The sequence below is a fragment of the Culex pipiens genome, chromosome 3, assembly GCF_016801865.2.
Source record: "Culex pipiens pallens isolate TS chromosome 3, TS_CPP_V2, whole genome shotgun sequence".
Classification (NCBI taxonomy): domain Eukaryota; kingdom Metazoa; phylum Arthropoda; class Insecta; order Diptera; family Culicidae; genus Culex; species Culex pipiens.
Window position 1 is genome coordinate 16,707,005 of NC_068939.1, and position 69,554 is coordinate 16,776,558.

At 37.9% G+C, this 69,554-nt stretch overlaps 10 protein-coding genes across 10 annotated transcripts in view; 6 read left to right on the forward strand and 4 right to left on the reverse strand.

Annotated features, from left to right (window-relative positions):
- The window catches only part of LOC120413485 (sialin), an 11,987-nt gene extending 3,648 nt beyond the window's left edge, over positions 1-8,339 (reverse strand). The window contains exon 1 of the mRNA XM_039574335.2: positions 7,600-8,339. Within this exon, the coding sequence (XP_039430269.1) occupies positions 7,600-7,628 (29 nt within the window). The 5' untranslated portion in view covers positions 7,629-8,339. The remainder of the gene's footprint in view (positions 1-7,599) is intronic.
- Positions 8,340-24,157: 15,818 nt separating this feature from the next.
- Positions 24,158-26,201, reverse strand: LOC120413464 (vesicular glutamate transporter 2-like). Its single transcript, XM_039574302.2, has 4 exons — positions 25,846-26,201; positions 25,606-25,780; positions 25,427-25,546; positions 24,158-25,366 (listed from the first exon to the last, which is right to left on the reverse strand). Exons 1-4 carry the CDS (start codon positions 25,977-25,979, stop codon positions 24,236-24,238), a joined length of 1,560 nt encoding a protein of 519 aa, XP_039430236.1. The 5' UTR covers positions 25,980-26,201; the 3' UTR covers positions 24,158-24,235.
- Positions 26,202-26,404: 203 nt separating this feature from the next.
- LOC120413466 (sialin-like) lies at positions 26,405-30,432 on the reverse strand. Its single transcript, XM_039574304.2, has 4 exons — positions 30,234-30,432; positions 29,983-30,157; positions 29,801-29,920; positions 26,405-29,735 (listed from the first exon to the last, which is right to left on the reverse strand). Exons 1-4 carry the CDS (start codon positions 30,260-30,262, stop codon positions 28,596-28,598), a joined length of 1,464 nt encoding a protein of 487 aa, XP_039430238.1. The 5' UTR covers positions 30,263-30,432; the 3' UTR covers positions 26,405-28,595.
- Positions 30,433-34,548: 4,116 nt separating this feature from the next.
- On the forward strand, positions 34,549-36,195 carry LOC120413452 (sialin-like). Its single transcript, XM_039574286.2, has 3 exons — positions 34,549-34,707; positions 34,763-35,556; positions 35,618-36,195. The coding sequence occupies exons 1-3, from the start codon at positions 34,625-34,627 to the stop codon at positions 36,178-36,180; spliced, it is 1,440 nt and encodes a 479-aa protein (XP_039430220.2). The 5' UTR covers positions 34,549-34,624; the 3' UTR covers positions 36,181-36,195.
- Positions 36,196-37,850: 1,655 nt separating this feature from the next.
- On the forward strand, positions 37,851-40,102 carry LOC120413471 (sialin-like). The gene is made up of 4 exons (XM_039574308.2): positions 37,851-38,086; positions 38,139-38,394; positions 38,810-39,347; positions 39,402-40,102. The coding sequence occupies exons 1-4, from the start codon at positions 38,058-38,060 to the stop codon at positions 39,962-39,964; spliced, it is 1,386 nt and encodes a 461-aa protein (XP_039430242.1). The 5' UTR covers positions 37,851-38,057; the 3' UTR covers positions 39,965-40,102.
- Positions 40,056-41,940, forward strand: LOC120413468 (sialin-like). The gene is made up of 4 exons (XM_039574306.2): positions 40,056-40,408; positions 40,464-40,583; positions 40,634-41,180; positions 41,235-41,940. The coding sequence occupies exons 1-4, from the start codon at positions 40,205-40,207 to the stop codon at positions 41,804-41,806; spliced, it is 1,443 nt and encodes a 480-aa protein (XP_039430240.1). The 5' UTR covers positions 40,056-40,204; the 3' UTR covers positions 41,807-41,940.
- On the forward strand, positions 41,890-43,582 carry LOC120413467 (vesicular glutamate transporter 1-like). Its single transcript, XM_039574305.2, has 2 exons — positions 41,890-42,295; positions 42,350-43,582. The coding sequence occupies exons 1-2, from the start codon at positions 41,972-41,974 to the stop codon at positions 43,487-43,489; spliced, it is 1,464 nt and encodes a 487-aa protein (XP_039430239.1). The 5' UTR covers positions 41,890-41,971; the 3' UTR covers positions 43,490-43,582.
- On the forward strand, positions 43,490-45,230 carry LOC120413470 (sialin-like). Its single transcript, XM_039574307.2, has 4 exons — positions 43,490-43,639; positions 43,693-43,987; positions 44,039-44,585; positions 44,639-45,230. The coding sequence occupies exons 1-4, from the start codon at positions 43,611-43,613 to the stop codon at positions 45,178-45,180; spliced, it is 1,413 nt and encodes a 470-aa protein (XP_039430241.1). The 5' UTR covers positions 43,490-43,610; the 3' UTR covers positions 45,181-45,230.
- On the reverse strand, positions 45,158-53,738 carry LOC120413472 (dynein regulatory complex subunit 2-like). Its single transcript, XM_039574309.2, has 5 exons — positions 53,524-53,738; positions 53,210-53,462; positions 53,055-53,152; positions 52,867-52,992; positions 45,158-45,980 (listed from the first exon to the last, which is right to left on the reverse strand). Exons 1-5 carry the CDS (start codon positions 53,653-53,655, stop codon positions 45,249-45,251), a joined length of 1,341 nt encoding a protein of 446 aa, XP_039430243.1. The 5' UTR covers positions 53,656-53,738; the 3' UTR covers positions 45,158-45,248.
- A 7,116-nt stretch (positions 53,739-60,854) lies between these two features.
- The window catches only part of LOC120413447 (putative uncharacterized protein DDB_G0277255), a 297,006-nt gene continuing 288,306 nt past the window's right edge, over positions 60,855-69,554 (forward strand). Inside the window, exon 1 of the mRNA XM_039574280.2 lies at positions 60,855-61,781. The gene's annotated coding sequence lies outside the window, so the exon portion shown is untranslated. The remainder of the gene's footprint in view (positions 61,782-69,554) is intronic.

Sequence of the window (69,554 nt, forward strand, 5' to 3'; positions counted from 1 at the left end):
TGACCTTTTTTGCTAATTAGTGGAGTAGGCATCCATTTTAGTTGATTAAACTAGTTTTTATTTTCGAAAAAAAAATATTTAGAGATTACAAGTTTTTGTTGTGCATGATCATTTTCGATAGTGTAAAAACAAATGTTTTGTAAATTGGGAGAGTACGAGGAAATATTGCATTTTTCACAAAATTTCGCAGCCATGTTGAAAACGCCCAAGGTTACTTCCTGCTGCAAAGTTACCTAAGAAATTATTTTCACATGTGTTTACAGGTAAAAAAACACTAAACAACGGTCAGACAAAATGCAATTTTTATCGAGGTTATATTTGTTCTATTCTAAATAACAATCTTGCTTATTTATAACCAAACATAAAATTTTAAAATGACGCATAAGTCTGGAGTCTGGTACAAATTCTATTTAAAAATTTTGTCCCTCTGAAAAAAAATTTCAAATCTATTTTAAAAAATGTTGAAAAAAAGAAAAAAGCAGAGAAAAAATATTACAGTTTTGATACTACGAAAATAATATTTTTTTCTACAATTTTATGTCTTTTCCGATCTGTGGCCACAAATTTAAAATTTGCAAAGAGTCCAAAAGTGCTCAATTTGGTCAAAATACAAAAAAAAAAAACAATAAACAATGTATTTCAATAGTTTACAATCAATTGAACACATTTTTTGAACAAAACAATATAATTTTTCAAAAATGTTTTTTTCTTTTTTTCGATTTTTTGAAATGTTTTTTAGAGAATATCATATGCGTTATTTTAAAATCTTAAAAAGGAGAAAATATCTAAAAAAGATTTTGCATAAAGTTTTACAAGAGAGTTAATGAAAATGGATTGGTTTAAAAATATATATATATATTTTTAAGATGATAAATGATTTTGAAACTTTTAGAATGTCATCAAATGAGGTACAATATTGAACAAAAAAGTTACAAACTGTCCAAATTTATGTCTCTTAACGGCTTACTGGTGAAGCAGTAACGACCATCCACCCCAAAATTTCCTAAAAACATCCCAGATTCATTATCAGAGACCTGTATTTTACAAAAATCAAAGATGGTACGAAGCAACAGCTATGCAGGTTGACAGAATTTTGCCTCTCACAACACATAACCTGCGGACGCCTAAAAATGAGCAGAAGCTTGCAACAGAGACCACAAAAGGCCCGGGGGTCGTTAAAGTGGATTGTTTTGCTTTTTTGATTTATCTTTAAATTCATCAGAATATCCTGATTAAAATACTTGCATAAACATAATAATGTTAAAATTAGTTGAAGCTTCCGAGGTGCAATTAATTACTTAAGTATGTTTAAAAAACAGTTCAGGACAAATTCAAAAAATACCAACAGGGCAAGAAAACAATAAACCATATAAATCATGAACTATTAACCAAAAACACCCAATCAAAGCAAACCAAACAAATCAACGTCCAATTCTTCGCGAACGACAACTTTCACACACAAATTTCCCACAACGCCAATCAATCAACCATGTTCCATCACGTGCTACCGTGTGTCGAGTGCAGAAGACACTCTACGATGTTTTACACGTGGTGTGTGTGTGATTACGCGCGTACTAATCATCGGAAGTTGACAATTTCTACCTTCGGAGAGCCATTTGTTTACGTTCGTCTTTCATTCACAGCGCTTATGGCGCACACGTGCTCAGTTACTATCTTTGTTGATTTTCCCACACACCGTAATGGAGAAGAAAATTGAGGGTTTGTTTTGTTTTTGTCAAAGTGGCGTAAGTGATAAAATGTATGTTTCAGGGATAATTTTCATCTAATTTAAAAAAAAAATATTTTCCATGTAAAAAATAATGTGAGTGGCGTTTACATCACTTTACCATGCGTTCTCAAGAAACCTGTCGATCGATTGACCCCCGAAGGCAAAGCTACAACAACCAAAGCTTCATAGAGTGCCAGCGGCGAAATGTCTGCCACTTTTTTACCTGTTGATTCAAACGACCAGTGGTCAGATTTGACGGAGAGCTGATGCAACTCAATTTGTCAGCGTACGTTCGATTGTCGTGGGGTTTTTATTTACAACTCATTACGGCACGCGCGTGGACCTTCCCTCACGTGTGGGTTATAAGGTACTTGATTTAGTCGGTATTCAGTGACTGTTGAAAGTGTATTTTTTAGAAGTATATTCTGTTGTTTTGACTAAATCTTGTTTTAATCCCACATGTTTCACTAATTGCATTAATAATGTTATCTTATATTTGGGTTATATAAATAACCTCTGAGTAGCTTCTATCAGAACTGATATCTCTCCTTATCACTCCCCTTCGAAAGAGCTTTCGACAGCTTTCCATTAAGCCCAGCTGCCAAAATATGATATGTTATCCATTAATCCAATCCATTGATATCGATATGGCCCTTGTCAGGCCCCTCCGGCACAAATCAATAAATATTGCACTCCAGACGGACTTAATCCACAATTGGGTGGTATTTGATTTCCGTCAAATTTCTCAGCAAATTTACAATCGATTGCAGGTTGACAAGGTGGTTTCTTATCATACTAATTGTTGTGCCCGGCATGAACTGGTAGTGATTGAACGCTTTCGTGGGAGGGTTTTTACCGGTGCTATTGTGATCATGCTTATCAGGTTAGTGTATATGGTAGATAGAGCTAAATTGGAGAACAAGCTCTATTGTTGTTTTACGACCATCCTCAACAAGCTATTTATTGAACAGCTGAACATAATGATATTTCAGCAAAAATTTGAAAAATTCGTAACAAATTATTACCCGGGCAGACGGTAAAAACAAAATTCATACCATTTCAATAACAAATACTGTTTAAATAACAGAAAGTGTTATAGAATTTTCTTGAAACCCCCATTTTTGCATAAAAGTTTAATATCAATTTTTGTTATCATAACAAAATTTGTTATTGTTCTGATATTGGTTGAAAGCCAACACAACTTTGGAATAACATTTTTTGTTATGGAAGAATACCTCCAACTGTTATTGGGATGATCGGATTAGTTGTTAAAATAACAAAAAATATTAACAAAGATTTGTTCGAAAAATAACTGAAAATGTTATTAGTCTGTTATTACAATAACAACCCAATAACAAAAAAAAATTATAACGACGAATAACAAATCTTGTTATAAGTAACACAAAATGTTATTGGCCTGGTATTTTCAAATATCAAAAAATGTTATTCCCAAGTTATTTCCGTCTGCTCGGGTAGGAATCAAAACATGAGAAATATATTCATTTGGTTGAAATTAAATCCATCAACTAATTCCATTTGTTATTCAATTGCGCTTGTGGTAATAATAACTCAAATTGGTTTCAAAACTTTTTTTTATATAAGCTTTATCTAGCCTTGAAAACTTCAGTATTTTTGTCATATAAATTCATAGAAAAAAAAAGCTTGTGTATGAGCATGGCAGGGCGTTTTAGGGAGAAAAATTTGTATTTTTTAGCTAGAAAATTTCAAGAATCACTCCCCAAAACGAGCCAAAAAATTTTGCAGCCAAAACTAATGCATTCTGCTTATAAGAAACTTTGCGGATTTCATTTTGCTTTTTTTGAAATTCAATTTATGTCCACCTAAATCCGAAATATTGGCATTCTAGTGAACAAAAAGTGACGATTTTTTAAAATTCTAAAATATTTTTATTTTGCTCGCTCAAAAACGATATTTGTTAATAACATTTCATGAAAAAAACATGAGATTTTCTCACAATGTGACGTAAACGACATATTTATAAGTACTGCTCTGTGATCTTTTCGTAATGAACCAATATAGCTCTAATGGGTAACTAATTTTGAAAAATAAGTTTTTTATAAATGAATTTGTTTCATTCGAATGCACATGCAAAAAAAAATTCCACACACAGCTTGGAGATATGAACTAAAATAAAATTAATTTTGATTTATGATTATTTGTCGTTTACGTCACATTGTGAGAAAATCTCATGATTTTTCATGAAATGTTATTAACAAATATCGTTTTTGAGCGAGCAAAATAAAAATATTCAAAATATATGCCTTCCCGTTTGTAATCATAGTAGCCAATGTTTTATGCTAAAAACGCTTATGTACTAAGAATTTTGAAAATTCTTCACTTTTTGTTCACTAAAATGCAAATATCTCGGCTTTGCGTGGACATAATTTGAATATTAAAAAAAGCAAAATGATCTCCGTAAAATCCCATAAGCTGAATGCATAAGTTTTGGCTGCAACATTTTTTGGCTCGTTTTGGGGAGTGATTTTTGAAATTTTCTTGCTAAAAAATACAAATTTTTCTCCCTAAAACGCCCTGCCTTGCCCAAACACAAGCTTTTATGGACTATGTCTGTACAGGAATTTGTTCAGGGGACATTAAACTATAACTTGAAGTCCAAGGCGACCAAATTTGAATGACTTTAGTATGATTGTTACGCGCATTTCTGGAAAATACTGGAAAACACTTCTTTCACTCCCCGAGCAGACGGAAATAGCTTGGGAATAACATTTTTTGTTATTTGAAAATACTAGGCCAATAACATTATATGTTATTTATAACAAGATTTGTTATTCGTCGTTATGATTTTTTTGTTTTTGGATTGTTATTGTAATAACAGACTAATAACATTTTTAGTTATTCTTCGAATAAATCTTTGTTATTATTTTTTGTTATTTTAACAACTAATCCGATCATCCCAATAACATTTGGAGATATTCTTCCATAACAAGAAATGTTATTCCAAAGTTGTTTTGGATTTCAACCAATATCAGACCAATAACAAATTTTGTTATGATAACATAAACTGTTATTATAACCTTATGCAAAAATTGATTTTTCAAGAAGCCATAACAATTTCTGTTATTTTAACAGTATTTGTTATTGTAATGGCATGAATTTAGTTATTACCGTCTGCCCGGGTCAAGCTCCACGCGCGAGTTGTAAACCATTTTTGGGAATTTTTGTTGTATGAAAACATTATTCCTGACATCCTAATCTATCATTCTAGGGGTGAGCACCAAAGATTAGACAACTTTTCATTTTTTTTTGGGACGGCCTAATGGACAGCTGCCAAATTTGTATGGAAAATTATATGGACAAACAAATGATGCAAAATGGCTTCTTTGGGCATACCGAAGGCACCAAAAAAGTTTCAGCCTGATTAAAAAATACAAAAAAAAATCGAATGACCGAAATCTCAGAGAATTGCTCAATTGTAAACACGATTGAAAAAAATGCGTTAAGTCTTAAAGAGTGCATTTAATGTAATTAATGTATTGTTTCTGCAATATTATTTATCAAATAATCAATTTTATTCAATTTATAATAATATATCTTTTATATATTTATGTTTATACAAATTAAAAAAATCAAAAAGGAAGACATTGTCCACATTTAACTTGTCTTAATTACTTGTTAATAGTTTGTTAAAGGTTGCTTTAAATCATGGTACCTAGTTCAAAATTAGTGCAGATAATCAATAGTTCGATTTTGTACAACCTAATAATGTATAAAATAATGTGTGAAATAACAACCTGCATGTTAAACAGAATATTTTTTTCGTTTTTTTTTTTAAATTACAAATTCCGTAAATTTAGGTGTTTTTAATTTTTTTATTTTTGCTCTTGAAATTTTTTTTTAGGCATAGTTATTAGGCGGACGATTCAGATGAAGTTACATTCTGAAAAATATTTAATCATAGTTTTTTTCACTTTTGGTTTAATCTGGAAGACGAAAAGGCAACTTTTGAGCTACAGTGAAATATGGACAAAAAATGTTTCAAAGTGATGTAAATATTTAGAAAATAAAGATTTTCCAAAAAAATATTTGAAGTTTAATCTAAGATGTTTTTGCAGGGCAAAATTAAGCAAAAATTACCATTTGCGTACCATTTTCAAGTTTTTAAGTTTATTTCTGATAGAAAACTGAAGTGTATTGAAGAATTTTATTTCCAAATAGCCGTGATTTCACAACTAGCGATTTACGGTTTTTACGATTTGCACTGTTAAAAAGTGAAATCTTTGTGAAATTTTCTAATCTTCAGAATATTCCGAAATTTCAAAATCAAGTTCTACACTTCAAAAAGTGTATAGAAAAATGTCTTGTTTTAATGCATTTATTTTAAATAAACTAAAAAGTTTGTCTCCCTGGTAGGCAGTTGGACTAACAATCCAAAGGTCGTCAGTTCGAATCCCGGGGTGGATAGAAGTTTAGGTGTAAAAAGAGGTTTGCAATTGCCTCAACAATCAAGCACACCTAGTTTCGAGTAGGAATCGAGAACGCGAAGGCAATGCTGTAGAGCTGATAATTTGATTTGAAATAGTTTGAGTGCTTAGTTGTATCCGTTAAAATCAATTCAATAAACGAATATAAATTGTTGAATCTGTTAATAAAAAAATCGGAAATGTTTGTTATATATCCAAGAAGGATACATTTGTATGGTTAGAACAAATGATAAACATATTTTGAATCAAATAATTTGCTTCCAATATCTAATGATTTGATAATATAACAAAGCGAACCAGGATATTGGATATTTTTAGCGATCATTGCGTCGCCATCGTGCTAACTTGTCGTACGTGCATTTCGGGCCAAATTGAGTTAAGAACGCCATTTTGTGCAGCTCACAATGCCTCACCTTTTGACCTTCACAGATCCTCAAAATTCGATTTCAATCCTGAGATATTCAACAAAAACCGAAAAAACTCGGTGCATTTTTTGTCACTTTACATATGAAAGTAGTTTCAATCTAGTCGTGATATCTTGTCACTCCCTGAAAATTGATGTAAGTGCGACAATTGGCCAAAGGGATTTCAGGTCAGAACGCGTTTGACGCACGTACAAGTGAGACTACCGTAAACATTTGAAATTATAACTCGGGACTCCGGCAACCAATTTCAACCAAACTTCGAGACAATGCACAAAATGGTCAGCCAAACAAAACGTATTTGTTATTGTTTACATTGCGTGCTCTGGTTTTTTTTTTATTCAAGGTCAAACATTAAAACGCGTTTTTCTCGGAACGTCGAAATGGCGGGTGCGACAAGATAGCACGACGACGTCGATTTGTCAATATAATTTGATTTGATTATTATAGTTTCGATAACACAGCAATCTTTCAACTAAATCAATTATTTTCGTAATAACTAAATGCCTTACGTAATGAAAATCAAACTTATTAGAATAATTATATACAGTACATCATTGCATTTAATGACAGAGCGAATTCAGTAATGAGAGAAAATAAGCTCAACAGGTTAATTTTAGCTACTTTTTCAATGAAAGATGGAGGCGTGAGAAAAAATACCTCAACGTGACAGCTATTATGACTCTGACTTAAAATATCCACCGGCAATCAACGCCGGTGCTGTTTTCCGAGCACTTTAAATTGCAAAATTTGTTGTTATTTTTTCTAAACATAATGAACTACACCACTACACACCGCTCATCCTCCCCAAACCACTATGGCGGCTAACATCAACAGCTCAAAACTATTACGTTTCACCTTCAAGCCATTTTTAGATGTTTTATTAGGTGCTACCGTTTGGGCTTAGGTTTTAAGCGCCCCGTCTGTTACACCGCCACCACCGCGCCTGAAACAATTAGTTTGCAGTTTTATTTAATTTATTCACCTCAATTTGCTAACTTCAGCGATATCCATATTGCTGACCACTTTTAGTGTCGCCGTTGATTCTGCACACTTTCCTTCGCGAAAACTCCCGCTGCTGCTGCTGCTACTGACTTAGTTAAAGTCACTTGCTAATCCAGCACTGTTGACACACCACTTATCGTTTAGTTTTGCTTCGCTCTAACTAATTAAACCAACAGTGTGACGACGACGTTCGGCTGCATTGTTGGCCAAATTTCGCACGCAATCAAAATTTGGTACAATATTTCACCTGGTTGAAATGAACTTGCTTCTCTTCCCCCCCGTTGGGGGATTGACTTAGTTGGGGGTCGATCGGGAAGCACCTGTTGACACACACCGTTTCTTCACACTAGTAGCTACAACTAGGTTAGCACAGCGGGTTGGATTATGAAAGGAGGCTTTGTTTGATTTTTTTTTTTTTATTTTTTTCGAGAGGCAGCTGACTCCAAATTCCAACAAAGTAACACCAACTATCTTCACTGAGTACCACTCACTAATGTCCCCCCAGCTCACTTGAGAGCGGCAGTTAGAACACACGAACCACCCGCGTCGAGGGTGCACAATCGACTGAAGCTGGAGAGCCCGGCAGCGATCCAGGAGAACACGAGTTCGAGCCTCGAACTGCTCCACGGCGCAGGAGTTGATTTATTTCGGGGGTTGGTCGGTTGACTGGCTGAGAGTGAAGGTGTGATAATCGAATCGACAAATAATCGTGGCGGTGAGCAACAGCTGCCGGCGCTGAATTGCTGAACTGAAGGCTACGCTGGACTGGGCATCGGGTTTATGTACCTTGGGGTGGGTGCACACAGCGCGCAGCGAGTTGATGAAGCTGGCCGCAGCAAGGCCGAGTTTGTTTGGGTGAAATTTGACGGTGGTTGTAAGGTGGTAGATTAGGAAGGCACTTGAGTGTCTCAAAAAATAATAAAAATTTAAAGTGATAATGACAAAGACAACATTTAGCTGGAAAATTTTAAAATGCTACTCTTAGAAAAGCAATCAAATAAATTTCAAAAATACAATAACAAATCGAAAAAAAAAAATTGTAGTTACAAAGTAGCAAACAAATTTTAACAGAAAATAAATAACAATCTGAATTATAACAATTTGTTGAGGTTGTTCAAACTTTCCTGAATAAGGTATGAAAAGGAAATTTTCGATTATCTTCATGTCAAGTGTGGAAACACTAAATCCTAACCTCAAATTTTCATGTTATATCGAGTCTTAACACTATGAAACTATGATTTATACGCAAGAAAACAACGACTCTAAAAAAAATTCATAAAAAAAAAAGAACCCTCGAATGAATCCGTAAAATTACGTCATAAAGTCATGCTAACAATTTAAATTTTCATGGTAATTCTTTTCAACACCGTTTTGGTCTTTGGAATGAGACTGACACGAACTCCAAACCTGAAGTAGTTTGCAATTCGTGGCAAAACTCGACTTTTTCAGCACTCGTCAGCAATTCCAGTATACAATCCAGACTCGATTATCCGAAGGCCTCAGAAAAATGTCACTTCGGATAATGGAATCTTCAGATAATCGAATCACGAAAAAAATATTTTTTTTCTTTGTCTTATTTTTGATTGTCGAGCTTTAGTATGACCCCTAGATTACTCTAAAGTGATTTAGAATTTTTAAATCCAAGATGGCGACCAAAATGGCGGTTACGAAATACTGAAAAAATGCATTTGGTCATTTTTAAGGCAATCTCATGTTAAAATTTCGCTAAAATGGGGTCGCAGAACTTAAATTTGATGTTAAAAATAAGAAAATGAAAAAATACGAGACAAAAATTTTTTGTGCCTGTTTCGTATATCCAAAGTCCCAAAAAAACCTTCCGATAATCGAAACTTCGGATAATCGAGGCTTCGGATAATCGAGTCTGGACTGTATTTCTTTTTAGATTTTTTTCTCAGCTTTTCGAATCCCGAAAGGGTGCTTTTCTATATAAAATATTTTCAAAAATTTTTGCAGCATCATTTATATTTAATCTTGAACATTTTGTAAAAAGTCGTCCGAATGGACATCTCGCTGAAGTTTATTTCGCCGATTGAGATGTTTTGTCGAAGGATGTTTCGCCGAAAAGACATTTCACCAATTGTTTTATTTTTGGCATTGAAATCATGGAAAAAGTTTTATTTTGATTTTTGGCTGAATTTTTTCTAAATCGATAAATCATTATTTTTTTGTTATTTTGGACATTGTTTGAACTGCTCCACTTTAAAAGAATGCAAAAGAGGAACAAAAACTATTTTCAAAAACCAAATATTTCTTAAAACAAGTCATAACAAAAAATCGTGTTTTCACATAAAAAATCAAAAACAAAAAATCTTGATGGGATTTATGCAAAACCTCAGCAGTTTTATTTCGAAATCCATTTATTTAGCAAAGAACTTCTGATCATTATTTAGGAATCTGCCAATGTTTGAAAAATTCAAAAACTCACAGATTTTATAATTTCTGAAAACTCTTTGAATTTGTTTTGTTTGAAACAAACAAAACCGAAATGATATAATTAAAAGTGTAATATAATTTAGAAACTTTCACGTTCTAAAAAATGCAAAAAACATAAACTTTTAAATAGCTTTTTTAATGTTTTCCAAGAACTACTCATGTTTTAAAAGAAACAAGAACACGTACAACAAAATTTGGACAGTGATTTTTAAACTTATTTTATAAGAACCTTTTCATGCTCAAAAGAATGCAAAAGGCAGTTGCAAATATTTTTTGAAGTTTATGTCCCTCGACTCTGGTCGGCAAAAAAGGCAAAATGAAAAAAAGGGGTTTAAAATGCATTTTACACCTGCCCAGTTGTTTTCAAACATTAGTTTTCAAAATATCCAAGTATTAAAGCGATTATTTTTTCGCCAAAAAAAATATTGTGTTTTTTGTGTGAAGTGTACATTGGAATTCCACAAAAAATTTAAATATTTTTGATCGATCCCAGACATGCTGAATACGATTTTAAGCGCTGTAAAATACATTTCTAATTGTTTTCAGTTGGTTAGAATTCTATTTCCTTTTAAATTTTAAAGTTTTTTGAAAGAATATATTTTTTACTTTGAAAAATATTTGCAACGGCCTAATTGAATAAAAAAAACTACTAAAGTTTAAAAGAATGCAAACCCCCATCATTTTTTTGAAAAATTAACAATTTGTTACCATGTATTGCTCATGTCAACAACAATGCACAAAAACACAGATCTTTAATCTTGTTCAATAATCCAAAGAACTGCATGGAAGATTCTGAAAATTCATAGAGTTAGGGGAAATAAACCCATTTTAAGCCTAATAAGCGGTCTTGTTTGAATGATGCTGGATAATCTGGAGTGTTCCTTGAAATTCAGTAAAATCAAGTACACCAACGAGTAGAGCAACTTTTTGTGAACATTTCTGTTTATTTTCACTTTTATTAAAAGTTATGCTATTCCTTTTACAAGCATTTCAAAAAAATATTTCAAAAACGCATTCTAATCAGTCGTGTGCATTGGGCCACGCCCATTTTTGTATTTTCAGCTTATTTCTTTTTTTCTTCCAACGCTCGTTTGGGTCTGCTTCGTGCTGCCAAAATTGATGAAATTTTGAGCGAACACTCACGAAAAGTAGCATTTATAGAGAAAGTTTCCTGGCAACACCACAAGCGCTGCTGGTGGTGTTGGTGGCCACCATTTGTTCTTTCTTTGCCTTCGCTTCTCGCTCGGTTTTTCAGCCTTTGATTAGAATGGATGGTCAAAATTGAAACGTCAAAAGACTTAGCGCGTTTGTTTTTTTGATGGCGCTTGCTAGTTATTTACATGTTTCGGGATTATTTTTCAAGTGAGTGACTAAGTAACGGTCAAAAGAACATGTAGCCGGTAGTTGGAAGCAATTTTATATCTTAAGCGCTTTGAAATCGTTAGCGCAAGTGAAAAGATATTGATGGCGACTTTCGTTAAGCAGTTAACCTCTGATCTTGCGTGTGGATGTGTGTGCCACCAAAATGATGAGAAATGGTCTCGCAAAATAGAAATTATGATCAAAAGTGCATTAAATTTGATCTTTTTGGCCAGTAAATGGCATACATTTGCGTGCTTACTCGAGGCGGTGCTGTTGCTGGTAAGTTTACAGCCTAAATAGTATTTTTGGAGCTTTAATCGAGCATCAAACTCTCCATATGACGAAGATAGGTGTTTGATTAGAAAGGGTATATTTCCCCTATATATTTTTTATACCAAAGAAAAAAGATTTGAAAGAATATAAAAATTATAGAAATAATTCTTCTAAAAACAAGAACAGGTCATGTTTTAACTCTAGCACCAAATTATGCTTTTTAGTTTTGTGGTCCTAAGAATGCAAAAAATGAAAATAAAAAAAACTAATTTTGGAAATTTAACGTTTGATACCTTTTAAAACCCCTCTCAAAAATCAAAACCTCCTGTTTGTTTGATAACGCCTGAATGCTTTCTAAATGTAAAAATATTAAATGCTTCAAAAATGGAGTTTTCAAATATACCGTCAGTGGGGGTGACATTGGGTCTGGGGGGTGAGATTGGGTCAAAGTGATTGTTTACGGATTTTACCATTTCTCAGGTTCTTCTCAATGAAACTGATTTCTGTTAAAAAGGGTTGTGTAAGGGACTTCTTAAAATGACTTCGCTGAAAAAATATCTTTCCTAGAACAACCTGTTGTCCTATTGTCCTCACCTATTGTCTTTCATATGTTTATAGGATTAATAAAAAAAAAAGTCGAGAAATCCTGTTATTTTGGCAGCTGTCTAAAGTTGAGGTACGTTTTTGGCAAAAAATGACCTCTCGAAAAATCATTTTTCTAATATTTTTGTTGGAATTGCTCGAAAACTACCCAAATGTTTGAAAATCTCCACTTCAAACATTGTAGCATGTCAATACGATTCCCTCGAACAAGAAACACTGTTGGATGACTTGTTTTTACCATATCGTTGTATTTGAGCATCATTTTAGTTTCATTTGACCCAATGTCACCCCCTCTAAGGGGCAAAATGGGAAATTAGAAAATTGTGGTTTTTCCGTGATTTTTTTTCCTGACCAATGCCCCAACCAACAGCTTTGCCAAAACACCAAATTGTTCTGAAAATCCTTTCTCTAGATATTATATTTGCATTGTATGACCTGCCAGCAACATTGTACGGGGTATTGAATGAAAATAAAAAAAACTAGTGGCTTTTTTGACAGGGCAAATGCATGGACAATGATTCATCTTAAACAAAATTACAGTATATCTATAATATAGAAAACCAATTAGAAATTTTTGAGAATGACTCAAAAACAGCAAACATCTCTCACTGAACCGGACACTTAAGTGCCAATACTCTCAACGCGCGCTGATATGAACCTCTCAGTATCATCTGTCCATCAAATAAAACTTTACCACAAGCGCGCACAGAAAAACTGGATGATGGCAATAAAATAAGCCACCCAGGGCAGATAAGTAATTGATAATTACGTTCCACAAGTGACCAAACGAGTGCGTCCCAAGTCATCCACCTATCAGGTCATTAAAATTCTTCAATTGTCCCGCCCACGCACGTCACAACATCATTATCGAGTTTAGTTTTGTGTTCTCTGTGTGTGTGTGTGCAAAAACTTCGTAGTCTGGGTTTGGGGTTGTTGTGATCAAAACAAGCAAACAACTTGCGCGGCTAGTTAGTGACAGCAGTTAAATCCAACGTAATTAAATGCACTTCGACTGAATGTGATTACATCTTAACGAGGCGGAGATTTCTGCGCGAATGTTTGAAGTTTCGCGTTTTGTTTAAATTTTTATTGCTTTTTTTTCGAATGGCTACTGCAAAAATTTCAAAGCTTTTTCATTCCAGAAATTAAACATTCCTGCAGAAGTAGTATCTGCACGTCACATTAAAACAGCTGATGCCGCGCACAATGAATAATGCCTTACCATTTTCCAAATCGCTCATTTCCTCCAATGTTGACGTCGAACCATCGTCTTATTACCCCGCTAGAACCAGTATATTGGCACTGACCTTCCGTTCATCAATCAACGCATCGCTTGCCTGATAGCGCTCATTTTTTACATCACAATTTGACAAAACGCCATCTGGTTGCCATCGGATGCTCAATTTGCGTCAACTTTTTAAGCCACTTAATGATTGCATTTCGCATTGTTCTTGCTGGGACGTTGGAAATTATGTGGCCTTGCGTGGGAGGAGGGGGAATCACATATTCTGTGAGCTTTCAATCACATGTTCTGTTTTATTAGAAATGGATTTACAAAACCCTGATCTAACTTGGATCGATTTTAAATGTTCACAACGTTGACAACGTTTTAGTAATGGGTAGGGAAGAGCTGGCATCCCTAATTGGCCTATTACAGCGAATTGATTTGATTTCATTTGTTGTCAAATAAGTGCTTATTTCAGAGCTATCAACCAGCAAAAATTTTGAAAATCGAAATGTCCAAGAAAATAATTAGCGATATGTTTTTTTTTCTGTTCACCGTGATATTGCATATAGTTTATGTTATGAGAATGTATACAAAACGAAAAGAAATTATTCATAAACAGAAATACAAAATTCAACATGTTTTTAAATTATAGCATATTTCTGATTCATTGATATCATGAAATTAAAAAGTTTTATCAAAGAATTCTAAGAATTCATTCATGCAGACATGAATAAATTGTTATCAAGTAAACAAAACAACCGTGCAAGAATTGCAATTGTGCAACACAAAGGTGTAATATTTAATGACAGTGTAAAAAAGCACGTACTAAAAGCCCTTGTACCTTGGTTGATGTAGACTTTTGATTAAAATCGTGTGTAAAATAGATTTTTTAGTATAGAAGTGTATGATATGAAGAATGGGTCATTCTCCTCCAACTCACACTAAATTGTAATAAAAGTGCCCCAAACCCAATTCGATTGGAGATCTGATGTTTCTAAGTTGATAGCAAATTAACATGGTTTTCATGCATTGTTTCTCTTGTCACAGGCTGTAAAACGTACTGAAAATCAATAATTTTTAAATCGATTACAAACATGTTTTTAACTTATTCCAACAAAGTAATTGAGGAATAAGATGATTATCAAAAAATCCAACAAATTTTTTACGTTTCTAATGGACTTTAACGAGGATTTCGTAGCTTGTTACACTTGCCCCACCTCCACCTTATCAAAATTTTAAGAAAAAGATTATTGAATACACAAAATACACAGTAAAAAAGTTTAATTTTGGAAGGTTAAAAATTTGGTTGGTTGATATTATTTATTTGAGTTATTTGAGTGATTTTCGAAAAATAATAAGTAAAAAAGTAAAATTCATCAAAAAAAACTTTGATTGATTCCTAAAAATTTATTTTACATTTTATGACACAAAATCTGAAAAAATATTGTACACAATAAAAAAAATCTAACAGATTTCACATTAAAAAGGCAAACTTAACTTCCCATAAAATGAAATGCCTCAAAAATCTTTACAGTTATGTGTAACGGAACAAAAATGGCAGAGGATCAAACATTATTTTATAAATTATATCTCTTCACGGTTTCTGTATCTTGAGAAAATATTTTCTGATCGATTTGGTGTCTTCAGAAAAGTTTAAGGTTATGTTAGGGAAAAAACGTGTTTTTTGGAAAATATCGAAAACTTGGACAAAAAAATTATTGAAAATCATTTTTAAAAGCAAAATAGAATTTGCAATCAAAAACCATATTTACATTTTCTGTTATAGCTGCTTTTAGGCATAAATTTTCGATTCCTTTTCGTTTTTTTTTTGCATTTTAAACACACTTCATGAAAGAAAAGCACCACTAAAAAAATATGTTTTTAAATCTAAGAACTTTTAGAAAAATGTACCCTGTTGAACTTTGAAGATCGGGCGATTAGTTTCTGAGATACAGCATCACAAAGAATTCGAGTCAATGTGATGATTTTTCCTAATTTTCACCTAATTAACCTGTAATTTTCATCTAAAGATATCTTGGATTTGGATTCTATCTCTATCTCTTTTTTTTAGTTAAAGTTTCATAAAAAGAATCAGAAAATTATTTTTCACGTACTTATTTTTCCGAAGAGATCTAATCATAACCTACAGCCAGGGATGGAATAATCGCAAAAAAATCATTTCGCCTGCGAACTTTCTTCACCCCCGAAAGAGAGAGGAGGCAAATCAAGCAAAAGAAAATCGCTCCCAAACTTCTCCAAGAAAATCAATCTGCTGATGATTTTTTGTGAATTTCCTTGTCAGTACCACATAAAAATATTTATTTCACTTTGTTTACACACATTGCCCATCTAGAAAATGTGACAGGTCATTTTTCGACGTGTGACGTTACACTTGCAAGTGTAGTGGTGAAAAAGATGTTCCGCCGAATAGTCAAGATGATGATTTTTTTAGATTCCTTTTACCGATCTTTCGTGCACAAGAGAGGAGAGCCATGTTCCCTTCGGATTTTTTCTCTTGATGTACGTCCAAAGAATTTCTTTTGATGATGATTATTCCATCGCTGCCTACAGCTATGCCAAAGACACCAAATCGATCATAAAATCCCTTCTCAGATATAGAATTTCATACATTTACATACCCATTTTGTATAACCAGTTTCCAAAATTGTATGGAGACTTTTATGGAAAAACCAATGATGCCAAATTGCTTTATCCAAATAAAAAAAATGAAAATTTTTAAATTAAAAAAAAATGCAAAATATTTCTTTACAATTTTTCCTCCGCCAGCAAAAATTGCAAAAAGTGCGTCCATCCCGGGAATTCCCGGGACAAAAATCCCGGGATTTTTCCAAAACCGGTAATTCCCGAATCCCGGGTTTTTTTTTAAATATTTTGTCCCGGGAATTCCCGAAATTGAAAACAAATTAAATTTATGTCCAGAAATTCAGATTTGGTTGTGGAAATAGATCAACAGTTAAATACCTAGTAATCGAAAAGAATTTTAAAGCATTAACATTTGTATTCGGCATATATCAGCATTAATTTGGCCTAATAGGGAAAATTGTAAAAAAATGCTTTGCGCCTTGAATATTTTCTATTTAATTTTGTTTACTAAAAAAAAGATTTAGTATTATATTCACGTTTATTTATGACTTTCAACTTGAAAAATTATTACATTTAAAAAAAATATTTAACTTTCTATCAAACACCGGCATCTGGAGCAAATCAGGACTGAAGTTACGAATTACGACAGCTGTTTAAGCTATTTTTTTATAATGTTCTGATTGTTTTGATTAATTTCAGTTACAAAAGTAACAGAACAAAACAATTAGTACACCGATTTCCAAATTTACTGCTCTAAAATCTCCTGTACCTATTCAGACTGCAGTCCCGAATATCCCCAGTTGGCGGTAGAAACTTAAAGATAATCTTTAAAATATGTTTTAAATATAAAACATAAAATTCTAAAATTAGGGAGCATTCTCCCTAATTCTATGAATTAAGCTAGAAAAACGTAACAAATATAATGAAAACTTAGATTTTATGACTGCTTGACTGCAAAACCCGGGATAATTGGACGCCCTAATTGCAAAACGTGTATTAGTAGAATCCTGAAAAATGAAATGGGTCATACCGCCTCACGAGGATGAGATAACTGAAAACCAAATCATCAAATTATATTAGGGGAACAGCATGCAATTCCATCGATTACTTTATGTTGCCATAACAGCACTTTTACGTTAAATAAGTCGTTTTAACTAGGTTTAAGCTCAGTTAGAAGTTTCCATCATAAGTTTTCGGAACTAATTAGCTTGTCATTTAAAGCTGCTAATTTTTCTCTAAAATCTCTATTTATTTGATTTCAGTTTGAAAGTAATGGCTTGGCCAGCGTAGCACAAGACTCAAACCGGGTAATCCCAGGGTCGGCAAACTACTAGGTGATTCAAGGGAGGATCGGTTACAACAGAAAAACACGGAAGGATTTCCACTTTTCAACAGCACTTTATTTGGGGTTTTTGTTCGTGTGGGTGTGGGTGTGTAAAGTGTGGGTTTTTCAGGGGCTAACATACCGTGATCCGCTCAGCTGATGGTTCGCCTCCGGCGATTGCGGGCCGGCAGAGGAGTTCGTCCAACCTCCACTCTGCGGCGGGAACTGCCCCAAGGGGGGGGGGGGGGGTATTGTTGCTGCTGACGGATGCGGCGGCCCTTTGTTCTTGGCTGCGAGTCTGGTCTTCGGCGCCAGATGCAGCGTTGTTCGCCGGCCTCCTTGGGCGGCGTCAGTTCTTCCGGCTTCCGTGCCGGGATGATGGACGACCAGCGGGCGTTGCTGGTTCCGGTGGGCAGGCGTCTTCCCTCATTGGCTGATCGGCAGCCCCAGAGTCCACTGAAGCGGGCGTGCCGAGAGGGGACCCTCCTTTGCGGTTAAGGCCAGCGGCCTGAGGGTGGTCGTCCTTGACGATGATGGCGCGGGGAGGCGCCAGACGACGGGGGTGGTCCTATTACGGATTAGACGTGGGAAGCTACCAGCACGGGATTTACGCAACCCAGGCCGACCAATCCGAGATGGACGAGCTGCTCGCGGAAACCTCCTGGTTCCGCCGATGGGAAGGGCGATTGACGACCCTTCGCGGGAGCACGACTTGTCCACTCGGACGCCTGTTTGGAAGAGAGCGATTTTCCCCAAATCGACTTCCCTCATCAGTTTAGCCCAAGTCCATTTTCCCACCATTTCCTTTCTGACGTAAGCAAATGCGCCCGCAGGAAATTGGTGGACATCAGCCTCGCTTACACTGATACGCTTCGCCCCATCAAAACTGTTGTAGTGTAGTGTAAGTGGTATAAAATGCTGAGGCGAAGCTTCAATTATCCAGAATTGTAACCAACGGTTACAAGTTTTAAAAAAATGCTCTCTAAAAAACAAACAAACAAAATTTCAAAACAAACCAGCTAAACCCGCACCAAATCAATCAGCTAAAGCTATCAGACCCGCTTGATGAAGTGCTCAACGCAATCGCCAAAGGGAGCCAATAACTGTCAATCGATGCACGGTCATCAAGTGTGCAGCAATCAGGCAGCTGCAGCAGGGGTCTCGGTAATCCCAACTCAAACATTTCGCGCCAGACAATTACACACTGCCGCTGCTGCAAGGCAACCGTGAAACCTGTTTGCTTGAATGTGTTTAAAGAAAGTAAAAGTCGGTACTTGTGGGCACTCAATGGAGTCACTGTCACTAGCTGTTGGGGGTAGGCTTGTAAATATAAGACCTTGAACGGTGGTTCAAAGTTGAGATTTAAATTGTATTTTGAATGGTTCAGTTTTGTAATTGTATTCACTTCTTTTTTTTATAAAGTAGATCTGATTAAATTGATTCCTCTAAACTACTTTCCAGAAAAATAAAAGTAAACTTAAAAAGAATTCCTCAGTGTAAGCCCATTTGTCACCCCAACGAAGGTGCACCGACATTCCCTTCGATTTCCCGCCTGTTGAGGTTCGATCTGCCACTCCAAAGCCGGATCATTGGAGCAATTTAATTCAATCATCAACTTAAGTTATGCCATGCCAGCGTAGACGTTTTAATATGTGCATTAACAATGACCTCGGCAGGAGCGCGCCCTTTTCCCGGAATGAAAACTAACTGAATCAAGTTCACTTCCTGATGCTTGAAAGTTTATTTTTGTATTTTTTTCTCTCTTTTTCAAAAACCCCTGGAATTCACACTATCTAAGCTCGAGATTTAAATCGCTTTTACAATCTGCGTTATTATTTACGGCGGCTATTATCGCACCGGCAAAGCTTGGCGGCGAGAGAAGTGACACCTCCTGCAAATAAAGTGTTGTCAATTGGCGCCTCCCGAAAAGCTGTTTGTAAATAGTGCACCACCAAGTGATAAGTTTATTTTCGTACCGTGAGTATCAGGTAGTAATCCTTTACGACAGGACTTTTTTTTACGAGCGTGGACGACACACCACGTGAGTCCATCAATGGTGCGGAGATAGTAGCTGTTACTTGGCGAGAGATAACGCCGGCGCGTCTGGCGTTTGGAATCCCAGATATGAGGACAATGTAAATGTTTGTAGCTGACGATACTATTTGCGTATTAGATTAAAGAGAAATTAAGTTTTCAAGTGGATACTCAGACTGTTTCGGTGTTCTTTGGAGTACCATACGTTTCTATAGATGATCCATAGTGAAGCTATGCTAAACTTAACAAGCAGGTGATAATAGATTAGATTTGGAAAAAGCATTTGATGCATAAAATCAATTGACGTCACAAATTCTTGTATTTGCCTATGCAGTGTAGTCGGGCGTAGCTTGAGGTTTTATTCCTGCTATATGGATTTATTTTTAGGGTAGTGAAAATGTCAAGTCAAAAAGATAACATCTCTGGTTAGTTTGCATTACGTTGTAACAGCAGTTGCGACCTTCAAAATTTATTTAATTTTTTCTTTGAAACAAATCAATTTTTAATTATTTTTTCAGTAAAAAGCATTCAAAGGACATGCAGATGAACAATTCAGAGATTTTTTAATTTGATCATTCGTAATTTGATCGAGAACAGATTGAAAGGCTTTGTAGGGGAAATATACCCTTTCTAATCAAACACCTATCTTCGTCATATGAAAAGTTTGATGCTCGATTAAAGCTCCAAAAATACTATTTAGGCTATAAACTTACCAGCAACAGCACCGCCTCAAGTAAGCACGCAAATTTACTGGCCAAAAAGATCAAATTTAATGCACTTTTGATCATAATTTCCATTTTTCATCATTTTGGTGGCACACACATCCACACGTAAGATGAGAGGTTAACTGCTTAACGAAAGTCGCCATCAATATCTTTTCACTTGCGCTAACGCTTTCAAAGCGCTTAAGATAAAAAAAATGCTTCCAACTACCGGCAATATGTTGTTTTTCACATTAGTTAGTCACTTACTTGAAAAATAATCCCAAAACATGTAAATAATTAGCAAGCGCCATCAAAAAAACAAACACGCCAAGTTTTTTGACGTTTGAATTTTGACGACCCATTCCAATCGAAGGCTGAAGAAAACCGAGCGAGAAGCGAAAGCAATTAAAGAACAAAGGGTGACCATCAACACCACCAGCAGCGCCTGTTGGATTGAGCCAGTCCAGGAAATTTTCTCTATAAATGCTGCTTTTCGTGAGTGTTCGCTTAAAATTTCATCAATTTTGGCAGCACTAAGCAGACCCAAAAGAGCGCTGGAAGAAAAAAAGAACTAAGCTGAAAATAGGAAAATGGGCGTGGTCCAAAGCATTCTCGACTGGTTTGTGGAAATATTTTTTCTAAATGCTTGTCAAAGGAATAGAATAACTTTTAGTAAAAGTGAAAATAAACAGAAATGTTCACAAAAAGTTGCTCAACTCGTTGGTGTACTTGGTTTTAGTAAATTTCAAGGAACACTCCAGATTATCCAGCATCGATCAAACACGACCGCTTATTAGGCTTAAAATGGGTATATTTCCCCTATATCAATAAAAATGTAACTAAATTCAATTCTCTCAAGCATGAGATTTTTTTGTCCTTTGTCCTTCAACAAAGTTGTAAGAAATTACACTTCTAAAAGAATCTCACACTTGGACAATGTTTTACGAGACCTGCGCCACATGCCGGTAAAATTCTGAAACGATGTTTTTCCCCATACATTTTGGCAAATTTTCCCGTACTAAATTCAACGATCATAAGCGGCCGCTGCACCTTAACCAATTTCACTCAAAATTGGTACAGTTATTTATTTTTGCCTAAAAAAATAAGCCAGGGGATATCTCTTGAAATCTTCCAAAATTTTCAATTTTGTTCATACAAGAAGCTGGAAAAATATTTAAAATTCTGAATCTTGAGAACGAATTTTCTGATCGATTTGGTGTCTTCGGAAAAGTTGCATTTGCTTAAAATTTTTTGAAACAAATAATTAAACTTTAAATAAATATTTCTTTAAATTGGGATTTTCACAAAAAAAATGTTTTCTTTTTCTTCATCTTTTGATCCTTGGCTGGTCCTAATATAAAAAAAAAACACTATATCTCGGATTAGTTTTCAAAAAGATGTAAGAGCCAATGGTAAACAAAGCCTTTTTTGCTTCGGTATTCGACCAACTTACGAAAAACCAATTTCAAAAATGCTTAAGATTGTTCATCTACACGTCTTTCAAGTGTCCCAAAATAAAAATAAATGAAACTTAGTTACAATTTGGAGAAAAACGAATATTAGTGTCGGAGGTCACAGTGGCTCTTACGGCTTTTTGGAAACTCACCCGAGATATGAAAATGTACAATACCCGTGCAAGGTACGTACAAATTAAATTATGTACATTTTTGACTTTATTTTCAGATCTAAATCAAATTTACAATTGAAAAGTACTTGAAATAAATATCGATATCTTGCACCATTCTCAGGTTAAAGCCCACCTAAAATTGTTTTTTTTTTTTTTTGTTGATAACGTGACTTTTTTTACTTTAAGAAGTCATGATCAGGCTTGACTATCTCTGAAAGTATTTTTTCGAAATAATCAGAAAACTTCATGTAAATTTGCTTCTAGGACATTGAAAATTCGATCAATAGTGAAATTAATCCGATTTAAAATGTCAAAAAAATCAATTAGAATCATTTGAAAAGGCCAAAAAACACTTGTTTTCAACCATATGTGTATTAGTGATGATCCTAAAATTCAGAATATATGTTTAATCAAAAATCCATAGGAAATTTAACAATAATTTATTTTTTTGTCATTGAAAATCAAACGCACGTCTGATATTATAGATGAAAAATTTGCAATTGACAATTTCTAGAAAATATAGCATTAATTATTTACAAAACAATATTTTTATAACTACACAGCTAAAAAAGTAGTAATCCAGCTGCGTGTAAAAGGCCTGGGTGTAAAATAAATATTGCACTATTTTATGGAATTTTATGTGATTTTACACCCTGAAATATGTAGCTCATCAGTATGGGAAACTTACTTGACCGAAATGACAAGCTCATATATGCGTTTATCCAAACAGCTTTTCATCGGTATGATGGCCGAGTGGACTAAGGTGCCAGTCCTTGCTGTCGGTGCTGGGTTTGAATCCCGTCAGTTGCAACTTTTTTTTTGTGTTTGCAAAAATTGTACATTCAGTGTGTAATATTAAGTGTTTATTTTGACGAAGGTGATGTGCATGCTTTTGCATGCGATTTTACCATCGGATTTTTTACAGTGTAGCTCAGCTTTCATAGGACCTTTGCAAATCAAAATTATGGCTTTCTGGGAGTGATTATAATAGGTAGATTAGGCTGAAAATTATAATTTCATAAAGTTATTGAAAAATGATTTTGAAATTGATGAAACAACGAAAGTTGATATTATTTTATATTAAAATGTTCAGGAAAAGTAGCTATTTCAAATGAACCAAGAAACTTGATGATTTAATTGAAAATGGCTGAGGATTTCTTATTGGAATCATGAGTCACCGCTTAAAAGGCTGAAAATATGTAAATTCCCTTACGTTACATCCATTTCGATATCGAGCACCGTTTTCAAGTAAAAGTCACCTGAAGTTGATTTTATGTTAATAACATGACATTTTTTTTTCCTTTAGAATTCATGATCAAACTTAACCGTCTATGGAAATATGTTTTTTTTAAAGCTCAGAAAATTTCTAATAAATTTGAAAATTGATAGAAAAAAACAGAAAAAAATAATTTTCTCTGCTTCACCAAAATAGTGTTAATTTTTTAAAGAGACAAAAACTCTACAGTCGTGCGTTCGATTTTCAATGACAAAAAATTAAATTATTGTTAAATTTCCTATGTTTTTCAAAAATCATGATTTTTTCGAAAAAAAAGAAAATAAAATTCAACACTGTCAAATGAATGTTGACCAACTTGTGCAACAGCTCAAAAGATGGCATTTTTTAGCATCCAAATATTTCCAAAAATGAGAATTTTTAAGAATTGTAGGATTGTTTCTATTTTCAAGAGTTTCGCAATTTAATCTTTCTACGACCAATTTTGTCAAAAGCTTCAGAGCAAAAAAAAGCTTGGCAAACCCTCAAAAACTACTTTTTTTTAGTAACAATTCGTGGCATTGTTTTAGAAAGAAGTGATCTTCAGAGCACATTTTAATCTAAAGGGTAAAAAATTACAGCCATTTTAAGGAAAAAAAGCAATTTTGAAATTTTAAGTGGTATTTTTCTTTAAGCTTGAACATGTTTAATTTTCAAGGGAAATGTGTATAGGTCCACCTTAACGGAATTCGAAAATTGTCCACCTATATATTTTTTCCATGTTATTTTGCCACAGCATCTGAATACGCCTTTATGACTGAGCCAAAGTTTCAACAAAGTTTAGCATAGAAACCCAAAACATGACCAAAGATCTTTCCCTCCAAAAACTTTAGAATTTTTCGGAAAATATTTTTTATGTTTTCACTTTGCATTTGAAACTACTTACTTTTCTTGTCATTCACAAATGACGAAACCGCTTACTTTTCTTCTCAAAAAATAACAGAACCGATCAGTAATTCTTTTCGACATAAGTGCTGAAAAGTCCTACTTTTTTTAAGACATAGGGACCCTAAAGTGTCCAACGAAAAATCATGGCAATGATGGATTGTTCGAATTAAGTTTATTGTGGTAATTGCATAAATTACAGATTCACTGAACTAAAGCCTAAATCACAACATCTGACAAACAGTTCAATCTTCCACACTTAACCTATTGTCGAAACCCTTCTTATCACCTCCATTTTCCACCCTCTTCCGTTCCTGCACCTCGATCGACCACGGTTGCAGCTCCCCGGACGCCCAGAACCAGTACACCACGAATCCCACCATGTTCACCCCGGCCGTAATGTAGAACACTAACTGCCACTCGTCGGCCGTTTTGTTGCTCGTCAACAACCCGGTCACAACGGGCGCAATGATCCCGGCCAACGTGCTGACCGAGTTGACGATCCCCATGATGACCCCGGCACTCTTCGGTGACAGATCCAGCGCGTTCACTCCGTAGCCGGACCACGCGAACGCACCCATCGCTATGGCTAGGGTAATGCAGACGATCGTGGGGACCGCCCGAAGGATCAGGGCGCCCGTGGTCATGAACGCCGCTTGGGTTATGAAGGACAGGCAGTTGAAGTTTCGCCGGACCTGGGTGGTCGTTAGGATGTTCCGGATCTGGAACCAATCTGCCAGGTAGCCGGCTATGCTTAGGGCGATTCCCATAGCTGCGTAGGGTAAGGCAGAAATTGATCCTGATGATTGGACCTCGAAGTGGAGAGCGTCCCTTAAGAATGAGGGCATCTGAGTCAGCATGTTGTAGAAGCCCCAGCTCTGGCAGAATCCGGCCACTATCGTGGCGTAGACGGCCTTTGAGGTTAGGATCCCCTTCCAGGGGTGCTCGATCTTCTCCGGTACTCCCTCCACGATCCCCAAACTCTTCAGGATAAACTCCTTCTCGCGCAGCGTAATGAAGCGATCGCATTCCGGAGATTGTCGCACTACAGCGAACCAAGCTACGAACCACACACAACCAGCTGTTCCAAAGATGTAGAACGCACTCTCCCAACTCCACAGCTTCGCTACGAATCCAGTCAACGTCATCGATATGATCGTACCGACAAACACCCCGGCAAAGGTGAACAGAACCATTCGCGATCGCTCGTTCGGCGGTGCCCATTTGGACCAGACAATGTGCAGGCAGGGTATGGTCACCCCCTGCGCCATCCCCTGGAGCACTCGGTTAACGATGAGCCAGCCGACACCTCCGTACGCTGACAGCGGAGTCAGTAGCGTTAGAACTGCCGTAATACCCAGACCCGTGCCGACAATCTGTAATGATTGGGGGGTAATTAGACAAAGTCACGCAAGTCTACACCCAACATTGTTTACATTCGTCGCTCCGAATCGATTCGCCAGAACGCCAGCCGGAACCTGCGTTACGAGGTACCCGTAGAAGAACGAACTCAGCACGTGACCTCGGACCGATGAACTCCAGTCGAACGATTGCACCTGAGATATTAAACACACTTAATCATCTAACTGCCGCACTAATCTCAATCAATTATCACGTTTTCAACGGTGTCATTCCCTCGAGAAACCGTCCGATTCTCGGTCATTGCCACGATCGCAATACTCAACGTAACTCGCATCGTGTACATCACCATGCACCCGAGGAAGGCCAACAGGACCACCACGTACCGGCGACGCTTCCAGAACATCCACCGGGGAGCGTCGATCCCATCGCTGATGAGAATGCAAAGATCAATCAACTCCACGTAACGTCATCAACCCCAGCCAACAAACCGAACCATAGCTTACTACTCTGCACTGCATCCATGATCAACGTCCCGAAACTAGAACCGATCGAGGGCGTCCACTGGACGCTACTAACAACGCTCTCGTCAAACTTAGCCAAGTTATAAGAGGTAGTACCGACCAACATAATCCCACCGAACTAAGCTGATCGTCAACCGTCGCGTAATGAACCGTTGACACGTGAATTAAACCCCCAACAATTGACAATACCGCACAAACCTAGCAGACTCTTACGAGTTCACGTGCAGCGTCACCCGCAATTACCGCGCTACGACAAGTTAGCATATCTGGTCAGCCGGCTGGACCGCCCCCGCAGATACAGTCATCAATGGAAGGTACTTAAAAACGGGTTGATAATGGCTCCCGCCCACCTGCAATCGGGTGGAATGCTTTCACTGCATCGTTGCGATCGGACTTCTGACGTAGGTAAGTTGTAAGTGGTTGTTACGCTGTAGTTTGCTAGTATTGTTGGAAGGGGAACTGCGAATTCCTGGAATTGTTTTAACTGTGCTAGGGTATCGAAAAAAAAACACAACATTTTAGCATCTTCAAAATAACAAAATTTAATATTAAAGCGAAAAAAGAATGTTAATCGAAACATAAGTTGGTAATGTTAATAATCCAATTTTTAATAAGAATAAGTTTTAAACATCCAATTTGTTTCTATTTCTCTGATATCACAAATTTGCAAATTTGCACGAACGTACGTTTGTGTATAATAGTGTTCAAGGAAAATGGAACTTATGCTATTCTGCCTTTTTCTTCGTTCTACCTTTTTTCTTCCTTGTAATTAATAATTCACCTACTGAACAATTCTGTACAAAATCAAACGTTGAATCAAACGTGAGAGCCTTCCCTAAGGATAAATCAGCGATGTTGTGTCATTGTCACAGTCGCCATACATTTGGCAGCTGCACAGTAAAAAAAATGACGGTAATATTGTAACTCTGTATATTTTGAAGGAATTTTCAGATGGATTTGGTGTTTTCGGCAAAGATGTAATTATTGAGAATTGCTCTATAAATTTTATTATTCGATATAAAAAATTTAACATTAAGTTGGTGAGATACAATGCAATGAATAAAAATCAAAAAAATTTCTGATTTTATCTTTTTTTGTTATTAAACCTTTTTTCTCAAAAGACGATAGCTTGACAAATATTTGTTAGATTTTGAATGTAAAAGAAAGAAACATTTGAATTTTTTTTTCGATCCAAAAGGTTGAAAATCAATATTTAGGGATTTGGTGACTCTTAGAAAACCCTAATTTAATGAATTTTTGTTCTATGCAAGGCTGTATCTCAGCAATTAATTTTCCAATTGTGAAAGTCTAAAATTGAAAATTATTGAGCATTTTCACAGCTATTGAAAAAAATGTTTTTATTTATGTACTTGGACAGACATTTTTTTCAAATCAAAAATATTCCTAATTTTACCATAAAAAAACTAAAAATGGATAGAACTTGAAAATTATGCATTTTATCAAAAAAATACTTTTCGATTAAAAATTCGATTTAGAGAAATATAATTTTTGAAAAAAATAAGTTTAGCAAAAAGCGTAAACGAAAATTCGTGTTCTTTTTATTCAGAATAATCCTCATTAGTACCAACAACTTCGCTGGGGACACCAAATCGATAAAATTTTCAAAATTACAGATTTTCGAATATGGAAATATGGACAGCTACAAAAATTGTATGAAGACATAGGGAAGACATCCTTTGATCATGGGAAAGAAAAATTATATTTCCAGAATTCAGGGAAATTTTCTCAACTTAAAAAACTATTTTTTTTATAATCTTAATAGGATTTGTGCAAAAAGTTAAAATTAATGTCATTTCGTTGCATGCTAATGTGCCATCCCGTTTTTGGAAACACGACTTTTCGACTCATTTCCTCTCGTCAAAAATGACTAATGAAAGAGACTAACTTCATTTCTCTTCTAAATTTTTGATCGAAACCCAATCTAAAACTTCACACAATAATGAACAATTCAAAAATTGATGTTGATTTTTGACAAGCAAGAATTGTTGAAATATTCGTGTTGCCAAATACGGGATGGCACTGTGAAATATTTTAATCTATTTTGTACCAATAAAATCATTAATTTCATAGTTATTTTTTCCAAGTCCTCGGTAAAACGTCACTTTTGTCAATCTGATCACAAAAAGTTCACTCATCTTAAATGAAACTCTTAAAAAGCTCAAAGCATTCGAAAAAAACAATATGGCGGTCGAAATGGCAATGATGAAATATTCTTAACAGATGTGTGGGATTGAAACATGCAATCAGCCAATCAATTACAGTCCAAACTCGATTATTCGTTGATCGATTATCCAAAACATTCCAGAAATTTTCGTATAATCAAATTATGGACAATAATATTTTTACGAGCTTTATTTGAGCTCAGTTAATTTTAGTCAAAATTAAGAAGTTGATTGCTTTTTAAATAACTGTATGCCTTTTTGCAATATTTCCTCTTAGCCATTTTGGCCACCATCTTACAATTTTGAAATCACTTTTTAGCACCTGAAATTTTCATTAGGCATCTTTTTTAAATACTATTTTTTTTTTTAGTTCCGCTTTTCACAGGTTTTTCAGCACCCGTTCTAAAATACGTCATCATTCAATTGAGATCATTTAACACATAATTGCACTTCAATATCCAGGTTAAAACCAAAATAAATATGCCCTCAAATTAATTTGAAAACTGGTCTATAAGCTTAAAAAGGACTACTAGAAGGACCTAATCCACAATGCTCAACCGGTTTTCATAACCTTTCTTCTCCTGCGTCCCACCACTTTTACCCAGCCGGTTCCGCTCCTGCACCTCAAGTGACCACGGTTGCAGCTCACCGGAAGCCCAACACCAGTACACCACAAGCCCGATCATGTTCACCACAGCGGTAATATAAAACACCTGCCTCCACTCGTCGTGACGGTTATGCGTCGTGAGCGACCCCGTCACAACCGGTGCGATGATCCCGGCCAGCGTGCTGACCGTGTTCGTGATGCCCATCATGACGCCGGCACTTTTCGGCGACAGGTCCAGATGGTTGACGGCGTACCCGGACCAGGCGAATGCGCCCATCGAGACCGCTAGCGTGATGCAGGCGATGGTCGGGATCGGTTTCAGGATGAAGGCTCCGATGGTCATGAAGATGGCTTGGGTTAGGAAGGAGAGACAGTTGAAGTTGCGCCGAACCTGGGTTGTGGTCATGATGCCCTTGATCTGGAACCAGTCGGCCAGGTAGCCGGCTATGCTGAGGGTTATGCCCATGGCTAGGTATGGGAGAGCGGATATCGATCCGGTTGCTTGCACCTCGAAGTGGAGGGCTTCTTTTAAGAATGTTGGTAACTGGGTCATCATGTTGTAGAAGCCCCAGTTCTGACAGAATCCGGCCACTATTATGGCGTAGACTGCCTTCGAGGTTAGGATGCCCTTCCAGGGATGGTTGTACTTATCCGATTCGCCCTCGGTGATTCCAAGACTCTGCAGAATGAAATCCTTCTCCTTGATTGTGATGAAGGGATCCTTCTCCGGAGTGGGTCGAACAGTTAGGAACCACGCAACGAACCATAGACAACCGATTGATCCAAAGATGTAGAAGGCACTCTGCCAGCCCCAGAGATTCGAAACGACTCCCGTCAGCAGCATCGATATGATCGTTCCGACGAATACGCCGGCAAAGGTGAACAGTACCATCCGCGATCGTTCACTCGGTGGAGCCCACTTGGACCAGCAGGTGTGAATACTGGGTATACAAACGCCCTGCGCCATCCCTTGAAGCACCCGATTCGCTATGAGCCAGCCAAAACCTGCGCAGGCACACAATGGGGTCAGCAGTGTGAGAACCGCTGTAATACCCATCCCTATTCCAACGAGCTGCAAGTATAGAGATAAGCAGATAGTTTTGTACATGATCGCACGCGTACTCGTCGATTGTTTACGTTTGTTGCTCCGAATCGATTTGCTAGGATTCCAGCTGGCACCTGGGTGAGCATGTACCCGTAGAAGAATGAACTCAACACGTGACCCCGAATCGAAGAACTCCAGTCGAACGCTTGTTCCTACAGGATATAAGAAAAAGTTAAACCTCAAATCGATTCAATACCTTCCACCCAAAACTCACATATCCAACGGTGCCATTCTCAAGCGAGATCGTCCGGTTTTCGGTCATGGCCACGATCGCGATGCTCATCGCGACCCGCATCGTGTACATCACCGTGCAGCCCAGAAAGGTCATCATCACCAGCACGTACCGGCGACGCTTCCAAAACATCCACAGCGGAGCGTCGATTCCATCGCTGCGAAAGAAAAACAAAGCAGACCCTCAACGGTGTCATCCAACTACTAGCAAGTTAGTGTAGGGGGTAGACTCACCTTAATTTACTACTTTGTAGTGCATCCATGTCGTCCAGGAGGAGGAAAAAAGCGTTGAACTCCGCGTGGCAAAACCAGAACCGATCGGAAGCGTCGCCCGGACGCAACTAAACTACGCGATGGCTATCGTTGCTGCCGATTGCGCGCCTGATCATCGCTAAGGTGTGTTGCTCAGCATCACTGTTAACACTTAATTGACCTGGACCTAATTTGAATGAAAAAAAGAGAAAAAACGTGCGTAGATCAGCTGGACATGACTGTTTGGGAATCTGACATTATGACTGGAAACAGTAACATACGTGGAAACTTTTCAATTGTTTGTTAGCAACTGCATTTAGCACGTGCGATCATGAACTTCTATCTCAGCACAATTAAATGGAAGCTATAGCTAGGAATAGTGACATTCAGGAGCGTGCTGTTATGACTGATTTTTCCCAACATAAAGACTATTCTATTCGAGCCTTAGATGAAGTGTTTTATCTATCTATAGTCAGAATTGGAACATTTGAATTTACTACATAATTTTCGGAACCTAATCAAACTTAACGAAAATCTTCACAATAATGAATCAGCATTAGGGTGCCCAGAAAAAGGAACGTTTTCCAAAACCTCGCAACAAGCTGAATATTGTTGTTGAGCTTTTTAGGACTCTGGGCCAAACATGAGCACAATCGGTCAACATTTACCCATAGGTATTTTAAGGTGAAGTTTGTTTGGGAAAAATCTTATTTGTCTTTTTTGCCTTTTTTGTCTTTTTTGTCTTTTTTGTCTTTTTTGTCTTTTTTGTCTTTTTTGTCTTTTTTGTCTTTTTTGTCTTTTTTGTCTTTTTTGTCTTTTTTGTCTTTTTTGTCTTTTTTGTCTTTTTTGTCTTTTTGTCTTTTTTGTCTTTTTTGTCTTTTTTGTCTTTTTTGTCTTTTTTGTCTTTTTTGTCTTTTTTGTCTTTTTTGTCTTTTTTGTCTTTTTTGTCTTTTTTGTCTTTTTTGTCTTTTTTGTCTTTTTTGTCTTTTTTGTCTTTTTTGTCTTTTTTGTCTTTTTTGTCTTTTTTGTCTTTTTTGTCTTTTTTGTCTTTTTTGTCTTTTTTGTCTTTTTTGTCTTTTTTGTCTTTTTTGTCTTTTTGTCTTTTTTGTCTTTTTTGTCTTTTTTGTCTTTTTTGTCTTTTTTGTCTTTTTTGTCTTTTTTGTCTTTTTTGTCTTTTTTGTCTTTTTTGTCTTTTTGTCTTTTTTGTCTTTTTTGTCTTTTTTGTCTTTTTTGTCTTTTTTGTCTTTTTTGTCTTTTTTGTCTTTTTTGTCTTTTTTGTCTTTTTTGTCTTTTTTGTCTTTTTTGTCTTTTTTGTCTTTTTTGTCTTTTTTGTCTTTTTTGTCTTTTTTGTCTTTTTTGTCTTTTTTGTCTTTTTTGTCTTTTTTGTCTTTTTTGTCTTTTTTGTCTTTTTTGTCTTTTTTGTCTTTTTTGTCTTTTTTGTCTTTTTTGTCTTTTTTGTCTTTTTTGTCTTTTTTGTCTTTTTTGTCTTTTTTGTCTTTTTTGTCTTTTTTGTCTTTTTTGTCGATTTTGACGATTTTGACGATTTTGACAATTTTGACAATTTTGACAATTTTGACAATTTTGACAATTTTGACAATTTTGAAAATTTTGACAATTTTGACGATTTTGACGATTATGACGATTTTGACGATTATGACGATTTTGACGATTTGACGATTTTGTCGATTTTGACGGTTTTGACGATTTTGACGATTTTGACGATTTTGACGATTTTGACGATTTTGACGATTTTGACGATTTTGACAATTTTGACGATTTTGACGATTTTGACAATTTTGACGATTTTGACAATTTTGACAATTTTGACGATTTTGACGATTTTTAAATTTTACGATTTTGTCGATTTTGTCGATATTGTCGATATTGTCGAGATTGTCGATTTTGTCGATTTTGTCGATTTTATGGATTTTGTCGATTTTGTTGATTTTGTCGATTTTGTCGATTTTGTCGATTTTGACGATTTTGTCGATTTCGTCGATTTTGTCGATTTTGTCGGTTTCGTCGATTTTGTCGATTTTGTCGATTTTGTCGATTTTGTCAATTTTGTCGATTTTGTCGATTTTGACGATTTTGACGATTTTGACGATTTTGACGATTTTGTCGATTTTGTCGATTTTGTCGATTTTGACGATTTTGTCAATTTTTTCGATTTTGTCGATTTTGTCGGTTTTGACGATTTTGACGATTTTGACGATTTTGACGATTTTGACGAATTTGACGAATTTGGCGATTTTGACGATTTTGACGATTTGGACGATTTTGTCGGTTGACGATTTGGTCGATTTTGACGATTTTGTCGATTTTGAAGATTTTGACGATTTTGTCGATTTTGTCGATTTTGACGATTTTGACGATTTTGTCGAATTCGTCAATTTTGTCGATTGACGATTTGGTCGACTTTGTCGATTTTGACGATTTTGTCGATTTTGTCGATTTTGTCGATTTTGTCGATTTTGTCGATTTTGTCGATTTTGTCGATTTTGTCGATTTTGTCGATTTTGTCGATTTTGTCGATTTTGTCGATTTTGTCGATTTTGTCGATTTTGTCGATTTTGTCGAGTTTGTCGATTTTGTCGATTTTGTCGATTTTGATGATTTTGTCGGTTTTGTCGATTTTCTTGATTTTGTTGATTGACGATTTTGACGATTTTGACGATTGACGTTTTTGACGATTTTGATGATTTTGACAGTTTTGACGATTTTGATGATTTTGACAGTTTTGACGATTTTGACGATTTTGATTATTTTGAAGATTTTGACGATTTTGTCGATTTTGACGATTTTGTCGATTTTGAAGATTTTGACGATTTTGTCGATTTTGTCGATTTTGACGATTTTGACGATTTTGTCGAATTCGTCAATTTTGTCGATTGACGATTTGGTCGACTTTGTCGATTTTGACGATTTTGTCGATTTTGTCGATTTTGTCGATTTTGTCGATTTTGTCGATTTTGTCGATTTTGTCGATTTTGTCGATTTTGTCGATTTTGTCGATTTTGTCGATTTTGTCGATTTTGTCGATTTTGTCGATTTTGTCGAGTTTGTCGATTTTGTCGATTTTGTCGATTTTGATGATTTTGTCGGTTTTGTCGATTTTCTTGATTTTGTTGATTGACGATTTTGACGATTTTGACGATTGACGTTTTTGACGATTTTGATGATTTTGACAGTTTTGACGATTTTGATGATTTTGACAGTTTTGACGATTTTGACGATTTTGATTATTTTGAAGATTTTGACGATTTTGAAGATTTTGACGATTTTGACGATTTTGACGATTTTGACGATTTTGACGATTTTGTCGATTTTGTCAATTTTATCGATTTTGTCGATTTTGTCGATTTTGTTGATTTTGGCGATTTTGTCGATTAACCTTCTTGGTACAATACTATTTAGCACTCCTATACCAGGTCACAAACGAGTCATAACTAGCCTAAGACGAATCTTTTCAAAACTGATAAACCCTACGAAACCGTTTGATCTACTCACCTCTCCTATCTCACCTTTAACGCTGTGAGTCACCCAAACAATACGCGTATGATTGAGTTCCTCGATGACTGTATTAATCAAGGGTCGAATAGATAAGAGCAATAATATTTACTCGTGAGTAATTAGGCTTTTTTGTGAATAAAAAGTGTATTTTCTTAAACCTTGGATTCTAATTTCGAATTCTAAACTTCCTTCCAACAAACCTATTTCAAAATATAAAAAATACGTTTTAAAAATGGTTTTCGAGAAAATATCTTTATATTTTCTAAAAAAAACTTTTCATTTCTCTATTTATTTATCAATAGAGTAATGTGCTGACTATTTGTTCATTCTCTGATAAATGTCTAACATATTGATGGTTAGATCTTCGCATATCAATCTGGTACATGAATCACGAATGCAGTTCAAATTTGTTACTGTAGGATAATGCAACTTTAAAAATTAATTGAACCTCATGAACTATTAGAATTTTATTACTCTGTATGCTTAAGGACCACGTGGACACGTAAGGGGGTGGGGAGGTTTATTTGTATGGAAATTGTCCACGATGGAGGGGGAGGGGTTCGAGATTTCCAAAAAAGTATCCACGTGGTTTGTGGATGGTCCCTAAGCATGAAATTAGTGTTCAAACAATATAGTTAAAAATTTCGAGATTTGTTCACGTAAGTGTACGGTAAAACTGGCCACTGTAGTGAAAAAAAGAAGATAATGCAACACCGTGATTGCAAACATCTCTCGTTCTGATAAGAGTGCCCCAACCAGAGGTAGCAGCGCTTGTTCAGATACTCGTGTGGGGGAGTACACCGCGATGGGGGTACCCCACGACATTTGTCCGGTATTTAGTGAGTATTTTTCGATGGGACATGACTCAAACAAGTACCGTAACTCCGGAAGAAAACACCACAGAATTGGAAGCGATGGACCCGGCGCAGAGCAGCAAGTTGAGGTGAGTTTTAAACTTCTTTTAGGAGTTCGTTAACTGAGTTTTGATTTGATTCTAGCGATGGAATCGAGGCTCCGTGGTGGAAGTTGTGGGCGAAACGCCGGAACGTCGTTATGCTGATGGCCTTTTTTTGCATGCAGGTCGTGCATCTGACCCGGTTGAGTTTGAACGTAACGGTTGATGCCATGAAGGCCGATCTCGGCCAAAGTTGGGACAACGAACAACTGGTGAGCTCGTTATTCTACGGATTGCTCGTGACGCAGATTCCCGGTGGCTTTCTTGCCAGCAAATTTGGTTGTACGAATGTGATCACTGTCGATATAGCTGGGACCTCTGTGCTGGCAATCTTCACGCCGCTGGCAGCCTACGGCGGAGCCGGATGGATCATAGCGGTTCGCGTTCTACAGGGGATGTTCCAGGGGGTGGTCTTCCCCTGTCTGCTTGACCTCTGGGCACGGTGGGCACCTCCGTCGGAGCGGACGAACAGGGTCATGGTTACGTTCGTGGGAATCGTTGTGGGGACGCTGAAAGCGATGTTCATCGGTGAACCCCTGGTCGAATTCGTCAGTTGGGAGAGTGTGTTTTACATATTTGGAGGCGCTGGATGTTTGTGGTGCGTGGCATGGATCAAGATGATCAGGAAGTCTCCGGACGAGGATCGATCGATTACTGATGGGGAGAAAGAGTTCATCATGCAAACTTTGGGGAATGTTGAAGGACAGTCTGGAGATGTGAAACATCCTTGGAAGGGGGTTTTCACCTCGACTGCAGTTCTAGCGTGTGCGATTGCCAGTTTCTGCCAAAGTTGGGGACTCGTCAACACTCTGAACATGTTTCCAACATTCTTGAAAGGTAACTATATTTGTATCTCATCTAGAACAACATATTAAATCAAAACATTCCAAATTTTCAGAAACCCTACACTACGATCTCTCCCCAACGGGTTTCCTCACAACACTCCCGTACGTATCAGCCATAAAAGGTCTCACTATTGCCGGCCCCCTGGCCGATCGTCTCCAGGTCAAGGGACTTCAAACGGCTACCCAGGTTCGCCGCAACTTCACCTGTGCCTCCTTCATAGCGCAGCTGATCTTCATGCTCGCCGGAGCGCTCGTGCTGAACCCAACAGCGGCCATCATCCTGATGACCATAGCCGTGGCGATGGGATCCTTTGCCTGGGCCGGGTACGTCGTAAACCTACTGGATATGTCACCCAAGAGTGCCGGAGTCATGATGGGAGTTGTGGGGACCTTCGGGACCGTAGCGGATATCGTGTCGCCGGTTGTGACCGGGAGTCTTACGGCGAACAATACGGTGGAAGAGTGGAACGCGGTGTTCTTCGTAACAGCCGGATTTTACCTTTTGGGATGTGTTGTGTATTGGTTCCTGGCTTCTGGAGAATTGCAGCCGTGGTCAGTTGAAAAGCGGGCAAGGGATCAACAGAACGGTTTGAGCGCAATAATGTCTTCAGTGTGAATCTAGAAATGAAAATCAATCATATTGGTTCTCGAAATGTTTCAGTAGTTGAATAAAAAAAAAACATGTAGCCATAAAATCGTCGCCGTCGTGCTAACTTGTCACACGTGCATTTTGGGCCAAATTGAGTTAATAACGCCATTTTGTGCAGCAAACAATGTCTCGCCTTTTGACCTTGAAAGATCCCCAAAATTCGATTTCAATCCTGAGATTTCAATAAAAACTCCGTGCATTGTTGTCGCTCTTCATATGAAACAAGATTCAATCTTGTCGTGCTATCTTGTCACACCCTGAAAATTGATGTAAGTGCGACAACTGGCCGGTGGTTTAGTGGTTAGCGTGGTAGCCTCCAAACCCCAGTATGGCCTGGGTTCAATCCCAGACGGACCCGGTGGCATTTTTCGAGACGAGAGTTGTCTGACCACGCCTTCTATCGGATGGGGAAGTAAAACGTCGGTCCATTAGCGTAAAAGAGGTTTTGAGTGACTCACCACACATAACCTTCGGACGCCTAGAATTGAGCAGAAACTTGCAACAGAGCCCACAAAAGACCCGGGGGTCGTTAAAGTGGATTGCTTTGCTTTTTTTTGCGACGACTGGCCAAAGAGATTTCAGGTCAAAACGCGTTTGACGCACGTACAAGTTAGACTACCGTAAACATTTGTAATTATAATTCGGGACTCCAGCAACCAACTTCAACCAAACTTCGGGACAATGCACAGAATGGTCAGCCAAAAAAAACGTGTTTGTTGTTGTTTACATTGCGTGCTCTAGTTTTTGTTTATTCAAGGTCAAACATTAAAACGCGTTTTTCTCGGAACGTCGAAATGGCGGTTGCGACAAGATAGCACGACAGCGTCGAAATACTAAGATTTTATCCCAAGTCATCTGCACTATTTTCATTCACCTGTATTCAGCAGAAGTTCGTATCAACCTTGAAGCAAATGTTAGCAACATATCATTTCAGTTTGTTTAGAGATAACAGCTACAGTGGAACCTAACCTAGTACAATATATGTGATATTCTGTGAAAAATTTCAAAAAATATAATAAAATAAACCCAGATTTTTTTATGTTTCGTCAAATCTAAAAAAAATATTGCAAATTTTACACTTAACTCTGTTTTACGGTATAACATATCGTCGCTGTAGTGCTATCTTGTCGCACTTCAATTGAGGTAAGAACGCCATTTTGTGCAGCCCACAATGCCTAACCTTTTGATCTTCATAGATTTTCAAAATTCGATTCCAATTCTGAGATATTCAATAAAAACCGAAAAAAAAACTCCGTGCATTATTGTCACTCTTCTTTTGAAAAAAGTTTCAATCTTGTCGTGCTATCTTGACACACCCTGATAATTCCGTATTAACTTATCAGTAGGGCGAAACCTTGCTCTTGTGACAGTTCACACTGAGTAAGAAAGGGATAGGCTGCTTGTTTACATCTGAAGTTTCGCCCAATTGAAAAGTGAATTGATGTAAGTGCGCGCAACTGGCCAAAGGGATCTAAGGTCAGAACGCGTTTGACATACGTACAAGTCCGACTACCGTAAACATTTGTAATTATAACTCGGGACTCCAGAAATGAAACCCAATTAAACAAAACGTGTTTGTTTTTGTTTACATTTCGTGCTCTCGTTTTTTTTTTATTCAAGGTCCAACATTAAAACGCGTTTTTCTCGGAACGTCAAAAAGAGACGTGTGACATGATAGCACGACAGCGTCGAAATGTTGATATAAGATAAAAAAAAAACAGTAGTGAATCGCACCCTGATTGTTGAGCCACTTCCAGTTCTGATAGTTGCTCGGTTGGATCTCTGGCTCTGCATTTCCTGAAGGTTTGTTTGTAAACCTAACAAAGCTTGCGAACGGAACTTGGATGGACCTGAAAAAGCAAGAACCGCTCAGGTAAGATTTAACCCTACGTAGAATACAAAGTTTAAATCGACTCTCTTCCAAGTGATGGAATTGCTGCGCCAATGTGGAAGTTCTGGAAGCGACGACGCACCGTGGTAGCGATGATGGCCTGCCTGGGAGTACAGTTTATGTATTTGAACCAGCTGAGCTTCAATGTAACGCTGGCGAGTATAACTAAGGAACAAGGCAACGAAGAGTGGCTTAGGATGAAAAATTATCTAGTCAGTTCGTATTTGTTTGGGTACCTTTTGACGCAAATTATTGGAGGTGTTCTAGCTCCCAAGTTGGGTTCAACAAAAGTAAGTTGGAAGTATCACAACTTGTTTCTTTTAGTTGATGTCAGTAAACGCTTCAGTTTCGGCAAGGTATGATAGATTTGGGCTTCCTAAATACGCTGCAATCGACAAAAATGAATTTTAGTGAATTTCTTGCGAAATAATAAAGTTGTAAATTTCGAGACGCCTCCATGGCTTCATCTGACAATGATAAATTCAATGGAGGCGCCTGGTTTCTTAGAATGATTTCATAGCATTTATACCCGAAATTTACAACTTTACTCCTTCGCAGAAAATTCACTGAAATTCAATTCTGACGATTGAAGCGGGTTCAGGGAGCCCAAATCTATCTTACCTTGACGAAACTGAAGCGTTTACTGTTACCAACTTCAAAATTATCGAGCTGAGTAATTTATTCATGATTATACCAAACTTCCAGATGATCGCCACCAGCATAGCTGGAAGCTCCGTTCTGACCCTGTTGACACCCCTAGCATCTTACGGTGGAGTCGGATGGCTCATAGCAATCCGGATATTGCAGGGAACGTTTCAGGGCGTCGTATTCTCCTGCCTGCACGAACTATGGACCCGCTGGGCACCTCGCAGTGAACGCGCGCATTTGGTACTGACAGCACTCGACGGAATCCAGATGGGAACGGTGAATGCGCTGTGCTTGGGTGACCTCTTGGTTGAATTCGTGAGCTGGGAAAGTGTATTCTATATATTTGGGATTTTTGGATGCATTTGGTGCTTCTTTTGGGCTAGAACAATCAAAGATCGTCCAGAAAAAGATCAATATATTAGTCAAGCTGAAAAGGAGTTCATTTTGCAAAGCTTGGATGATGTAGAAGGTCAATCAAAACATCCCTGGAAAGAGATTCTCACTTCTCCAGCCGTTTTCGCTTGTGCAGTTGCCAATTTCTGTCAGATCTGGGGTTCCAACACTATTCTAGCCAAACTACCATCGTTTTTGAAAGGTATACACTGTAATCAGTCTTCAAATCAATCCATGATCAAGTTTCGTTTTGCAGAGAACTTCAACTACGAGGTTGCTCCATCGGCCTTCATTTCAACACTTCCGTACCTGGCAACGACAATTGCGCTGAAGATTGCTGGTTCTCAAGCTGATCGACTCACGGGACTGTGTACGACCACCCAAGTGCGACGGAACTTCACCTGTGCCGCGTTCATAGCTCAGGTGATCTTCATGCTAGCCGGAGCGCTGGTTTTGAACGCAATTCAGACCTCAATCCTGATGTCGTTGGCCGTTGCCATGCGAGCCCTGGGTTGGGCCGGCTACATCGTAAACCTGCTGGATTTGTCACCGAGTAGCGCGGGAGTTATGATGGGGTTGGTGGGAACGGTTGGAACCATAGCGGATATCACGTCACCTTTGGTCACTGGGCTTCTTACTCCAAACAGTACGGTTGATGAATGGAACGTGCTATTCCTAATTACAGCTGGAATCTTCCTGGTTGGCTGCTTTGTATACTGGATATTGGCTTCTGGAGAACTTCAACCGCGTGAGCAGGACAAACGTCAAATCCAAGATGCTGAAAGCTCTTCCATCAACGATTTTTCTACTAATTTGTAATCAAACAATAAAGAAGTTTCTCAGATGAACTCGTCACTATCTCCTTTCACTACCCACCGGCATGCCGGCAATCTCCCCCAAACATACAATAAATGATAATTCCCGTCAGCTTTCGAGTGCCCATCTCTAATAGCATCACAATATGATAACAAGACAGAGCTTCTGCAGCGGCATCGCAGCACCGCTTCGACACCACCTTAGTCCGGTCTGGGAGATTCCCGCGACCAGTTCAAACCTCCAATGGACGCCGTGGCGAGTAGCAAGCTGAGCGATGGGATCGACGCCCCGCTGTGGATGTTCTGGAAGCGGCGCCGCTACGTGGTCGTGGTGATGGCCTTTCTGGGCTTCATGAACCTGTACCTGACGCGGGTCAACCTGAGCGTTGCCATCGTGGCGATGACGGAGAATCGGACCGTGGTGGGGGAGGACGGGAGCGTTGCGTTTGTAGGTTCGCGGGTGAGGTGATGTTTGGGTTGATGATCTTGATCGGCTTTTTTAGGAGCGGGACTTTGATTGGAGCTCCAGCGTGCAGGGGTACGTGTTGAGTTCGTTCTTCTACGGATATCTGGTGACGCAGATTCCCGGTGGGATGTTGGCGGCCCGGCTTGGAGCAACGAATGTGAGTTTGTTTGAGTTGGTAGAATCGTTCTTATAGGAGTTATTTTGCAGATGTTCGGTACGGGTGTAGCGGGTACCTCGATTTTGGCTCTGCTAACGCCACTAGCTTCGTACGGTGGAGCCGGCTGGGTCATAGCTATCCGGGTTCTGCAGGGAATGTTCCAAGGGGTGTCCTTCCCAGTGATGCACGAAGTTTTCGCGAAGTGGGCACCTCCGTGTGAGCGATCGCGCATGGTGATGCTATCGTTTGCGGGAATCTACGTCGGCACGATCGTGTCCAATCTCGTGAGTGGAATCTTAGCCGAGGCGCTCAGTTGGGAGAGCATATTCTACGCGTTTGGAGCGGTTGGTTGCTTGTGGTACATCGCGTGGGCTGTAATGATCAGGAGGACACCTCAAGAAGATCGTTTCATCACAGTTAAGGAGAAGGAGTTCATCATGCAGAGTCTTGGGAACACTGAAGGTCCTGTGGAGAAGGTGAAGCATCCCTGGAAGAGCATTCTTAGCTCGTCCGCTGTGATAGCATGTGTAACGGCAAACTTCTGCAACAATTGGGGATTCTACAACATGTTGACTTTGTTACCGACGTTCTTAAAAGGTGTGATCACTTGAACAACTCTCAGTATCAACCCTAACGATCTCTTATCCACAGACGCCCTTCACTTCGAGACCCAATCGTCCGGAATTATAGCCGCCCTGCCGTACCTCACCATGTCCATCATGCTCGGCGTAGCCGGTTACCTCGCCGACTGGTTCCAGATCAAGGGCATCATGACCACAACCCAGGTGCGTCGTAACTTCAACTGTCTATCCTTCATCAGCCAGGCGGTCTTCCTAACGACCGGCGCCATTCTCCTAGACACCATACCAACGATCATTTGCATCACCATTGCCATCACGATGGGAGCGTTTGCGTTGACCGGCTACGCCGTCAACCATCTGGACCTGTCGCCCAAGAGTGCCGGCGTCATGATGGGACTGTCCAACTCGTTTGGAACCGCCGCGGGCATCGGATCGCCCATCTTGACCGGCTACCTCACGCCGAACAAAACCGGTGAGGAGTGGAAGATGGTGTTCTACGTTGCGTCCGCGATTCACATGGTCGGTTTCGTGGTGTACTGGTTCTGGGCGTCCGGCGAGCTGCAGGCCTGGTCCATCGAGATGCAGGAACGGCGGACGCGGGAACGCAAGGGTTACGAAAATAAAGCAAGCGTTGAAGATTAGCGAGGCAATTGTTTTCCTTTGATATGACAATCCCGGTCACACTACGACGAATCGTTCAAATTTGGGCCCGGTTATCATGGCAAGCGTTAGCTGATAACGCAGATATTCGCACCGGGCTCAGCTGTTCACCTGCTTCAGTAAAGCTGGCACGACTCTCTCGAAAGGATGGACGCCTCCGAAAGCAGTAGACTGAGCGATGGAATCGACGCCCCGCTGTGGATGTTCTGGAAGCGACGCCGGTACGTCGTGGTCCTGATGGCGTTTCTCGGCTTCCTAAACATGTACACGACGCGGGCGAATCTCAGCGTAGCGATCGTGGCGATGACCGAAAATAGGACGGTGGTGCAGCCGGATGGCAGCGTGATTCAGATCCAGGAGTTCGATTGGAGCTCAACGGTTCAAGGCTACGTTCTGAGTTCATTCTTTTACGGATACCTCGTAGCGCATCTACCGGCCGGGATCCTCGCGAACAAGTTTGGAGCGACAAATGTAAGTGAGTTCAACTTGCAAGGTCACCAAGTTTGATCACCCTCTAACCCACAGATGATCGGCACCGGAATAGGAGTGACTTCCGTCCTAGCCCTGCTGACACCTCTGGCAGCTCGCGCTGGCGTCGGTTACCTCATCGCTACCCGGATACTTCAGGGAATGTCCCAGGGCGTGATCAACCCGTGCATGCACACCGTGTGGTCACGCTGGGCACCTCCCAGTGAGCGATCCCGCATGGTTCTGCTGGCGTTTGCAGGGGTATTCGTGGGGACCATCTTGGCGATGCTTCTCAGCGGGGTCATTGCAAGCGCTTGGAGATGGGAGGGCGTCTTCTACATCTTTGGAGTGTGCAGTTTTGTTTGGTTTGTGGCGTGGTTCCTGTTTATACGGAAGTCCCCGGAGGAGGATCGCTTCATTACACCGATGGAGAAGAAATTCATTCTTCAAAGTTTGGGATGCGTTGAAGGTCACCAAAAGATCAAGCATCCCTGGAAGGGTATCCTAACGTCGAAAGCCGTCTACGCCATAATCATTGCCAACTTCTGCCAAAACTGGGGCTTCTACAACATGCTAACGCAGTTGCCATCCTTCCTGAAGGACGCCTTCAAGTTCTCCGTCCAAACCTCCGGTTTTGTCGCAGCGATCCCGTACTTTGCCATGGCCTTAACGCTCAGCCTCGCCGGATACCTTGCCGATTGGTTCCAGAACAAGGGAATCCTCACGACCACCCAAGTCCGGCGGAACTTCACATGTGGGTCCTTCCTCACCCAAGCCATCTTCATGGTCACGGGTGTACTCCTGCTGGATACCGTACCCACGGTAGCTTGCATCACGATCGCGATCGCGATGGGTGCGTTCGCGTGGTCCGGATACGCCGTAAACCAGCTCGATCTGTCGCCGAAAAGTGCCGGACTGCTCGCCGGAATGTCCAACTCTCTGGGAACCGTCGGAGGAATCGTGTCCCCCATTGTGACGGGATATCTCACCAAGAATCACACCGGAGAAGAGTGGACCACGGTGTTCTACATCTTGTCCGGGATCTACCTGTTCGGGGTGGTGGTCTACTGGTTCTGCGCTTCCGGTGAGCTACAGCCGTGGTCCATTGAGATGCAGGAACGGAGGGAAAAACAAGGGTACGAGAATAAAGCAAGCGTTCAAGATTACACCAGATCGTTTTACTCCCGTATCACCTAAACAACAGTCTATTTTCGCGACGGAGATAACCACGACCATAAAGTCGCGCTACTGTTTGCTCTTCTGTCACCTCAGACACTTCTCGTACAAGGTCGTTGTCGCGCTCAGTCTCCGCATAGCGATGGACGCCGCCGAATGTGACAAACTAAGGTTTGGCGACCCCGTCGGATCTTAAACTACTCAAGCTGTTTCCTCTCTTGCAGCGATGGAATCGCGTCACCCCTGTGGATGTTCTGGAAGCGACGCCGCTACATGGTGGTCCTGATGACCTTTCTGGGGTACTTTAACGTGTACTCGCTGCGGGTCAACCTGAGTGTAGCGATCGTGGCGATGACCGAACCTCGGCTGATCGTACTGAGCAACGGTACAGTGAGCTACCAACCGGAGTTTGACTGGAGCTCCAGCGTTCAGGGTTACGTGCTGAGTTCGTTCTTCTACGGCTACCTGCTAACGCAGGTGCTCGGAGGGTACTTGTCGAATCGGTTCGGTGGTACAAATGTAAGTCAGAGCTGATCTGTTCAGAGAAGAGTACCATCGTATGACTTGCAGGTCTTCGGAGTTGGAATCGGTGGGACGGCCCTACTAACGCTGCTAACGCCAGTGGCCGCTACCGCAGGTGTTGGATGGTTGATTGTAATCCGGATACTGGAAGGTATGCTAGAAGGGGTGACCTTTCCCTGCGGGCATGCCATATGGTCCTGCTGGGCACCGCCCAGCGAACGATCGCGAATGTCTACGATCGCATTTACTGGAGCGTTTGCCGGAACGGTGGCGACGATGCCTCTGAGTGGATTCATAGCGGATCGTTGGGGCTGGGAGTGGGTTTTCTACTTTTTTGGGGTTGTAGCTTGTGGTTGGTACATCGCTTGGATCGCGATCATTCGAAGGTCACCGGAAGATGATTATCGAATTACCCATGGAGAAAAGAAGTTCATTTTGCAGACGTTAGACACTACCGAAGCAGCTACGGATAAAGTTCAACATCCTTGGAGGGAGATGTTCACGTCAAAAGCCGTAATCTCAATGTCAATTGCAAGTTTCACTGAAGACTGGGGTTATTACACGCTTCTTACCGGATTACCGACGTTCCTGAAAAGTATGTCATTGTGATCTACAATATGATTTCTACAATTTTAAGTCTCATTCCAGCCGTTCTCAACTTTGACCTCAAACAATCCGGACTGCTCTCAGCACTACCCTACCTGGCCATGGGCATCCTCCTCAGTTCCTCCGGCTACGTAGCCGATTGGCTACAGATCCGCAACTACTTGACGACCTCCCAGGTCCGGAAGTACTTTACCTGCGGTGGCTTCTTGGTCCAGCTTATTTGCATGCTGGTCGGTGCTCTTGCACTGAGTCCACTGCCCACAATCACCTGCGTGACGATCGCCGTCGGATTCGGGGGCGTCGCCTGGACCGGTTACCTGGTGAACCCGCTGGATCTGTCGCCCAAGAGTGCCGGAGTTCTGATGGGGATCTCCAACGGGTTTGCTACCTTTGCCGGAGTTATCAGTCCGATCGTCAGTGGATACATTACGACCAACAACGGGGAAGATGAGTGGAGGTTGGTGTTTTACATAGCGGCGGGGATCTACGTCGTTGGAACGATCGTCTACTGGGTGTGGAGTTCCGGCGAACTGCAGCCGTGGTCGATTGAAGTTCGAGAGAGGAAAAATAAAGTCACGGAATGATCGTAAAACGTTTAATTTATTAGAATAGACCTTGACCCAACATTCAAAACCTCCAAATTATAGATCAATCACTCAACCCCCCTCACCGCCGGCTTCAACGCGTCCAAATTTGCTTCAGGTCCACCGCCAGTCACCTGGCAAAACTGTTTAAACTGCCGTTGCAACTCGGCATTTTCCCTCGCCAGCTTGTCCCTTTCCTCCCTCAGCAGTACATTAATGGCCGTCACCCGATTGATCTTGTCGAAAAAGAACTCAAACTCCGCGGCCTGCCCCGCGTCCCCCACATGCCCTTGATCGATCCGCTTCTTAAAGTAATCACGATCATCAACGCACTCCAACTTGGCGCAAGTCTGAGCCAACCTTAATATCTGCCTCCCACGTTCCACCAGCCGATTCAGGTGTTTTTGCACGTGGAACACCTCCCCGGCCAACGCTTTCATACGCTCCATGTGCTGCACCTCTAACTTTTTCATCTCCCGCTTGTGCGTATCGATGTCATTCTCGAGGTTCCGCTTGAGCAGCCGTTTCGTGATGATCTTGCGCGTGCCGGCCACCTCAACCTGGATGATCCGTTTGTTCAACAGTTTGATCGAGCCGTTGAGTTCGCGAATTTTGGCGCGGTTCGACTCGATGATTCTGCCCGAGACGAGGTCCACTTCGTACAGGTTTCGGAATGCTTTCTCCTTTTCCGGGTGGAGGATCTTGGTGAAGTATTCCTGGGCCACGGTTTGGATGACGCCGTGGAGAGCTTCCAGCTGGACGGTTTTACGGTCGCGGAGACGATCGCGGCGTTCGATGTGCTGGAAAAATAAAATTTTATTTGTGTTAAGAAATAGTTGTTACTTGGTTTTGAAGCCAATTTCAAAAACATAAAAAAATATTAGTAACAGCCTAAAATTAATGATGTCTCAAATCTTAAATTGATAATTTTAATAGGTAAACAAACATTTCAACGGGACTCTTCACAATATTTTTTACAGCTTTTTATATTAGATTTTAATTGTTGTTTTTTTTCTATTTGGCCCAAATATTCCAGGAGGATTCCCTTTGACCAAAGAAGCCATTTTGCATGATTTGTTGTCACAAACAAATATCCATACAATTTTGGCAGTTATCCATACAAACAGACTTGTAATAAGACATTTTCTAATCGATTTGGTGTCTTAGGCCAAGCTTTACGTATTGGTTAAAATATTCAGAAAAAATGTTAAAGTCTAAATAAAGTATCAAATTTTTAATCAGGGATTTATTACTGAAGTCCGTATTTCTAAATTTTCATCAGCAAAAAATATGTTAAGAATATTATTGGCATTTTTAAGCCAAAGAGAGGTACGGACATGAATTTTGTCTTGGAGTTAAATTAACCCTCTACTGCCCAAATTTTTTTTTCGAAAATATTTATTTTTTCCGTGTTCAAGAGGTCATTTTGAGCAACTTTTGTTCTACAAAAAACTATACTTGTTTAATGTTTTTCATGTTTTATTTTTAGTATTTTTGGTTGCATTTATCTTGTTTAGTTTATATTTGTTTTTGGTAGTAATTTACCACCTCCTATCATTACTTTTTGCCATTCTAATTTTTTTATGTTCTAACAGTCACTTTTTAAATTGTTTAATTGTTTTTCACATTTTCTGCTATAGAAAAGCACCATTATCATCAACATTGTTAAAAAAATGAGTAGAGGCAAAGTCTGAGACACTACAAAAATTACTGCATACTTATTTTTACTTAAAATATAGGAAATGTTAGTTTAAAAAAACACAGCCAAAGTTGACCCCTAAAAATATACATTTTTAAAAAAACATTGGCGAACTCACATAAAACAAGTCAAACTTCCAGCCCAATTTTTTTCTTAATGTTTTATGATCTAAAATTGGTTTCAAAATGGATTAGTTTAAATTTGAAGTAACAAAATTTATTTGTAGAAATAAATAAATTCAGGCAAAACAAAAATGTTACATTTGCTATTTGAGATTGGTAAATTAAATTTTGGAAAAAAGTTTTCCGTTATCAAGATATACGATATTGAATATATTTTGAGGAAAAATCTTCAATTTCACCGAATATCCCTTGCAGAACCATCCATAAACTACATGAGCACTTTTTAAGAAATCTTTGAGTAGATTTCTAGGATTTTGCAAATTTTTCAGCAATTTCAGCAAAGTCTTCATACAATTTTGGGAGCTGTTGATGTATGAAATTCTGTACCTTGAGAATGTATTTTCTGATCGATTTGGTGTCTTCGGCAAAGTTTGTTATTAGGATTTTAAGGAAAAATAGTTTCACTGAAAAAATAAGATTTGTTTTTGCTTTTTATCACTTAAAGTTAAATTCCCAAAAAATGTTTTTTTCAATTTTCGAGACTTTTTTATATCTACCTTTTTTTTTTTAAAGGTCCGATAAGCTATTGTGTTTCATATGTTTATAGGACCTATTCAAAAAAAACCTCTGGATATGTTTTGGGGAACTAAAAACACATCTTCATTGTCATAGTGCGTGATGGAGCAAAATCTGTTTAGGAGATATAAAAATATATTTTTCGAAAATATCGTGCTTTTAAGAAAATATCGAAAATATGAAATTAGGAATAAAGGGACAGGGGGGGGGGGGGGCAGAATGGTCTGCCTAAGTAAAATGTACCGAAAACCATAAAAACATACAAATTTATGAATCCAGTGTAGTAGGCTTATGCTTTGGGATGTTCCCTTCAATGTTGTATACTTGGTTGATGAAAATTTTTAGCTTATAACTATTTTTGGGCAACTTTAAAAAAAAAGGTTTTTTCGACTACATTTCCAGAGTGCGGGGCAGAATGGGCCACCTTAGAAAACAAGCCATTTCGTCTAATACAACGTTGAAGGGAGATAAGAAATGACTTTAGGGACCTTTCTAACATAGTTTCCATGAAGTTAGACCACTTTTATGAAAATAGTCGCTTACCCACGGGTCCCCCACAGACCGTTATTATAAATAAAAAAAATTCCACCCAAACCAATGATTGGGCATGGTTCCTGGGACCATTCTGCACCTCTGGGCCGAGTTTCAAAATATTTGCCGGCAGAAATTTCGAATACGGCCAGTTTTAGTGTATCGAGTAGAAATTAAGGGGAAATCACATGTAAAATGCGTAGGAAAAGATCAAAGTTTCAATGTTTTAACTCCAAAACATTACTGGTCATGGTTTTAAATTGTATTAACATGTAGCAGAATTATATAAAAACGATTTACAGCACTGACTTAGCCGGATTAAGCCAAAGTTAAGTGACTTAAGTATATTATTTACAAGTTTATACCTTAATATTAAAAAAAAACTCCTACATCAAGGAATTTAAAGTTAAGGAAAACTAGATAGCACAAAAATAACTTAAAATGGGGTGACTTTGAGCCAAAGGGTGACACTACTCGAAACACTAAAACTGACCGTATTCGAAATTTCTGCCGGCAAATATTTTGAAACTTGGCCCAGAGGTGCAGAATGGTCCCAGGAACCATGTCCAATCATTGGTTTGGGTGGAAATTTTTTATTTATAATAACGGTCTGTGGGGGACCCGTGTTACCAAAACAACAATTTTTGAAAATAGTGTTAACATGTTGTAATAAGACACTATTTTTACAAATAAGCATCAAAACAACTAAAAAATCAACTAATGTTGCATTAAACGTGATTTGTGAAGCTGCCAGTGGAGAAATAATCAATTTAGCTCAAATTTCTTAACTTTTGGTTGTTTTTATAAGGCAGTAAAAGGGTGGTCCATTCTGCCCCCAAGTAGATTTTAATTTAACACTTCCACCACCAAGCCTCTAAATGATTTGAAGGTTTCGTTGTTGTTTAGTAACATCTGGTAACATTATAAGCATTGAACAGACTTTTTCAAACAATCCAACTTTCTAGAAAGCTTATTTGAAAACCTCGAAATAAACAACATTGGCGTGATTTTGTCAACAAACTTACATTTTTGCTCATAATTCGAAAAATACAATTAATTCAAACGTCGTTTTGAGTATGGTAATGTTATTTGACGTTCTTTACAAGACCCTTGCCTTACAGTTGGTCTAAATCCATTCTAAAGCCCAAAACCAAGGGTGGCCCATTCTGCCCCCCTGGTCCATTCTGCCCCCCCTGCCCCTAATCTATTTTAAACCTTTTCCAAAGTAGAGCTTGAATTTATAATATTGATTTTTTTTAATGAAATGATCAGAAAATTTTACAAAAGTTTCATTTTTTTACATTCAAAATCGGACCAATTGTTTCCGAACCATCGCTAGTTGTAAATTACAGGTTCATTAGGTGACACTTAGAAAAATAATTTTAATCGAAACGATTTTTTTTGTCTAGCTGTATCTCAGAAACTAGGTAATCGCCCGATTTTCAAAGGAGCAGAAAGAAAATTGTAGGAAATATAGTTTTTAAAATGATGAATTACCTTTAAAAAAGTATTTTTAAAATGCAAAATAACAAAAAGAAATCGAAAATGTATACCTAAAAGTAGCTATAACTTTAAACAGTGTTAAAATGTGTAGTGCTTTTTCGTTTTCGTTTTCGTTTTACGGAGCAAGGTGGGGGACGCGGCCTCAAGTCAGTCCAAGTCCGGTTTCTTGTGGAAAAAAGGGTAGTGGCCGAACTAGTATTGCATTCAAAATGAACACCACCGGAAGATATAGGGGATCGGGAGGGGGAAGGTGAAAGAAAATTAGTGTGGGTGTGAGTAGTAAGAACTTGGATGACTTGAGCAGTTACGGTAATCTGAGTTTAACACTGAATAATGAAAATCTTAAATTTTGATTCAAAATAAAAAGGCCCGGAGGAAATTAAATTATTATTTAATTAAATAAGAAAATGTTACTAAACGGAGATTGATACAAAGGAAACCTAACATGTATATCAAACTTAAAGGAAAATAAAAAAAACGATGGATGAAAACTAACTTGTCTAGGGAATACAAATCTTGAGGCCTTTTTCTGGGCTACGTCCTGTCGCGTCCGTCAGTATTCTTGTCCTACATTACAACTAGAAGCAGATCTGCCACTTAAATAGAACACTTGGACCAATTTAACTAATCATTTAGATCCAATTCTTTATTATGGAAAACTAACTAACTTGAATAAATAACCTTAACTGAACTGTCTAAAAGTAACTTGAATCTCAAATCCCAAAAATTGTAATTACAAAGCCAAACATTCCTATACCTAATTTTTAAACCTGTCTTGCCGGCCCAAACAAAAAACCATAAATCAACTGTTCATATTTTACAAGTTGAACACTCGTCGTTAAGACGACTATTTCGTGCCTTCCATTTTATTAGGACACACAAGCTTTGCAAACAGGAGCGTATCCCTATCATACCTTTTGTAAACTGTTATTTGAGTGGGAGAGATACACTCCTGTTTACAAAACCCATGTGCCCTTTTGAAATGTTAGGCTCTATTTGATCGTCAAACCTCCAGTAGATCCTCGATTCGCAACAATGGTCGATACAACCATAATCCGAAAACCGTTAGTTCAACAGATTAACGAATTTTGTCCGATATCATTTCATTATTGATTGATCGAGACTCTATGGAAATTTTGACATATCAAAATGCTTTGTATTATTACTTAAATGGAAGTTTAAAATTTATGCACGTAACATTTTTTAAATAAATTTCAAAATCTATTCTATCCTACAATGCCTAGAAGAGGCCTCTGTTTCTGTTGTGAGTAAGCGCTGGTTTCAGAGTTCATTTTTCAATTTAAAAGGGGTGGGAGACGACTAATTTGCTTCATGAACTCCTACTCGGCCTTGGGACCACCTCTTAAGACACTGATGGCTCCTAGCTAGGAATTAAACCTAGACACAGCGTCGAGGCCCGCTTCGCATGGCAAAAATGTTGGCTGGGGGCAATGCTGTTAATCGTTGAAATCAACGGCGTTTATATCATCGATGTCGATGATCGTTGATTTAAACGTAATCGTAATCGCAGCCATCGTTGATTTAATCGTCAACGTCAACGGACTCGTTGATTTAAACGGCGTTGATCAACGCGTTGATTATCGATAATCAACGAGTTGATCAACGGCGTTCTTTTATAGTTTCCTAGAGTTTTATTAGGAAAGAACGATTTTTCATAAATGTTTTGATTGGGAAACATTCTCAAATTGATGTGGCATGGTTGTTCGGGGATCCGGGTGTACCAAGAGGACCGAAGTGACCGGATTTTAAACCGTAATTTAAGCCCTAGCTAATTGCTGGTCACTTTCATCTCCACTTTGGTTCCCAAGTCCAACCAGGATTTTTCTTATGTAAATGACACCGAGGACGGACTATTGGGAACCGAGATATGGTCGGATTTTCACCGGAATTATTGTTCCGGCGGGTTCAGTAAGAGTATCGCGTGGCTAAATATCGACACAATTTGTTTTTCTATGATACAATACTGGATTGACCACATGACCCATGTTCCAGAACCCAGATTAAGATTGGCCAAGATGTCAAACTTCGTGACAGACCGGAGTAGCCTACGCCTACTGTTGGTGATCAATGAGTTTCGATCGAATCCCAAGAGAAAAATCCTTCGCGTGGTGTCGAAAACCAATCGCAGTAGGTCATAAATATTTTGTTTACTCATTGATCAATAACAGTAGGCTACTCCGGCCTGTCACGAAGTTTGACATCTTGGCCAATCTTAATCTGGGTTCTGGAACATGGGTCATGTGGTCAATTCAGTATTGTATCATAGAAAAACAAATTGTGTCGATATTTAGCCACGCGAGACTCTTACTGAACCCGCCGGAACAATAATTCCGGTGAAAATCCGACCATATCTCGGTTCTCAAGTGTCCGTTCTCGGTGTCATTTACATAAGAAGATCCTGGTTGGACTTGAGAACCAAAGTGGAGATGGAAGTGACCAGCAATTAGCTAGGGCTTAAATTACGTTTAAAATCCGGTCACTTCGGTCCTCTTGGTACACCCAGATCCCCGAACAACCATGCCACATCAATTTGAGAATGTTTCCCAATCAAAACATTTATGAAAAAATCGTTCTTTCCTCATAAAACTCTAGAAAACTATAAAAGAACGCCGTTGATCAACTCGTTGATTATCGATAATCAACGCGTTGATCAACGCCGTTTAAATCAACGAGTCTGTTGACGTTGACGATTAAATCAACGATGGCTGCGATTACGATTACGTTTAAATCAACGATCATCGACATCGATGACGTTGATTCAACGATTAACAGCATTGGCTGGGGGGGAAGTGATATTATCACGAAATTTTATTTTAAAGCCAACATTGCTAACGGCGTCGAGGTCCTTACTCATGCCCAAGGAAGTAGCTATAACTTTAAACAGTGTTAAAATGTGTAGTGCTTTTTGAATGCAAATTCGATTTTGCTTTAAAAATATATTTTTAATAATTTTTTATCCAGGTTTTCGACTTAAAAAAACGGAAATCATATCAATAGCTCAGAAGATGTCTTTTTTTGAGAGCCCGTACCTCAGAAAAGAAAAGATCAATCTAAATTTTTCTCAGACGTATTTTCAAGGAATTTCTTCAGCTTAAAGAAAAATCTGAAATAAACATTCATGTGCACTATTTTTTTAAATTTAATTATTCATAACTATTTTCTTAAAATTAAACATTTTGATAATCGAATCTAGACCGTAAATAAAATCTTAAACATTCAAACTTTCCCACTCACCGTGTTAATGCAATCGTCGTTTTTCTTGATAAAATCAACACGATCGTCCACAAGCCCTTGTTTCATCTCTTCCTCAAGCGAGATTAGAGCACCTTCCATTTTTTCAACGCACTCGTTGGCCTGACTCTGCGGATGTAAAAAAAAGTGTTATCTCTTTATTGATGCAGATTTAGTTTTCCGGTGAATACTAATTTCAAAGCAACTTCTTGTCGAAAGTCATCCAAACGATCTTCACGGTCTTCAACGTATTCCTTGGCCAAATTTGTTACGAAATATTTATGCATTTCTTAAACATAAATAATTGTATTATTGTGACGGTTTTTGAAAAATTTCTAAACAATACCCAAATAACAATCAATCAGCCTCTTGATTCGCTGCAAATTCCTCGAATAAATATCCTCCATTTCATCCCTTTCCTCCAGCGTCCTGTCAATGTACAGATTCTTCCGATCAAATACCATCTGCAGATTCTGTTTAGTCTGCAACAACTCCTCCACCACGTCGGCCAGCCTAACATCCGAGCACATCCGTTCCCAGTCTTGAAAGACGCGCCCTTCCGTCTCCTTGGCAAAGTTTTGCTCCCGTTTCAAGTGATCCTGTGAAAATCCCGAGCATCCAATATAACCTCAAAAAATAGATAAAAAAAAAAGTAAATACCCTCTGGCACTTCTTCCGCAACTCGTCGGCGGCCGCCCGTTTGGCGCGGAGCTTTTCGAGCTTTCGAAGCTTTTTCAGCTCGGCCTTGGTTGGCGCGGGCTGATCGTCCGCGATCGTGGCATGTTTTTCCATGTCCGACGTGGCACGATGGCAGGGTGACACTGGTGGCGAATGACAGCTCGTTTGACGGGGTCTAATGAGCTTGTTCCGTTCACGCCCCAGCTTGCTTAGGTCTGTAAGTTGGAGAAGGAAAAATGCTTGGAAAAATGAAAAATGTAGTGCTTTTTTGTGAGTTTAGTTCAAACAAGAGTTGGAATGGATGAGTTACATTAGTTTTATGCTTCTGGTTATGGTGTGTATTTAAGCGTATTTGTGGGTATGTCCAACAGAGCAATTATTATTAGTAAATTATTCACTGAAGTTGACCATGTCTGGGCGTGGAAAATGGATTAACACAAAGTGTTGAACTCGATTTAGAATCAGATAATTTTATGATTTGATTATCTCGATTATCCGAAGGTTTCCGATGGTTGTTGTTTTGTTTTTTTTTTGTTCTGAAATCTAAAAACTAAAAACTAAAAACTAAAAACTAAAAACTAAAAAACTAAAAACTAAAAACTAAAAACTAAAAACTAAAAACTAAAAACTAAAAACTAAAAACTAAAAACTAAAAACTAAAAACTAAAAACTAAAAACTAAAAACTAAAAACTAAAAACTAAAAACTAAAAACTAAAAACTAAAAACTAAAAACTAAAAACTAAAAACTAAAAACTAAAAACTAAAAACTAAAAACAAAAAACTAAAAACTAAAAACTAAAAACTAAAAACTAAAAAACTAAAAACTAAAAACTAAAAACTAAAAACTAAAAACTAAAAACTAAAAACTAAAAACTAAAAACTAAAAACTAAAAACTAAAAACTAAAAACTAAAAACTAAAAACTAAAAACTAAAAACTAAAAACTAAAAAACTAAAAACTAAAAACTAAAAACTAAAAACTAAAAACTAAAAACTAAAAACTAAAAACTAAAAAACTAAAAACTAAAAACTAAAAACTAAAAAATAAAAACTAAAAACTAAAAACTAAAAACTAAAAACTAAAAACTAAAAACTAAAAACTAAAAACTAAAAACTAAAAACTAAAAACTAAAAACTAAAAACTAAAAACTAAAAACTAAAAACTAAAAACTAAAAACTAAAAACTAAAAACTAAAAACTAAAAACTAAAAACTAAAAACTAAAAACTAAAAACTAAAACAAAACTAAAAACTAAAACTAAAACTAAAAACTAAAAACTAAAAACTAAAAACTAAAAACTAAAAACTAAAAACTAAAAACTAAAAACTAAAAACTAAAAACTAAAAACTAAAAACTAAAAACTAAAAACTAAAAACTAAAAACTAAAAACTAAAAAACTAAAAACTAAAAACTAAAAACTAAAAACTAAAAACTAAAAACTAAAAACTAAAAACTAAAAACTAAAAACTAAAAACTAAAAACTAAAAACTAAAAACTAAAAACTAAAAACTAAAAACTAAAAACTAAAAACTAAAAACTAAAAACTAAAAACTAAAAACTAAAAACAAAAAACTAAAAACTAAAAACTAAAAACTAAAAACTAAAAACTAAAAACTAAAAACTAAAAACTAAAAACTAAAAACTTAAAAACTAAAAACTAAAAACTAAAAACTAAAAACTAAAAACTAAAAACTAAAAACTAAAAACTAAAAACTAACTCCACTTCACCCCTGTTTTAAATCTATTATCATCCAATGCTTAATCGCTTACATCCTTAGATTTACGTGTCCCCTCGCCATGCAACACTTCTTTAGCCTGAACACCCCACCAACTACTAGTTTTTACTCCCAACACTCTAGACGCTCTTATCGCGGTCCCATCGCCGCTAGTGATTGGTAATTAATTTACTAATTATTCGTCGTCGAGCCGTCTGAAATTATGTGTTAGCTGCCAACCAAACCAAACCCTGCCTCGAACATCATCATTATCATCGTGACCGTCTCCCTTAGCTGCACTATCTGATGCAAACTAATCCAGCTAGCTGAAAAAAAGCTGCCCCGGCGTCGAGACTGAAAAAAAGCTGCGCCTCTATTTATAATACAGCCGTTGCCGGTTTTTGAGGAAGTGTGCCTCAATTAAACGTTGATAGGTTCGTCTGGCGGAACTCGCGCGCGCGGAAATGTATCAGCGCGTAGATCAAGTGTGCTAAAAACTAGTCTACCGGCTTTTGGGGTGAAAGAGAGATTACCCAACCCGGTGAAGGGTTATGACTTGAGGGCTGTCATGGGCTTATCAAAATTTGAGAGATTTAAACAAACCATATACTTTGCTTTGCTCACTAGCATGAGAAATTTGCATTATTTTAAGTGAGCGATAATTACAATAAAAATGACGAGTCAACAATGCCAGACGGCCTAATCTTATCTCAAAAATGACAAGGTGAGCTTCACAAAAAGTTGCAAAAATGCGCAATTGTAAAGCTGCACACTCAAAGCATTTGCCTTGCTTGTGGTGAAAGAGTCAACTTTATTGCCAAATAAATAGTGCCACCGTATATGGCCACAGACGAATAGACATGAATTCAGTCTGGTAGTTTTTATGTTTGAACCACTTTGACAAATCATATTTTCACCACTGCTTGTCTGTGGTATGATAGAGAACTTATTTTAACAACCACCCCATGGGTAATGCAATTGGCGAAGGATCTTCACCGAGATAAGAGCGCGACCGCGCCATGGAGCCACCAATTATGTAATTCGTGAGAGTTTGACAGAGCTAACCGGCATAGAGAAAGACAAAATGAAGTCACTTGTGAAAAGTCGGTCACAATCTTATCTGGGATTTGGCGGGAATCGATCTTTTTGGTGGTTGGGGAAATAGTGAGTTATTTTAAATTTAAAATTAAAACTGAAAATTACTATCAAAAATTAGAAATTCCCTATATTTGTGTTTTGTTAAGCATTGCGACCAAATTTGGAGAATAATTAATATATTTCAATAAAGAGTAAAAAAGACAAATGTAGACACATCTCCCCTATGCAAAATGCTGAAAGTGAAGCTACCCGAGCTTTTTTGCTAGATCTATTTTCACTGGATTATCAACAATTGTGTTGACCAAAAAGATGGACGCTCTTTGGAATGCATCTCAGAAATGGTGTACAATAAATTGGGTGAGATCATCAGTGGTAGATTAGTGACCTGGTTAAGTCTAATCAGATTAAATTCAAAGTGAAACTGCCTACAAAATGTTATATAACATATTTAAACCTTACGAAAAACTAACTTATAACAAGCTACCTTAAATGCGATCGTGACCTCTTGATAAAAACATTTCAACCAAAACAAGAAATTTTGGAAGAAGGGGAAAAACATGTTATTTTATTGGGCACCTAATGTTGACCCATCAACACTTTGGCATTAGATAAGATTTGTAAAAGCGTTTTTTTATTGATATCAAGTTATCAATAGGCAAATAGGAAATTAGTAAGCAAGGTTCTTGCGAAAAAAAATATTTTACTCAGTTTTTTTTTACTTTATTTGTCAATTCGAATTATCAATTTAAAATTTATTTACATTTTACTCTAATAAGTGAAGTCAAATGTAGGAAGTCCTACTTTTATAAAACTTATTTTACCCTTATTTTTCTGTCGTACGTACTCAACTTTTAATCAATTAGAGTATTTTTTATGATTTGGTGATGATTTACATGTACACAGGGTGGCCCATAGATTTCGATATTGAAATTTGCCGTTTTTTCACGGTTTTCTCCCGAGCCCAGTACGAACTTTTGCGGAAATTTCTACATCGAATTACATTTTATATATCGTCTTTAAGTTTTAATATACTGTTGTTTATGCACACATTTCGTATAGGTTATTTTTCTCAAAAAAGTCCTAAATAACAAAATCAAAGGGACTTAATGTCTGTCAAAATCTTTAATACTGAAATAAAATTTGAAATAGATGATTTAAAAAATACACATAAAAAATACAAAAATATAAATTATTAAACAATGTTCACATCAAATCAGATTATTTTTTTAGTTTGTCAGCAAAAATCTTTGAGTTTTTCAATTTGCAATCTGGATGATTTCAAATACTCCTTACAAAAGGTAACAACCTCAAAACATATTAGAAAATCACAAACAAAAATTTTGCTAATTGATAAAAAAATAACTTCCAACAATGATTTTTTGTAATGATTTTGCCTCAGTGGATACAATTTTAATCTAGATTTTTTTATTTTTTTTATATTTCGATGTTAAAATATAAACAAAAATTTTATCCTTATGTTTGCTATAGTTTACACAATCTTTTCAATATGTTTGAAGTAATGTTATGTTATTGGTGTAGAACAATACACAATAACACGATTTTAAATGTATTGTTTCATAAATTTTATATATATTTTATATAACCAACATTTAAAACATTTTCAAATTTTATAATACTTTAATCTGAATAATAAAAAATAAAAAATTGTGTGCTCAATTGGCAAACTATCGAACAATTTTTTAAGAAAACTATAAAAGTGCGATTGCTACTTGTTTAAAATTTTATCAAGAAAATATTTAAAAGAAAATTAATAAAACAAGGTTATTTTTTTTTAAGATTGCAAAAAGATGGCAAAAAGCTTTATTTAACTTAATTGTATGGAATACATTTCAATTTTCTACGTTAGAATCCGTGGTCAGCAGTAGATTCGCAATCCAAAGGTCGTCCGTTTGAAACCCAGAGTGGATCAAGTTTTAGATCGAATAATTTGATTTGATATTTTTAAACATTTTTTTAATGCAAAGGGACACCTTCGAGCTTGTCGTTTTTTTATTTCAAGTTCTTGGACCACAGATTCCAAAATGACATGACCCAGAGAAAAATATATAAAAATAGAAATTACAAGTCATGTTATAAACATTTAAATGCAAGAAGTGTTTTAAAATGCATTCCACACCTGCCCAGTTGTTTTGAAATAATTTATTTACTTAAGTAAATAAGGACAAACTTATGGGAAATTGGACGAGCTTTTCGATACAAATATTTTCACGACTAAAAAATCAAGTCTGCCATATAGAAATTGCCAAAAACCACCAAAAACCGACTTTTTCAACATTTTTATTTTTAAAACCGCTGTAACTTCACAAGGAATGGCCTTAAGAAAATGGTCAATATGAAGACTTCTACGTAAAATTGTCTAGAGAATCGATTCCCGCATTCGATTTTTGAAAATTTTGACGTTTAGAGCACTTTTCAAGAAAAACAGTTTCAGTAAATGTTTTTTGTATTTTTTTAGGAGGGTTGCTCCATCCTGCATTTTTTGTGAGTCTTTTTTGAAACATCTTAGCCAATTTTCACAAAAATTTTGATCGAAAAAAAATCGTGGGCTCATCTCATAAAAGTGGTGCGTTTTTTTTTCTTTCAGTGTATTTTTTTTCTCATGCTCATGCTCATGCTTATGCTCAGTGTTTTTTTTTTTTTTCAGAAAGCCCGTCTAATTTCCTACAAGTTTGCCTTTGACCACTTTTTGTTACGATGCATACAGCAATATTTAAATTACGAAATACAAAATTTTTTAAAACACTTGCGCCCTTCTCAAATGTCGTTATCGAGTGCAACTGGCTCCATATACACAAAAATGGCTTATATAAGCGTTGGATAACATGTATACAAAGTTTCATTGAAATCGGAAAGGGTCGGATACAACCGATTCCCTATTTGACATGGAATTGCTCCTTAGACATTTTTTTCACAAAAAAACTTTTTTTTTGCTGTGCTGTTTAACGGAATTTAAAAAAAAAGCTAAATTTGTTTGATCGATCCCAGACATGCAAAATATGATTTTAAATGCAGGAAAATACATTTCAAATTGCTTCCAGTTGATTAGACTTCTATTTCCATAAATTTTTTGAAGTTTTTTGAAAAAAAAAATATTTTTTAATGTCAGAACATGAAAACCGATAAACAGAAAAACAATCAGAAGCCAAAGTAGCTCAAACACATTTTTTTTATTCATAAGCTTTAACTCTGTCCTAAACATTAAATAAATAGTCTGTTGAAGAGTAGTCCATATCTCAGCTTTGGAATGTACACAAGTTAAGCTAAAACATCGCAATATACTAAACAATATACCTAATAAGATTTCTCATCCCCCTTCTGCAAATCGCATACAAGTCTTTTGTATCATTATCATACTAAAAATCAACTAGAACATGCAACTTCGTTCTATATCCCAATATTCAATTCACCCTGATCAGCCGTATGCAGGCGTGTCACACTCTCTCAACAAGATACATTTTGCAATGTTGTGCGACATTCTCTCTCGCACAAAAGCGAGTATTTGTCGCACGCGGCATGTTTGCGGATAGGAACCGGTCCGGGAGGGAAATTACTTGTCGAAATTTATGGAGACAACACCAAGGGAGACATTTTATTAAATGGATTACAACGAATTGGGAACGTGATTGATGGCATGATTGAAAACTGAAATTTCATACCATTTCATACCAACTTTTATTAATTCAGAGCAGATATCATGTTGATGAATCACATAATTGTTTTGTTTAAATGCCTAAAAATCAAAACATGAAAACATTCACCACAAAGTGTTATTTATAACCCAAAACAAATCAAGTTGATGCTTATCGAAAGAGAATGAAATTGCTGAGAGCAAAAGGCTTGTTGCAACAACCGCGAACCTTGTTGCAACAGTATCGCATTGAGCCAGTGTTGCAACGGTTTGTAACGATACATTGCTTGCAGTAGACAGCTGAATTGTACACTCTCATTTCATAAACACATTTTGAAGATAATTTTAATATTACTTCAAAAACAAAATGAATTTATTTATTTATTTTTTTACGAGAGTGAATTAGTGTGCATTATTGCTTAAGAAATATTAATATTGTTTTTAAATGTCTGCAATTTGTTCAACAGTACGAACGAGAACTTACTCTTAAAATGTCTTTGTCATTTTTGGACCTGAACACCCCCAGCTCGTTGCAACATTCTCGCCATCATGTCACATCGCAGAGAGTATCATCACCGTGGAGTTTGCGTGGAGTTCGGAGTCAGCTCTCATCAGAACCTCCTTCTCTCTCTCCTCTCCCCCAGATGCTGCGAACTTCACCACCTGGGTCGCTCAAAATCTCTCCCGCAGCTTCAAACCGGCACCGGAGTCTGCTCTGCTCTCCAAACTCCAAACTCCAGCAGCAGCAGCACGCGCGACGAAGATTGAACCGCCGAGCGAAAGCGAAACCTCCGGGCGGCCTTAGCCCGCCGAACTCGTCGAGCAAGTTCGTCAGTCCGCTGGGTGACTTTCGAGCGTACGGAACGAGCGTCTGAACACGAGAGAGTGTCACGTCACACGTCTGTGGTTTTCGCGGTTTTTCGTTGAAGTTAGTGAGGTGAGACAGCGCGCGATCGGGGATGACCCACAAGTGCCCTTACGCGCGTGTTACGCGGTGAAGACCTGCAGAACTTGCTGCAGTGACCTCGCCTGGGAAGGAAGCCGAGGTGTGATTTTTTTTTCGAGGGGCGACAAGACCTGTGAAGTTTGGTGAAGTTCAGCGTTGCGAGGTGGATAAGCAAACAGAAGGTTTGGAAGGTCTGGAAGAAGTGGTTCAGGAAACGAGTTCCGCTAGTGATACCTTTGAGGGGTGAACCTTGTGCGCAAGTGTGAAGAGGTTGTCCGGTGACGAAACTGAAGTTTTGAGGAAGATCGGTGCAGTGATCCCGGGCACTGGATAAGCCCACTCTCTGCTGAAACAGCCGCGCTCGATCGCCGTCAAGAAGTGCAGCAAGAAGTGACTGTACAACGATCTGTCGGGTAGTATGCTAATGAGTTGCGTTCGACAAGTCAATAAATTATGAACAACTCAAAGGAGTCATAGCTCATGACGCAGAAATCTTGGAGGTTCTCGAGTTGCGTTGGTTGACCGCTGAAGTCCGCGTGTTGTGCAAGCGGTTCGGCCGAAGGAGGTAGTTCAACAGAGAAACGTCTTAGAAAACAGTGTGATATAACACCCCTAAACGGCGGCAAAATCGCCTTTCGGCAGCAACTGCAACTGGATAATGAGCTTGCGAAAAGTGGCCGTCCGTACAATAGTGACAAATTGCTAAAAGTAGCTGGGCAATTGCACCCGCAGAAGATCGCAGTGTTTTTTCGGACATCTTCCGGGGAGCGCTAAGCTGCGTGAAGTTCAACCCCCCGCGTAATGATCAATTGTGTGTTAATTACCTGATTAAGTAAGTACGCAGACAATCGGTTGATTTGGAAACACAAACGAGCTTTAGGGACGGAAAACATATTTCACCCCCCCTTTTTTTCTCACCTGAAATCTTTGGGTTTGTGATTTGGGCGTCAAGCTCGGAAGTTAGGTGGGCTTTCTTGTTGTTACGTGGGTCGTGAGGGAAAAAAATGAGGGAGTACTGTTTTTTTTCGGGGGTTTGAACCGGAAAAGCTGTTGTGGTTTTGGTAAAAAGGTGATCGATTGAAAAGTTTGTTTTTAGAGAAATTTCAAAGTTATGGCCTCAGTTTCGGGTTTTGAGTTAGACAAATGAAACAAATCGAGTTTCGGTAAAATAATTGACATTTTTTGCAACAACAAAAAATGCAAATCATAATTAGCTATGGTTTGTCAGCTTTTGCCACCAGAAATCTTAGTTTTTTTTTTCGGATATCCCGAGCAGACGGAAATAACTTGGGAAGGTCAGTTTTTGATATTGTGAGAAGATCGAAATATGTTATTGGGATGATCGGATTAGTTGTTAAAATAACAAAAATCAATAACAAAGATTTGTTCGAAGAATAACTTAAACTGTTATTATGTTGTTATTGCAATAACAAACCAATAACACAGAAGGAATCATGAAGGAATAACAAGATTTGTTATTTTGTGCGGAGAGGTGGAGCAGCATAATAACAAAAAATGTTATTGAACTGGTATGTCTCCATAACAAAAAAAGTTATTGTTTTGGTTTATTTGTAATTTGCAAATAAACCTGCAGTTGCCATAACTCCTCTGTACTAGTCAGGGCTGCAGAGTCGGGTACCTCCAAGCGACTTTGAATCCATACTTTGAAGACAACTCCGACTCTGGATGCAGGATATGACGTCAACGACGACTTCAGCTCTCCAAAAATACCCGACTTCACAGATTCCGACTCCAAGTAAAAGTTGCTGAAAATAAGATGAATCCGATGCAGTCTCCGAGGTCTCACTCCAGCTAGAACTTCAACGTCAGCTCCGACTTCCTGGCTCTGTGAAAAAAATAACAGTTTTTGTTATTCACACTTCAAAAATTCTCAATAAATAAATCAATTCCGTTAGGGAATATAACAAAATTAAAAAAAAGAGCTTAAGGACCCCATTTCATGGCCAAAATAATGACCCCGACGAAATTGGTCAAAATTATACCATAGTCATAGCCAATTTTAGCAAAGTCCATTAGGGGGTATATCAAAAAATTAAAAAAATCAACTTTCAAAATTTCAACTTTTAAGAATAATTTTAGCTTAAGGACCCCATTTCATGGCCAAAATAATGACCCTGACGAAATTGGTCAAAATTATCCCATAGTTGGTCACACCACAATATTCCTATAATTGGTCGCAGTGGTATTAAGGAAAAAAAAAATCCCATAGTTCTAACCATTTTAAACAAAGTCCTTTAGGGGGTACAGTTAAACCTCGCATATGCAACTCATATGGGGGTTTCTTATGCGAAGCACGCATATGCGAGGTACAGGGCTTATGGGATTTTGGCTATATGGGAGACATGGCCTATATTTTTTGTAAAAAATCATCTTAACTATACAAATTTATAGTGTTTTGGAATCGTTATGAAGTCAGCTATACAGCTAGACCAAATTTACAAGGTTTACGATGTTCTAGGTCATCCGAAACTTCCTCAAGTTAAGGCCTATGTGTTCACCGCCGTACAAGTATGAGGTAGGCGATTGTGACTTTGGTTTTTGACCTCAGATCATATCCAGATAGCCTCAGGGAGGTTCAGGGACTAGTCTACCGATATGTGGTGATGTTCTAGGTCTTCTGTAGAGTCCCGGGAGTTGCGGCCAGTGGGTCTACCGCCGTAACAAGATAGAGGTCAGTGGTTTTTGACCTCAGATCATATCCAGATAGACTCAGGGAGGTTCAGAGGCTAGTTTACCGATGTGTGGTGATGTTCTGGGTCTTGTGTAGAGTCCCGGGAGTTACGGCCGATGGGTCTACCGCCGTAACAAGATAGAGGTCAGTGGTTTTTGACCTCAGATCATATCCAGATAGCCTCAGGGAGGTTCAGGGACTAGTCTACCGATATGTGGTGATGTTCTGGGTCTTCTGAGGAGTCCCGGGAGTTACGACCGATGGGTCTACCGCCGTAACAAAATAGAGGTCAGTGATTTTTGACCTCAGATCATATCCAGATAGCCTCAGGGAGGTTCAGGGACTAGTCTACCGATATGTGGTGATGTTCTAGGTCTTCTGTAGAGTCCCGGGAGTTACGGCCGGTGGGTCTACCGCCGTAACAAAATAGAGGTCAGTGGTTTTTGACCTCAGATCATATCCGGATAGCCTCAGGGAGGTCCGGGAACTAGTCTACCGATATGTGGTGATGTTCTAGGTCTTCTGTAAAGTCCCGGGAGTTACGGCTGGTGGATCTACCGCCGTAACAAGATAGAGGTCAGTGGTTTTTGACCTCAGATCATGTCCAGATAGACTCAGGGAGGTTCAGAGGCTAGTTTACCGATGTGTGGTGATGTTCTGGGTCTTGTGTAGAGTCCCGGGAGTTACGGCCGATGGGTCTACCGCCGTAACAAGATAGAGGTCGGAGGTTTTTGACCTCAGATCATGTCCAGATAGACTCAGGGAGGTTCAGAGGCTAGTTTACCGATATGGTGTGATGTTCTGGGTCTTTTGTAAGATCCCGGGAGATACGTCCGATGGGTTTACCACCGTAACAAGATAGAGGTCGGTGATTTTGACCTCAGATCATATCCGGATAGTCTCAGGGAGATCCGGGGGCCCTACTCCCGGGACTCTACAGGTAGACTAGTCCCCGAACCTCCCTGAGGCTATCCGGATATGATCTGAGGTCAAAAACCTCCGACCTCACTTGTGACGGCGGTAGATCCATCGGCCCTAACTCCCGGGACTCTACAGAATACCCAGAACATCACCACACATCGGTAGACTAGCCCCTGAACATTCCTGAGACTATCTGGATATGATCTGAGGTCAAAAACCATCGACCGCTATCTTGTTACGGCGGTAGACCCATCGATCTAACTCCCGGGACTCACCAGAATACCCAGAACATCACCTCATTGGTAGACTAGTCCCCGAACCTCCCTGAGGCTATCCGGATATGATCTGGGGTCAAAAACCACTGACCTCTATCTTGTTACGGCGGTTGACTCACCGGCCGTAACTCCCGGGACTCTACAGAAGACCTAGAACATCACCACATATCGGTAGACTAGTCCCTGAACCTCCCAGAGGCTATCTGGATATGATCTGAGGTCAAAAACCACTGACCTCTATCTTGTTACGGCGGTAGACTCACCGACCGTAACTCCCGGGACTCTACAGAAGACCTAGAACATCACCACATATCGGTAGACTAGTCCCCGGACCTCCCTGAGGCTATCCGGATATGATCTGTGGTCAAAAACCACTGACCTCTATTTTGTTACGGCGGTAGACTCACCGGCCGTAACTCCCGGGACTCTACAGAAGACCTAGAACATCACCACATATCGGTAGACTAGTCCCTGAACCTCCCAGAGGCTATCTGGATATGATCTGAGGTCAAAAACCACTGACCTCTATCTTGTTACGGCGGTAGACTCACCGACCGTAACTCCCGGGACTCTACAGAAGACCTAGAACATCACCACATATCGGTAGACTAGTCCCTGAACCTCCCTGAGACTATCTGTATATGATCTGAGGTCAAAAACCACTGACCTCTATCTTGTTACGGCGGTAGACTTACCGGCCGTAACTCCCGGGACTCTACAGAAGACCTAGAACATCACCACATATCGGTAGACTAGTCCCTGAACCTCCCTGAGGCTTTCTGGATATGATCTGAGGTCAAAAACCAAAGTCACAATCGCCTACCTCATACTTGTACGGCGGTGAACACATAGGCCTTAACTTGAGGAAGTTTCGGATGACCTAGAACATCGTAAACCTTGTAAATTTGGTCTAGCTGTATAGCTGACTTCATAACGATTCCAAAACACTATAAATTTGTATAGTTAAGATGATTTTTTACAAAAATATAGGCCATGTCTCCCATATAGCCGAAATCCCATAAGCCCTGTACCTCGCATATGCAACTTTTGCGACAAAACCGAATCAGGTGGAATGATTCGTATATGCAAAGTTGCATATGCGAGGCGCTCTTATGCGAGGTTTGACTGTATATCAAATAATTAAAAAAATCAACTTCCAAAATTTCAACTTTTTAGAATAATTTTAGCTTAAGGACCCCATTTCATGGCCAGAATAATGACCCCGACGAAATTAGACAAAATTATCCCAAAGATCTAAACATATTTAACAAAAGAAAAAATAATAACAGATTGTGTTATGGACACTTAGAAACTTTTCCATTTGTGCGATTTAAGGTAATTTTATTTCTAAGTCAGTATACCGAACGAATAACAAATTTTGTTATTAGGAGAGTTTTTGAAATGTATAACATTTCCTCTTATTAGCGTGTTATTAAACATTTTCAATATAATATCACTTCAATACCAAATTTTGTTATTTTATCAGAAACTGTTATTATTTTTTCTTTTTGAAGTTGAACTTCAGGATAAAATAATAACACTTTTTGTTATTTTAACAGGATTTGTTATTGAAATATTATTAATTTTGTAATTACCGTCTGCCCGGGATCCTCAGAAGACTCAGGAAATCAGTAGTAGAGGAAATATACCCTTGCTTGGCCCATTTCTATTATCGGTTCATCAGAGCTTTGAACATGAATTCCACAAAGTGTTTTTGACTATTTAAAAAAAATAACTCAAATAAAAGTGAGCAAGCAATTCTCTATTGTTTATGTATCTAAAGATGTTGTTTGAATAGCAGCAAAATGCAAAAGTGACGAGAAAAGGTCGGCATAGTGGGACGAATATGGGTATATTTCCCATATACCTCTATGAAAAAGCTGGAAATTGAAGATAAAATTAAAAATTTCAAAGTTTTTATATTTATAATTTAGGCATCAACCATTAACCCTCTAATGCCCATTTATATTGCAGTTTATGTTTGTTTCTGGCTTATTCAACCACCTTCTATAACTACTTGGGTGGTTTGACGTTTGTATGGAAAATCATCAAAAAAATGTCCAATCGGTGCAGATCCGATTTTCCGCAAATTCGTGGGATTGTTTGTAAAAAAAAACAACTTTTTTGTTATTTAGTTTTGTTATTTCCATTTTTCTGCCAATTGAAAAACTAATACAATAGCGTTTAAATTCAGAAAATTTGCTGATTAGAAAATTTGCTAGTCATTGATCAACTGGAGAAAATTTCTCCTCCTTGATGGTCCGATGTTAAAAGTAAGATAGCACCATACTTTGAAATTGTAGCAAATTTTCTCAATTTTATTGTTCAATTTTTCAATTGGCAGAAAATTTAAATTTACAAAAATCAAATAGCAACAGAGCTGGGTGTGCTCAGATCACTCTCAAATTATAGGAGGTTGTTTTCAGGCTTGATTGTGACCAGAAAATTGCTGTTCTACATATCGAGTAACCCTAACAATTATTCTTTTTAGATTTTTAAAATATTTTTACAGTCACCTTTTCAATTTTTTGCATCATTTTGATGTTTTCTGGTATAGATTGCTACCATTATCATTTAAGAGCGAGTCCACGAACAGGGCATACCCCTTTGTATGGGACGTCGTTTGGACCTCACCAATCTGCCTGAAATTTTCAGGAGTTGTTTGTACATATAAAACTAGCATCTGGCCAAAATATGAGCACTCTAGGTCAACGGGAAGTGGGGCAAATCGGGACACGAAGTTTAAAGGTTGTCAAAATGTCAAAAATCTTAAAAAGGCTATAACTTAGGCAAAATTCAATTTATTTTCAAAATTCAAAATGCATATGAAAGGGCTTAAAAAATGCAACAAAATGCAGGATAGAGCATCCCAATTGGTTAAATCTAAAGGGAGTTATTGGCATTTTAGTGATAAAATTGCATAATTTTCAAACTCAAATAAAAAAGTGTTCCATTCAGATATCAACTCGGTTCGACCTGCAGCTTGTAGGGGACATCTGGGACTACCATCTAAGACTGAGAACGCTTTGGGTAAGGCAGTTTAACATATTAAATATACACTTTTACTATTAATGATTTTTTTGGTTGTAAATTTTTGCTCGGGGGACCCCTAAGATCCCATTTTCTGGTGATAATTTTATCATATTCGTGTTCCTGAGACAATTTCACAATAGAAACATGCATAAAAATGTTTATTTTGATCCATTTTAACCCTTCAAAAAATAAAAGTTAAAAAAAATCTTCGATTCACATTTATTGAAAATCAAGCTCGTTTCCAAGGATACTAGATGATGCCAGAAAATAGCAGCTTTTTAATTTTTTTGAACTTTTATTTTTTAAAGGGTTAAAATGGATCAAAATAAACATTTTTATGCATGTTTCTATTGTGAAATTGTCTCAGGAACACGAATATGATAAAATTTTCACCAGCAAATGGGATCTTAGGGGTCCCCCGAGCAAAAATTTACAACCAAAAAAATCATTAATAGTAAAAGTGTGTATTTAATATGTTAAACTGCCTTACCCAAAGCGTTCTCAGTCTTAGATGGTATTCCCAGATGTCCCCTACAAGCTGCAGGTCGAACCGAGTTGATATCTGGATGGAACACTTTTTTATTTGAGTTTGAAAATTATGCAATTTTTTCACTAAAATGCCAATAACTCCCTTTAGATTTAACCAATTGGGATGCTCTATCCTGCATTTTGTTGCATTTTTTAAGCCCTTTCAGATGCATTTTGAATTTTGAAAATAAATTGAATTTTGCCTAATTATAGCCTTTTTAAGATTTTTGACGTTTTTGAACCTTCAAACTTCGTGTCCCGATTTGCCCCACTTCCCGTTGACCTGGAGTGCTCATATTTTGGCCAGATGCTAGTTTTATATGTACGAACAACCCCTGAAAATTTCAGGCAGATTGGTGAGGTCGATGCGAGATGGGTATGCTTTGCTCGTGGACTCGCTCTTAATGTTAGTAAATCGTAAATGCATTGTCTGGAACATGATAAAAATACTGCATACTTGCTATGACTATGAATATAGCAAATAACAGTAAAAACACAGCAAAAGTTGATCCCTAAAAACATGGCATTTATTCAAACATTGGCAAAGTTATATAAAAAAAAACTGTAACTTTCCTAGATTTTAAGAGTTCTTTTTTCCATTGCATTTTAAATGTTGAAAATTGGTTCAAAAATTATTTGATTATAGGCCAAATTCGGTTCTAGAGGGATTAAAATCGTTAAATGGTGTGGAATATTATGTTTAGTTAAATAAAATTAATTTAGGTAGAACAAAAAAATCCAGGCAGCTGTGTGATTTTACGGAAACCTTATATAAATATACTTTAAAAATCGTGAATGACAGATTTTACCTTTCAGATGAAATAAATAAATATTTAAGGTGACTTTTTAAAGATTGCCACATAGTTTCTCTGCAAACAATAATTAAGTGTAATGGTGATATAGTAGTAGAAATTCTTTTAAATAAAATTTAGCATTATGCAATTAACTATTATTCACGGAAAACATCAAAAATATTTTATATTTTGTTAAAGTAAAGCCATTTCAATTTGTTTAATGTTTCTGTCTCCAATTCAGACTGACAAAACCTCTTTTTTAGTGGAATTCAAACTTTGAACATTTTTTTAAATTTATTCCAATTTTGATTGTTAATTCTATAGTAAAAAAGCGAAAAAAGAAAAAAGATGAAAAGAAATTC

Bases quoted from the DNA above. Each gene is read 5' to 3' on its own strand.
- LOC120413472 (XM_039574309.2), bottom strand. From the start codon at position 53,655: ATGGAAAAACATGCCACGATCGCGGACGATCAGCCCGCGCCAACCAAG. The intron at 53,153-53,209 runs GTATTGTTTAGA...TTTATGTTTAAG, and splicing joins GCTGATTGATTGTTATTTGG to AAATGCATAAATATTTCGTA. The intron at 45,981-52,866 runs GTGAGTGGGAAA...TTATTTTTCCAG, and splicing joins ACGACGATTGCATTAACACG to CACATCGAACGCCGCGATCG.
- LOC120413466 (XM_039574304.2), bottom strand. From the start codon at position 30,262: ATGGATGCACTACAAAGTAGTAAATTAAG. The intron at 29,921-29,982 runs GTGAGTTTTGGG...TATATCCTGTAG, and splicing joins AGAATGGCACCGTTGGATAT to GAACAAGCGTTCGACTGGAG. The intron at 29,736-29,800 runs GTAAACAATCGA...CTATACTTGCAG, and splicing joins ATCGATTCGGAGCAACAAAC to CTCGTTGGAATAGGGATGGG.
- LOC120413464 (XM_039574302.2), bottom strand. From the start codon at position 25,979: ATGTTGGTCGGTACTACCTCTTATAACTTGGCTAAGTTTGACGAGAGC. The intron at 25,547-25,605 runs GTGATAATTGAT...TTAATATCTCAG, and splicing joins GGAATGACACCGTTGAAAAC to GTGCAATCGTTCGACTGGAG. The intron at 25,367-25,426 runs GTAAACAATGTT...CAATCATTACAG, and splicing joins ATCGATTCGGAGCGACGAAT to ATTGTCGGCACGGGTCTGGG.
- LOC120413452 (XM_039574286.2), top strand. From the start codon at position 34,625: ATGACTCAAACAAGTACCGTAACTCCGGAAGAAAACACCACAGAATTG. The intron at 34,708-34,762 runs GTGAGTTTTAAA...ATTTGATTCTAG, and splicing joins GCGCAGAGCAGCAAGTTGAG to CGATGGAATCGAGGCTCCGT. The intron at 35,557-35,617 runs GTAACTATATTT...CCAAATTTTCAG, and splicing joins GTTTCCAACATTCTTGAAAG to AAACCCTACACTACGATCTC.
- LOC120413471 (XM_039574308.2), top strand. From the start codon at position 38,058: ATGGACCTGAAAAAGCAAGAACCGCTCAG. The intron at 38,087-38,138 runs GTAAGATTTAAC...CTCTCTTCCAAG, and splicing joins AAAAAGCAAGAACCGCTCAG to TGATGGAATTGCTGCGCCAA. The intron at 38,395-38,809 runs GTAAGTTGGAAG...CCAAACTTCCAG, and splicing joins CCAAGTTGGGTTCAACAAAA to ATGATCGCCACCAGCATAGC.
- LOC120413467 (XM_039574305.2), top strand. From the start codon at position 41,972: ATGGACGCCTCCGAAAGCAGTAGACTGAGCGATGGAATCGACGCCCCG. The intron at 42,296-42,349 runs GTAAGTGAGTTC...TCTAACCCACAG, and splicing joins ACAAGTTTGGAGCGACAAAT to ATGATCGGCACCGGAATAGG.
- LOC120413468 (XM_039574306.2), top strand. From the start codon at position 40,205: ATGGACGCCGTGGCGAGTAGCAAGCTGAGCGATGGGATCGACGCCCCG. The intron at 40,584-40,633 runs GTGAGTTTGTTT...GTTATTTTGCAG, and splicing joins CCCGGCTTGGAGCAACGAAT to ATGTTCGGTACGGGTGTAGC. The intron at 41,181-41,234 runs GTGTGATCACTT...TCTTATCCACAG, and splicing joins GTTACCGACGTTCTTAAAAG to ACGCCCTTCACTTCGAGACC.
- LOC120413470 (XM_039574307.2), top strand. From the start codon at position 43,611: ATGGACGCCGCCGAATGTGACAAACTAAG. The intron at 43,640-43,692 runs GTTTGGCGACCC...CCTCTCTTGCAG, and splicing joins GCCGAATGTGACAAACTAAG to CGATGGAATCGCGTCACCCC. The intron at 43,988-44,038 runs GTAAGTCAGAGC...TATGACTTGCAG, and splicing joins ATCGGTTCGGTGGTACAAAT to GTCTTCGGAGTTGGAATCGG.